Here is a 72,089-nt window from a genome sequence, read left to right as displayed (position 1 = left end):
TTCTGTGATTCTTGTCAATTGCCGATTTGCGTAACGTGTATTTGGAAAACCCATAGCAACCATAGTGTTTTCACGTTATCTAGACGACTATTTCACTCTGCTTTTCTATTTTTTATCTCTTTTGTTACGTCAGATACTTTCATTGGATCACGTAATTGCCGAAACTCAAGAAGACATAGAACAACTGCTACCCAAACACAGCCTCCTGTGCATAAGATCGATCGAGTACAGTCTTCAACAGTTCCCTAAGCTAAGACAACGACCCATTCGTGTATACATAGAGAGAAACACTTCGCATGCACATGCTGCCCTAATGGCTAGTGAGCTAGAAAAACATTTCTTGCACCAAGGTGTGACGATTGATATAGAGAAAGAAACTGGTCGGGACGGGAATATGAAAACGGGTATATGGACAAGGAACAAGGCCAATCTCGTTCATCTTGCACAAATGCTTATTGCCAATGACTTAGTATCGTTTAGTAATAGTATAGTCACCATTGGAAAATGTTTACAGAACCCATGTGCTGGCACGAGTTTATTGAGAGAACCTAATCAGGACGACGAAAAACTTGTCATGGAAGCTCTGCTTACTCAGTTGCGTGATTTTAAACGATCGATTAAAGTGGATGGGAAACTTTCCTTCAGTGGTAAGGGTACAAATAAAAGGGACGATTTAGCCATGGCCTTTGTGTTATGGCTAGCTTGGTCGTGTTTCAACAGATGTGAGGATCGTTAAGAAATAAAAATAACAAGAAAAAGCAATACACTCTGATGTTTGTTTATTTGTGATTTATTTTCATAACACGGCAATAACAACTAACATACCCAATTGAATAGTACACAAAACAACACTCAAGCTATCTTCAAACGTTTGGCAACTGATTTGTAGTCTTCGTAGTTGTATCCCAAAGTCTTGCATACCAATTCTTCACCTTCCATGTCAGGTGCCAAACTCTTGACAAGTGCAACGTCGTAGCTCTCGTCCAGTAGACACTCTCTGTCTTCAGCAACAAGGGCACTGTACTCGTTGAAGTCAAGACCAAGCATCTCACAGGCATCGGCCTCGTTTCCCAGTCCAATTGCCAATCCTTTCACGTAGGCTACAGCCACTCGTTTGTCAAGATCATCGGCACTCTTGGATTCGGACTTCTGCATTGGTTTCTCATACAGAAACTTCCAAGGTATCACGTGGATCGACTCTGGAACCGAGCTCACGATGATGTTTTTTTTACACCTGTTACTAGCATAACAGATTATTCTGAACGAGACATTGGCAGAATCTGGGGGAAGAACATGACCATCTCTCTTCCCCAGGTCCTTTCTTACACTGTGAGGTACCTTGATACAACTGTCGTCTCTAGGTGGTACAACAGCAGGATGAAATGAGACATCCAAGGGCTTGTAGATACAGTTGTGACTAGTCATGATATCAAACACATGATCCATGGTCTGGTAAACTTTCTTGTCTCTCACGTACATGTTTTCTTGTTTCAGCAGCTTCAGATTGTGGTCCCCAATTTCTCTAGTATCTTTGTTCTTCAATCGTATACATATGCTAGACATGAACTTGTTGTAGACAGCAGCAGTTGCTTCATCAGTCAACTTAAGTTTTCGACCCACATTGTCATTCTCTCCATAATACAGTCTTCTGACTTCCTGAGCAAAGAGGTGTGAGAATGTTGCCACATTGAATTTCCCTTTGGGTCTGACATCTGTATAGAAGCTGCTTCCCCTTTCCATCATCATCAAGATGTACATGTAGGCACACTGCACATAGAGGTAAATGAGATGCAGTTTGATGCTTTTGAGATTGCCCAGGCTGCCAAAACGACTGGTTGTTCCCAACGTGTAGCGAGCATCATACACGTTACGCAAATTCGAAGCATTCATAGCACTGATACCTCTTGCTTCCAAACGAGACTTCACTTCTGCATGCTCGGTATCAGTGGCACAGAAGTTACCCTTGAATGATATATCGGCAAAACTCAAATGTGCCGTACCAAGTTTCAACACCTGAGAGCTCCAAGGAGGCCGAGAGTTAGTCGGTGTGACAGTAACAACATCTAAGTCATGCTCAGTACCTTCGGCAATCTTGGCATGATCACCAAAGGTGAATGTCACATCGTAATGAGCATAAATATCGTTATTGTTGTCGCCACCTTTTTTCAACTTTGGAGTGAGTTGAACATCAGTCACATGAAGGATATCGTTAGCGGATGCAACATCAACCTTTTCGATTTTGTCCACGAGTTTGTGTCCCACGTCTTTCAGCATGTGCGTGAAATTTGCACAGGATTGGGCTCTCACAGTTTTCACTATGCGTTTTGCAATGCTTGCAAAGAAAGGTGTATAGACTAGTTTCTTCATGAAAAGGGCAACATCTCCCTTTTTGATCTCTGTGGGAGACATCTCTTTCCAACACCCGTCAGATACAAAACCATTGACACCGTTTCCAGTCTTGCATAGGAGATCGCCCAGAGACAACATTTTGTACTCCCGAGTGCACAGGTCAGACACCTGAACATCGTCATCGAAATAGAGTTTCAACAGATCAGATGTAATGGGACCAAATTCCAATTGCTCCATGTCCATGTTTCAGCTGACAGCCAGACAGGCAGAATGAGTGGTTTTAAGATCTCACCTACTTATATAGGATGCCAACGACATGATATGGGCATGTTGAGAGGCACGACACGTCACGATAGACGACGTGACGAAATCACGTGACGACACAATCTTCACGACAAGAAATATTTGTAAAATATGACGTCACGACACATGATCAACACACGTGTAATTGACCTGTTGAGAGACAGGAAAAGTATGACATCACTTTTCTTAACTCTACATCAACGTCAAATATAAATAAAATAAAGTGACGTCATCTATGCCAACGACATGATATGGGCATGTTAAGAGATACGACATGTCACGATAGACAACGTGACGACATAATCTTCACGACAAGAAATGTTTGTAAAATATGACGTCACGACACATGATCAACACACGTGTAATAGGAAAAGTTATGACATCACTTTTCTTAACTCTACATCAACGTCAAATATAAATAAAATAAAGTGACGTCACAATATGTACAACCTTTAGTATTCGTATAGGATGCCATCTTCACGATATGGGCATGTTGAGAGAGAGGGCACATTATTCGTAATGTTATGATTGCAAATATTGATAGAATGAAAATGTAGTGGTGTTTTGATACCTGTATGTCATGACAGAGGAAATAAATAGAAAACACATTCAAATTTGTTTAATAATTCTTTATTATTTATTTATTTATTTATTTGTTTGTTTGTTTCATTCTTTCTTTGTCTTTAGTAGTTACTCATTGACAAATACTCTTCCTTAGAAATGTCTCCTCTAAGAACTTCTCTTTTGTTATGAATATAAGTATCAGAACTGTCCTCTTCGGTCACTGGAAATTCAGTTTCAACAGTTTCCTCTTCACTAATAGTGGTAAAGTCTGTTTCCCATGGATATTCAGTTACCACAGTTTCCCCTTTAGTATTACTGATCAAGTCTGTGTCTTGGACGGGTATTGCCCATTGATTTTCAACACTGTCACTGTCACTGTCTTCAGTTTTAAATCCACCAAGTTTTGGTGACATACCCAGACATCTTCGCCTCAAACGAGGTCTCATTTCTGCAGCAGGTCTGATTTCATAACCCAGTACTCGACCGAACTCCAAGGCTACGAAATCGCCAATACTTATTTTGACAAAATTACACTGTGCTTCTTTAAGAGAATATCGTACTTTGCACTCAAAACAAGCATCGTCCATGGTTCCCAATCGACTGACGTGACAATTTTTCAATATCTGTGCATCTTCGCCAATGAGTTCAATCTTTGAAAAGAATCCGAAATTGAAAAGATCATTTTGGATAACAATTATACCTTCGTCTTGCCAACTATGTACCATTTCGTTCTTTTCGAATTTTCCAGTCAAGTCTTTTATAGTGTAGTCATTTCCCTTTACAGCATATATGTTAATGGCACGAGGGTGATAACAGTCTTCATTGAATTCACTCTTTGGCCAGTAGTATTGAAATTTGGCTGTCAAAATATCACGAAATTCGTCCAGAGGCATTCCTTCCAATGAATTGAAACGTAGGCAATAAGCATATTTGTCTGTCGTGGATTTTGCCTGGCCCAGACAAAGAACACAGGCCGTGACCATTATAACAACAATAAATTTCTCCATTCTTAATAGTAGATACGACATGAAAAACAGTATACGTTAATACTCTAAAAGAAGACAGAGAAAGCGAGAATGCATGTGTATGCATGAGCACGTGTTTGCTGATATGTAAACATTAAAAACAAGACTACTGTTGTATGAATTAAAAAGTTTATTTCCTTCTCTTTTTTTTGCACATGTCAAAAGAATTTACATTTGCACTAAAACGTCTTGTATTAAAGAATCTAAATTCTCTTCAGACCATTTCTCTAGTGACGAGTAATTGGCCGGGCAGTAAAAGCGCTTTGAGAAATAATGCACAAGTTTGCTTTTCATCATCTTAAACATGTTTGCATTAAACGGTACTCCCTTCTTTTCCATCATGCCTGCAAGTGTGAGTAAGATTTCGAATTGGTTCATCTGCGAATTTCTTTGAAAATGATTTATTTTGTTCAAAGCATGGACAAAGAAATCTCCATTGTCAAAAGCAGTTTGGAAATATCGACAGTCAATGGACCGATGATCAATGACAGACTGGATCAATGCTTCGTCTTTCTTGATATTTGCCAAGATAAATGGTTCAGAAATTCCTGGATGTCTGACCAAACAACACAGATATTCAGATGTGTCCACGTCACCTGTTGAAATCAATACTGGAATGGACCTACGACCTTTCAAATACTTTTGCATATCACTGTCGTATTCTATCAATGCTGACCAGTAATTCAGTTTGTCTTCCTCGAATTCGACTTTTACCATTTCTCCTAAGTTTCGTAAACATTTATATGTGGGATTGGCTGCAGCTGTTTTCAACTTGTCTTGTATCAAATCGTAGACTGGAACTTCGTCAACACGTCCACAAGCATAGGCATTGTAAAAATGATATATGACAGCTGCCCTCACTGCCAAAACTGTAAAACCCATACCATGGCCTTTGACCTGTGGGAAGTCGTGACTGGCAAATGCCTCAGGAAATACAACAGGTGTAAATTCTTCATTGGTATTGACCAAAGCATCAAAGTCACCAACCTTTATATGTGAAGGTCGAGCACAATCGGGTACGAAATGATAAGTTGCTCTATCATACTCATTGACAAGACTTTCTTGGACGAAATGTGCATCTGGCGGTATTGACATTAGTGCTGCGGGCGTATTTCCCAGATTTGTGCCAGCGACATAGACACTGTGAAATAACTGATGATTTGTTTTATCAACAAACGTCAAGTACTTTGGCATGTCTCCAGGTGTCCATACGAAAAGATGAATACCCCACGTTTTGTCCCACAAATTTGTTGCATACAACACTTCAATGGGTTCCGTTGCATAACTTTCAAGAGTACTCTTGCTTTCGACAAACACATAGGCATACCTGTACATGTCCCACAGTTGTCGCTTGTATGCATCTAAGTATAAGTTCTTCACACTCTTGTCAGCAAAATCCAAAATTTCTCTTTCTACTCTTTTCCACGTGGACAGTGTCGGCAAGCGAAAACACTCATCTAGGAATTTCTGTTCGAATAATGTCACATGTCTGTATAACTCTCCAAGACAACTGACATAATACTTATCGTAATGACCACTGTATTCATTCCACAGTGCGTGTTGGCCCAAACCGATGGCCAGCACATCTCTGACTGCACAGATTACTTGAAAACCTGTTAAATTTGAATCGTCTCTTGATTGCTCTGCTACCCAATTGATTTCCACACCACTTTCCCTCTCTGCACAACCATGTTTGTCTTGATAATGTGATTGTCATTCCCTTTCAAGAACGTTGCCATTTGGCCAAAGAGCTGATTGAAGTCGATGTGCATGTGACTATCTTTGTGCATTCCAAACATTTCCTGAACCCCTTTGGCAATGGAATGAATAGCACTGCGAATACTTTCGAATGTACCATCTTTGATACTGTTTGGCACACCCAAATGAGGAAAGGATGTCAGAAAGTTGTCAAAGTACTTGTTTTCCGAGTGTTCTCTGTATAGTTTGGTGATCATTTTCAGCAATTCATTCCTATCTGTGTGGGCATCGCTGGACAAACGCAAAGCATTTTCACAATCACCATATACAAAACTCCAAAGGTATGGATACATATTTAGGTTCGCATCGACTTGTTCAAGAGAATGGAAAACCATTGCATGAACCCTTGCAACCAACAGTGTGAAGAATCCAGGCATTTCTTGTCTTACAGTCTTGTGGATGTATTCAAAGAAACGGTATGACGTACCTCTTTCGTACCTGCACAACAGTGAACATATGTCTCTCAGCTCAGTGATTTGTTTGGCTTGTACACCCTCAGTGGCAAGCAGTTGTCTTTGTTGTTCAATGAATTTGGCTGCAGCATAGGCAGTAAACGTTTGGCGAACGGATTTGGCTTTTTCATAGCTCACTTCGAAACCTTCTTCGCTATCTCTTCCACTGTACGATGTTGCACCTGGCAAACTCCGCATGTTCTTGTAACACACCACTTTTGTGTAATCGTACCTGCCAAACTTTTCTGTTGAATTCGTGAATGTAATAAACTGGTTGTGATTCGAATTTTTTTTTAAAAGAAATCCCCCACCAAACACCAACATGTACATGATTCTATTTAAGCTGTTGGGTGGAACCCCATTCTTTGAGCCTTTTGACACGTCCTTGTATACTTGCAACAGTCTCTTGTATGCATTCAACAACAATTTCAAATCCTTGTTGTCGGATACGACACTGTCTGGTACCTGCAGGAGGCACTTGATAAAATCTGCAGCACACCCTCTTGCATGAAACTTAAGGCCTGTTTTTGTGAACACATCAAAACCATTATCGAATCCTGTTGCTAAAATCCTATTGAGTCGACAAATAGGATTTTCACTTTGTAGTAATTCGGACTCGATTCTGTTGCCAGATCGACACACCCGACGTTTGCTATTCCCTGTGCCATCATTTGTGAAATCATCGTCACTGGTGTTGTCCTCATCTGGTGTTGTAGTCCTAACCCTTTTCTTGCTGTTCCTTGTCGTCATGACAAATCCTTACATTGTAGTGAGGTAAATACAGGTGCGTAAATATCCCCATTCCTTTTAGAAACACACAAAACGTCTGTATTTATGGGGAAAAGTCAGCACACCATGTAAAAAAATAAACAATTGACATGCACTCCACAACCTTTCGTCCACAGATGAAATGGGCTCGTTTGCTCGAAAAGAGGCAGAACAAGAAGAGATCTATGTTAATGAAGCGAATGGGATATAGCAAACAAAACGTCCATCCTGTTGACAACAAAAGTTACAAAAACTCTCATCCCAAAACCACATCCCAAAAACAAAACAAAACACCTGTTCAATGTGAAACGCTGCAAGTACCGGTGGTTAAAATTCCTAAGAAAACACACAACAAAAAACAAACAATCAGTAAAAGTAACAAATTTAGTAAACTACCCAAAGACACAAGTATTGATGGTAAGATCTGGCATATCATACAGATAAGTGGCATAAACGATGCATGCTTCTTTCGCTGCTGTGTTGTTGCAAGAAATCAAAGCTACATTCAGAACTATGTGGATAGAAGATGGAGTAATTCAACAGTTGTTGACAACCTGGAATGGGAAGCCACAGAGTTCAGGCAAAATCTTGGAGCATATATGGACAATCTGGACGATACCCAAAAAGAACAACTGTTGGAAGATTTTGGGCGGGGTAAATTTCTACTTGGAGGATTTCAAACACTCGAACAAAGTATAAAACACTTACTCAGTAATGAACCTCATGCAGCAATGACCATCGAAATTGTATGTGCCAGCCAAATGCTAAGCCTTCCAATCAAAATTTATGGGAGGGACAGTAGGAAAGGAAACAAAGCCTTAATTCTGGAATTGGACACAACAAATAGATTGAAAGGAATAGATGCTGCCAAAGCACCTATACATCTTAGAATGTGTGCTGACCATTTCGATATAATGCTTGAACAGAATAAATAAACAAGACAAGAGAATGCATTGTATGCGTGTGTTTTTTCAATAATTATTTTATTTTATTTTCTCAAGTGCTCTCAAACAAGGGGCTGATGTCATAATGGTTTGCAATATTTTAGCACATTGAGTTAATTTCCTGACATGTATGTTGAATATTTGATATAAATGTCTGTCCAAAGGCATGGGGCCCATTTGTTTGTGACGATTCTCATCAAAAATGTTTCTACTTCCATGACCAAAACCTTCAAGAACACATGTCAGGACATAGACAACAGTTGCTTCTGGATGAATACAGAGAAATGATAAATGACTTCGTGAAGCGTGCTGCAAGACGACTTTCAGTATATCCCTTACACTCGATTCGAGGGCCAGTAATTCAGAGAACCGACAGTGGATTCTTTTCAGATGGTACGTTTCACTACTATAGAGACATTTCGTCAAAGCCATTGGTAAAGAGATTCGCTTTTTAAAGACATTCATTTGAATAGCTGCAAACAGGTCATCAACTGACAAATTCTGTATGCGTTCCAAGTTGTTGTACTCATTTCGATTTGAAGGGTTATAGAGTTTTGTCAGGACAGGTGCAACTGTCTTAAAAATAGCATTGGACCTCTTGACAAAAGTTTGGCTTCTTGTGTCGCTATTGATGGGTGTAATAGAGGGATACAGTGGTCGGTCAAGTCCTACATATACACCTTTTTTGTGAGACCGACCAGTCAATCGACAAACAAGTGCATCTTCGGAAAAGACAAGGGAACAACCTCGGTTTTCTCCATTGCAATTGTGATACTGTAAGGATTCCGTACATATGTAGTGTTGTCCTCTGCCAAAGGGATTAACCAGTGTACACTTCTCTGTGCACATGTGAAAGGGTACAATGTACCAGACTTCAATGCCACTCTGTTGTATATACGTGTTTCTCGTTTGCGATTCCATGTATTAATGAGTCATCAACTAATAAAGCATATCTTTTAATAAGGCCATGCAACTACTCTGTTATTTCATGTCGTACGAGGTTAAATTTGCATATTAATCTTTTTTTTTATCTTTTCTTTCTTTCTTTCTTTCTTTCTTTCTATTAGGCATCAAGAGGAGCAGGTTGCACATTTGGCTGGGTGGACGAATTCCCATGGGTGAAACAGACTTCTTTAATCACCTCAGCCCCTATCTTTCAACCAAAGAACGTGTCGGTGTTATTCACGTCTTCAATGACGAACAGAGACCACTGGTCAAGTCGACTGCTGGAATTGTCTTGGAATGGTCGACCACTCGTCAAAAGCATAGTGCAGACGTACATGTGTGAAGAATGTGTGAGTAAAGGTCTTAGAGGAGTTTGCATTCACAAAAGCCATCTTGTCCCTCGTCACATTGATGGCAGTGAAGGCAATCCTGTCCGATTGCTGATGGACATCCTGGCCAAGGGGTCTTATGAACTCGAGTGTCTAGGGATTGCTGATTTTGCAGACACGTCCATAGAAAAACTGTTTGCTGACACCACTCTCGATCATCTGGCCGAGAGGCGTATCTTTGTAAATGATGACATTCTATTGTCGTGTACATCAGGACTTTGCATCACCATAGACCCCACTCCATCCAATGTTTCTGGCATTGGTTTTGTTGGGGGCATTGTCTGTGGAGGCCAACGTATAGTAAGTATGCTATGTCAGAGAAGTGGTATGCGTGTCTGCTTGGATTTTTCGTCAAACAAATGACAAATTTCTTGTGGTATTTCCACTGTGGGGGAAGGGCATACTATTACAATGTCAGACGGAGGTTGCAACATGCTTGTTACTATTGTGGAAATGTGATTGACAGCCCCCAACAATGGATTTCCTTCACATGATGCTTGGGAGGGATTACAAACGAGTAGGTCGAGTACAGCTTTTTGTATGACATCTATTATCCACAGGTAAGCTGGAGGAGTATCGGCTCGGTATTCTTCTTCTACCGATTTCACCATTGTTATGGCAAACATTTCAATAGCCATGTAAAGTTTGGCCTCCAACACTTGCAAACGACCATCTCTTTGATCTTCAGCACACTGTTCAAGTTGCTCTAGTAACCTGCATGTTTCGAATGCAACAGTACATGTCATTTTTTTGGCAAGATATGTGTTTATGTCTTTTCCTATGTACAGGGAACCCGTTTCTCTGCCTAGCTCTGTGATAAGAACTCGAGTCGAAACAGGTCTTTTGTCCTCTTTTCCATGACACTGCAGAAAATGCAAATGGAATTCCCTGTCCAATTGGTACTTCCATTCAAAGAAATGTTGTCTCCTTCGCTTTAAATGTTCCATAGAGAACAGATTGAGATGAAACGAAGTGGTCAGCATGGCCATCTTTGCATGAAATGAAGCTAGACGACTATTTCACTCTGCTTTTCTATTTTTTATCTCTTTTGTTACGTCAGATACTTTCATTGGATCACGTAATTGCCGAAACTCAAGAAGACATAGAACAACTGCTACCCAAACACAGCCTCCTGTGCATAAGATCGATCGAGTACAGTCTTCAACAGTTCCCTAAGCTAAGACAACGACCCATTCGTGTATACATAGAGAGAAACACTTCGCATGCACATGCTGCCCTAATGGCTAGTGAGCTAGAAAAACATTTCTTGCACCAAGGTGTGACGATTGATATAGAGAAAGAAACTGGTCGGGACGGGAATATGAAAACGGGTATATGGACAAGGAACAAGGCCAATCTCGTTCATCTTGCACAAATGCTTATTGCCAATGACTTAGTATCGTTTAGTAATAGTATAGTCACCATTGGAAAATGTTTACAGAACCCATGTGCTGGCACGAGTTTATTGAGAGAACCTAATCAGGACGACGAAAAACTTGTCATGGAAGCTCTGCTTACTCAGTTGCGTGATTTTAAACGATCGATTAAAGTGGATGGGAAACTTTCCTTCAGTGGTAAGGGTACAAATAAAAGGGACGATTTAGCCATGGCCTTTGTGTTATGGCTAGCTTGGTCGTGTTTCAACAGATGTGAGGATCGTTAAGAAATAAAAATAACAAGAAAAAGCAATACACTCTGATGTTTGTTTATTTGTGATTTATTTTCATAACACGGCAATAACAACTAACATACCCAATTGAATAGTACACAAAACAACACTCAAGCTATCTTCAAACGTTTGGCAACTGATTTGTAGTCTTCGTAGTTGTATCCCAAAGTCTTGCATACCAATTCTTCACCTTCCATGTCAGGTGCCAAACTCTTGACAAGTGCAACGTCGTAGCTCTCGTCCAGTAGACACTCTCTGTCTTCAGCAACAAGGGCACTGTACTCGTTGAAGTCAAGACCAAGCATCTCACAGGCATCGGCCTCGTTTCCCAGTCCAATTGCCAATCCTTTCACGTAGGCTACAGCCACTCGTTTGTCAAGATCATCGGCACTCTTGGATTCGGACTTCTGCATTGGTTTCTCATACAGAAACTTCCAAGGTATCACGTGGATCGACTCTGGAACCGAGCTCACGATGATGTTTTTTTTACACCTGTTACTAGCATAACAGATTATTCTGAACGAGACATTGGCAGAATCTGGGGGAAGAACATGACCATCTCTCTTCCCCAGGTCCTTTCTTACACTGTGAGGTACCTTGATACAACTGTCGTCTCTAGGTGGTACAACAGCAGGATGAAATGAGACATCCAAGGGCTTGTAGATACAGTTGTGACTAGTCATGATATCAAACACATGATCCATGGTCTGGTAAACTTTCTTGTCTCTCACGTACATGTTTTCTTGTTTCAGCAGCTTCAGATTGTGGTCCCCAATTTCTCTAGTATCTTTGTTCTTCAATCGTATACATATGCTAGACATGAACTTGTTGTAGACAGCAGCAGTTGCTTCATCAGTCAACTTAAGTTTTCGACCCACATTGTCATTCTCTCCATAATACAGTCTTCTGACTTCCTGAGCAAAGAGGTGTGAGAATGTTGCCACATTGAATTTCCCTTTGGGTCTGACATCTGTATAGAAGCTGCTTCCCCTTTCCATCATCATCAAGATGTACATGTAGGCACACTGCACATAGAGGTAAATGAGATGCAGTTTGATGCTTTTGAGATTGCCCAGGCTGCCAAAACGACTGGTTGTTCCCAACGTGTAGCGAGCATCATACACGTTACGCAAATTCGAAGCATTCATAGCACTGATACCTCTTGCTTCCAAACGAGACTTCACTTCTGCATGCTCGGTATCAGTGGCACAGAAGTTACCCTTGAATGATATATCGGCAAAACTCAAATGTGCCGTACCAAGTTTCAACACCTGAGAGCTCCAAGGAGGCCGAGAGTTAGTCGGTGTGACAGTAACAACATCTAAGTCATGCTCAGTACCTTCGGCAATCTTGGCATGATCACCAAAGGTGAATGTCACATCGTAATGAGCATAAATATCGTTATTGTTGTCGCCACCTTTTTTCAACTTTGGAGTGAGTTGAACATCAGTCACATGAAGGATATCGTTAGCGGATGCAACATCAACCTTTTCGATTTTGTCCACGAGTTTGTGTCCCACGTCTTTCAGCATGTGCGTGAAATTTGCACAGGATTGGGCTCTCACAGTTTTCACTATGCGTTTTGCAATGCTTGCAAAGAAAGGTGTATAGACTAGTTTCTTCATGAAAAGGGCAACATCTCCCTTTTTGATCTCTGTGGGAGACATCTCTTTCCAACACCCGTCAGATACAAAACCATTGACACCGTTTCCAGTCTTGCATAGGAGATCGCCCAGAGACAACATTTTGTACTCCCGAGTGCACAGGTCAGACACCTGAACATCGTCATCGAAATAGAGTTTCAACAGATCAGATGTAATGGGACCAAATTCCAATTGCTCCATGTCCATGTTTCAGCTGACAGCCAGACAGGCAGAATGAGTGGTTTTAAGATCTCACCTACTTATATAGGATGCCAACGACATGATATGGGCATGTTGAGAGGCACGACACGTCACGATAGACGACGTGACGAAATCACGTGACGACACAATCTTCACGACAAGAAATATTTGTAAAATATGACGTCACGACACATGATCAACACACGTGTAATTGACCTGTTGAGAGACAGGAAAAGTATGACATCACTTTTCTTAACTCTACATCAACGTCAAATATAAATAAAATAAAGTGACGTCATCTATGCCAACGACATGATATGGGCATGTTAAGAGATACGACATGTCACGATAGACAACGTGACGACATAATCTTCACGACAAGAAATGTTTGTAAAATATGACGTCACGACACATGATCAACACACGTGTAATAGGAAAAGTTATGACATCACTTTTCTTAACTCTACATCAACGTCAAATATAAATAAAATAAAGTGACGTCACAATATGTACAACCTTTAGTATTCGTATAGGATGCCATCTTCACGATATGGGCATGTTGAGAGAGAGGGCACATTATTCGTAATGTTATGATTGCAAATATTGATAGAATGAAAATGTAGTGGTGTTTTGATACCTGTATGTCATGACAGAGGAAATAAATAGAAAACACATTCAAATTTGTTTAATAATTCTTTATTATTTATTTATTTATTTATTTGTTTGTTTGTTTCATTCTTTCTTTGTCTTTAGTAGTTACTCATTGACAAATACTCTTCCTTAGAAATGTCTCCTCTAAGAACTTCTCTTTTGTTATGAATATAAGTATCAGAACTGTCCTCTTCGGTCACTGGAAATTCAGTTTCAACAGTTTCCTCTTCACTAATAGTGGTAAAGTCTGTTTCCCATGGATATTCAGTTACCACAGTTTCCCCTTTAGTATTACTGATCAAGTCTGTGTCTTGGACGGGTATTGCCCATTGATTTTCAACACTGTCACTGTCACTGTCTTCAGTTTTAAATCCACCAAGTTTTGGTGACATACCCAGACATCTTCGCCTCAAACGAGGTCTCATTTCTGCAGCAGGTCTGATTTCATAACCCAGTACTCGACCGAACTCCAAGGCTACGAAATCGCCAATACTTATTTTGACAAAATTACACTGTGCTTCTTTAAGAGAATATCGTACTTTGCACTCAAAACAAGCATCGTCCATGGTTCCCAATCGACTGACGTGACAATTTTTCAATATCTGTGCATCTTCGCCAATGAGTTCAATCTTTGAAAAGAATCCGAAATTGAAAAGATCATTTTGGATAACAATTATACCTTCGTCTTGCCAACTATGTACCATTTCGTTCTTTTCGAATTTTCCAGTCAAGTCTTTTATAGTGTAGTCATTTCCCTTTACAGCATATATGTTAATGGCACGAGGGTGATAACAGTCTTCATTGAATTCACTCTTTGGCCAGTAGTATTGAAATTTGGCTGTCAAAATATCACGAAATTCGTCCAGAGGCATTCCTTCCAATGAATTGAAACGTAGGCAATAAGCATATTTGTCTGTCGTGGATTTTGCCTGGCCCAGACAAAGAACACAGGCCGTGACCATTATAACAACAATAAATTTCTCCATTCTTAATAGTAGATACGACATGAAAAACAGTATACGTTAATACTCTAAAAGAAGACAGAGAAAGCGAGAATGCATGTGTATGCATGAGCACGTGTTTGCTGATATGTAAACATTAAAAACAAGACTACTGTTGTATGAATTAAAAAGTTTATTTCCTTCTCTTTTTTTTGCACATGTCAAAAGAATTTACATTTGCACTAAAACGTCTTGTATTAAAGAATCTAAATTCTCTTCAGACCATTTCTCTAGTGACGAGTAATTGGCCGGGCAGTAAAAGCGCTTTGAGAAATAATGCACAAGTTTGCTTTTCATCATCTTAAACATGTTTGCATTAAACGGTACTCCCTTCTTTTCCATCATGCCTGCAAGTGTGAGTAAGATTTCGAATTGGTTCATCTGCGAATTTCTTTGAAAATGATTTATTTTGTTCAAAGCATGGACAAAGAAATCTCCATTGTCAAAAGCAGTTTGGAAATATCGACAGTCAATGGACCGATGATCAATGACAGACTGGATCAATGCTTCGTCTTTCTTGATATTTGCCAAGATAAATGGTTCAGAAATTCCTGGATGTCTGACCAAACAACACAGATATTCAGATGTGTCCACGTCACCTGTTGAAATCAATACTGGAATGGACCTACGACCTTTCAAATACTTTTGCATATCACTGTCGTATTCTATCAATGCTGACCAGTAATTCAGTTTGTCTTCCTCGAATTCGACTTTTACCATTTCTCCTAAGTTTCGTAAACATTTATATGTGGGATTGGCTGCAGCTGTTTTCAACTTGTCTTGTATCAAATCGTAGACTGGAACTTCGTCAACACGTCCACAAGCATAGGCATTGTAAAAATGATATATGACAGCTGCCCTCACTGCCAAAACTGTAAAACCCATACCATGGCCTTTGACCTGTGGGAAGTCGTGACTGGCAAATGCCTCAGGAAATACAACAGGTGTAAATTCTTCATTGGTATTGACCAAAGCATCAAAGTCACCAACCTTTATATGTGAAGGTCGAGCACAATCGGGTACGAAATGATAAGTTGCTCTATCATACTCATTGACAAGACTTTCTTGGACGAAATGTGCATCTGGCGGTATTGACATTAGTGCTGCGGGCGTATTTCCCAGATTTGTGCCAGCGACATAGACACTGTGAAATAACTGATGATTTGTTTTATCAACAAACGTCAAGTACTTTGGCATGTCTCCAGGTGTCCATACGAAAAGATGAATACCCCACGTTTTGTCCCACAAATTTGTTGCATACAACACTTCAATGGGTTCCGTTGCATAACTTTCAAGAGTACTCTTGCTTTCGACAAACACATAGGCATACCTGTACATGTCCCACAGTTGTCGCTTGTATGCATCTAAGTATAAGTTCTTCACACTCTTGTCAGCAAAATCCAAAATTTCTCTTTCTACTCTTTTCCACGTGGACAGTGTCGGCAAGCGAAAACACTCATCTAGGAATTTCTGTTCGAATAATGTCACATGTCTGTATAACTCTCCAAGACAACTGACATAATACTTATCGTAATGACCACTGTATTCATTCCACAGTGCGTGTTGGCCCAAACCGATGGCCAGCACATCTCTGACTGCACAGATTACTTGAAAACCTGTTAAATTTGAATCGTCTCTTGATTGCTCTGCTACCCAATTGATTTCCACACCACTTTCCCTTATCTCTTGAAAACAAATACTGTCTGCATCAATGAGATGTACAGGCTCAGTCTCAAATGTACAGACCAATCGGGGCACAAAACACGGTGGTGATCTCACATAACATTTCACTGTACATGTCTGAAGAAGGGCATGGCATTGAGTGGTGTTTACTTTCATCTTTTTGAGAGTATATGTCGATGGGCATGTAGAGAAAAGAACCCGGATGAGGCTACAATTTTCATAAGTCTGCCTGTCATCCATATTTTCTATTAGGATGTGGATATCATTATCTATTGGACGGCGAATTTGCTGTAAGTGATTGTATGGTGGTGACATTACCACCCTTTCCCTTGCTAAATTACAGTACACTGTTGCTGAAGAACTTGCTAACACACCAACAAAAGTGGCATTTTGTAATTCATCACTTGTTATCAAAGTTTCACCTTCTATAGGTGTTGACATGTGTTTCTTGCGCTGCTCTGTGGCCGGCAGTGCCCACAACAGATAGAACGAATGTGAGAGGGGATCTTTTTCGTTCACAGCATAGACAAGGAGAATGGTCGACCCTTCCCTACTTCCCCATTCGCTTATCACATCGACATGCCGTTTGCTATGCCAATTCGCATCGTGTAACCTACTCACTGGACAAGAAACAAGAACGCTCCATGTTCCTTCGAAAGTACTTGCTTCCAAAGCAACTTCTACCGGTATTCTTGCTGGTAAGAGTGATTTTTGCCAGAAGGCACGGGCATTTTTCACGGGTATACCTGGATTGTGAGTGAAATTAGACTCTAGCATGACCAGAAACTCATCTTTTTCCCTTTGAATCATATCTTCAACAGTTTTAATGAAACCGTCTTTGTCATCAGAGGCAAAAAACATATCAATTTTCTCTTGAATCATACATCTCGCATGACAGGTTGCTACATCCAAACCCTGTTTATGGTACATGTATGGTATGACAAACTGTACCAACAAAGGATTGAATTCCCTCTCCCTCGACTTATGATTCTTTTTTAGGTTTCTGAATGATTTCTTATTCCAATGAGCCTTTTCGAAAACACTTGCTCTGACATACTGAATGACAGAGTTGGCAATGACAAGATCCTCTTCTGTCACTATGGCTTTGCAAATGACAACGGGTAGTGCATTCCAGGGCATTATGGTGTAAAAGTGACATAACTTGGATTTCTCTCGGTTGCCAACGTGCCATATTACACGTCGACAATCTGTTTCTCTGACAGGTGTCCATTCGTAGGATTTAATGCTGGGAAGGTATTCCAGTAAAATGCCAAAATCTTCACTGTCCATCTCCTCTCACTGTCTGTCTGCAAATGAGTGTTCGTATCCAATGTTTGTAATGTTTATATGAATTCATATCGTGACATACCTCAAAGTAAACAGAAAGTAAACTTGGTTTCGAAACCTCGGATGAATTCCTTCTGCATTACCACTCAAGAACACCTCCGTTTTCCTTTCAGGATCAGTTGACATGACGCAGTTCATGCAGGTCACGTCTATGAAAAGAAAACGTGCTATGATACTGTTGCAGAATTCCGTTTCAATGCAATCTTCAATGTATTGGTCTCCACATACAAACGGTTCACAGTTCAAACAGTACTCTCCCTTACACTGCAAACATTCCAACGTGCAAAGGGAACACGTGATCGTTTGACAACGCTGGCACTTTATTTTACTACTTCCAAGGTTAGTACAACAGTTAGGACACTGGTCGGGTAGAATTTTGGGAAACTGTTTGTACATGGACACACCCGAAAGGATGTACATTCTACTCGGATTAATGTATTCGAATAGACTGCTCAGAACATGGAACCTCACTTTGACCACGTGACTCATCAGATCTGTAAAACTCGTTAGGAAGTATCTGACAAACTCGTCAGTTTCATCATCTTGCATTTCGTTGCATTTGGCCAAGAAGAAATGCAAGGCAAATGAAAATATGATCTTGCTGAATTTATGTTTCACTCTTTTGGCCGCCCTTCCATTGGTCAGAATGTCAACAATCAGTATGAATATTGGGACCGACCAGTTAGAATGACCAAGAGTTGTCGTGATATCACATTCCTGAACAGTCTTCCACAAATCTGTCATTTCCGTAGCTGTGACGTTTTTTATCATTTGTGGTCTCCTACTCTTTGTGCCTACAGAACAGTGACAGACTCGATGCAATTGACGTGGTGTTAAAGCTTCAAATATAACTTTTTCTATGAACAGTGAGATGCTAGGATTATTTACGTCAAAGGTTATGGCGAGTTTTCCAACCACATTGAATAATTCCTCTAATGCATTTGCAGGTTTTTTTTTGTGGCGATACATTGCTATGGTTTTCGATGCAATGTCTCTAATGAACCAATCCATCCCCAAATAGTCAGCAACGGTTACAATGGATGTCAGTTCGCTCAATGGCGGGTCGTCTTTCAGCATGTGTAGGTAATACTTTCCGAATTCACAATGGAGTGAAACATATTTCATTAACCACCCAAAGGCAGTCACATTTTCAGTACCCAAGTAAGCATGTGGTGTCAAATGTATTGTCTTTAGACCATCCACTATGTCAAGAGTTTTGTAAGGCCATGACAATCTTGCCGCCAAGAACGGAACATATTTTTCGAGGTTTGATTTAGGTAATACAACGAAGTGGCATCGGCCAATCTGGTCAGCATAGCTAAAACACACAAGATCAGCCCTGTTATACCTGTCAAACATGTTGCCTGCACAAATGCTTCTAAACAACTGGTGTACATCTACTTATGTAGCTGTGTATGTGAATACTAACGTACACGTGCAGTATTTTCAAGACGAAAATAAAACTATAGCTATCAAGTCATGAAACAAAACGCAACAGTTTTATTGTGTAGCTTACTGTATCTCACACTGGTCACGACATTGACTTCCCAACAAGGAAACCTGCAATACGAGATCACAGACAAGTCTTGTAACAATGGAAAGGGACGAGAACTAATAAATAAACACAACACAGAAGACACTATATGTACATGCAATGCAAATGGCATGGTAGGTGCAAATTGTGACATACCAATACCGTCTACAAACTGTCTTGCTTGGTGGTTGAAAAACAAAGCCATCAGCACAGAATCTGTTTGCAACTTCAATTTGGAAAAGCAATGTACTGATAGGCAACAAGACAGATGCACGTTACTGGATGCTTGTCATTTTCAACGAGTCAACTATCCAGGAAAATCCAGAAAGATTGTGTGTGACTTAATGGATTGCACGTGTAATGGTACCATGCATTGTTCTCGTCCAACCCTAAATCAAAAACTCATCATAAAACAAAAGTGTCTGCCTGACAATGACGATTACAACAACAACAACTGTTTTTTGAGGGATGGTGTATTGCAAACTTGCACAAATCAAAACACATTACCAACACATGGTTGTCTAACATTGTGGAACCGATCGCCAGGCATAATGCATTTACCCACATGTAACTCTCTCCAACTGTCAAATGAAGAACATCGTTGCAAATGTGTGGAAAATGTTTTCATTGGGAAAAGATATCAGCCTTGCAAGAAAATATTCGATTGTGTTAGTCACTGGAACAATTCTGCATACCACTGCCAAACATACACGGCTAAATGTGACTGCAAAATGCTAAAGTTTGCCGAGGTTGGTGAAACCGTGAACAATTGGGTTCTGAATCCAGCAGAGTGTCCAGTGAGGTCGACGACATTGTTGCCGACTATGGAAACTGTGACAGAGCACCACTCGGATCAGTTACTCAATCACGAACCCATACAAATAGTCGGGAGGAAAAGAAAACTAAAGAACACTCGCACATTCCATGTAGGTACCACAGAGAATCCCTCCGAGAATGAAAAAGAAAACATCGACATACTAGTTGGTGCAGTCATTGCCGTCAGTGTGCTTGCTGTCATTGTAAGCACAACGTGTTTGGTGTACAGAGCCCACAGCAAGAAATCAAAAGCGAGACATCGGAAATCTACGTTGTACAGATGAAAGCCACAATTGTAATTAAAAAAAAGTTCATTCAATCAAACAAGACTCTTTTGTAAAAATTAGTATAAATGGATTTTTTTTTATTTAGTATTTTAAGTCAAAGTATGGACGGCAAAATACTCCTATTTGTAGGTAAGGAGAGTTACTCTGTACCTGTCGACCGTCTCCGTGTAAACATTCCTTTCCTAAGTGGCCATATTCGTTTTCACGACATTGCTGGTCATGATGCCATTCATCTAAGTTCACTGAGAATGAACTACATCCCAGAGGAATTTTGGCATCTTTTTATCAAATTTGCAATTGACGGAAAAATACATGATGTTATCTTGTATAGAGATGATAATCTCAGAAGGAATCGTTTCACACTGTCTGATGAAAACATCGCAAAAGTAACAATGGCAGCAGACTTTCTGAATATGAAACCCTTTTTTGATGCTCTCAAACACAAACTCCTCGAAAGAGAAAGCCTGTTTACTGTCATAGGGAGTCACACGACAGTGACACATCTCTTAGACTACTTCCAAAAAATAAGTCGACTGAGAAATGTCAGTGCATGTGATGGGTTGATTGATGCAGTCGCAGCTGTAGTGACTGAAATTTTCATGTTTGTCGAGACAAGTTTCAGAACATGGGACACAGAGACCATGTTGTCATTCGTTAAGCGTAAAACCAGATATATTGGGACAGAAAGAGATGTCTATAACATTGTTAAAACGTGGCAGAACCATGCAATGAATCACGAGTGTCATACTGACATAGCCAGAATCTTTTTAGCGATCCATCCAGAGGACAATTGTTTATCCCAACTGATCGACAATGCAGTTTATGATCTTTTACAAACTCATATTGAAGGTTCACTGCTGAACTCGTGCCAACAACACATTATTTCCAATTATCCATTCCTGGAAACAACAGCAGGAGAGGCCCTTGAAGATCATTTGAGTAAAGCCATCACTAAATCTATAACAGACAGTATGCGTAAGACGACAAATGCTCCAAAAGACCATACATATAGACAACTGTCGTTTTCTAAAGGATGGTTATATGTTTACGACAAATACTCTGTACTACATGAAAAAGGGACGAGACCTACAAACACAGACGTCCTGTACACGTTTCCGAGCAATACCTCTAAGGGTAGAGAATATGACATCACAGTTCTTGATCGTCACAGGGTGTTCTGTGTCTTTGCAGCAGAAGAGAAAATAATGATTGTGGGGACGAATTTTGCTTGTAATTCAACAGATGAAAGTTGCCTACCGAAATGGAATCTAACATGTCACTTTAACAGTATGCTTGTTAGTGACATCGCTAGATTACCTCTCGAAGAAGACATTGGTTTCTTTGAAATAGTCAATTTCAAGGACATTTTGATTATCAAAGACATAACTGACAATCAGTGTTTGACTTTTGCAAATGCGAACAGTTCTTGGCGAATAATTTCTTCACGGTTGAATCATCACGTGATCAAATTGTGCGATTTCTTTCAAATCCCTACAGACATAGATTTGGGTAACAGAACTATGTGTGCTGTAACAATGGGCCCAAACACATGTTGTATTTTTACAGCCACTAATGCTAGAGACGAAAGTATGCACGTGATACAAGTCGAGTTTAATAGTGAAGTTATGTCCACCAATGAGATTGTTGCAAACACGTACAGTGCCCCTAATTGGGGTGTATTGAACCACCTTGAGACCAGGGCCATAGCATATCCCGACACAATTACTCGAGGTAGATACATGCCATCTTTGTTTCATGTGCCTGCCTTTGGTATTGTTTGTGTTGGCCTCTTTAGTATGACGGACACCTTGGAGTTCATCATTGAATGTTCTGTGTATGACATGACACTGGACAAATGGGAAGGAATAATAATGAACAACAATGAAGACCCATTTCAAAGCAAAGACATTCTCTTCAACAAACGAGAAATAGAGACTGCAACCACTACTCCTACATTGCCCTTGAAAGGAAGAAACGAAGGAGCAGACAAGATTGTATTGTTTGATTGTGACAGAAATTTCCACTGGGCTAGAAGATTGTTCATGAGATATGAGATTATTTTGAATTTTACAACCAAAAACTTCGAATTCACTCTGTGTCGATCAGATCGTATAGCATATATCGATGGTGTTTGTTGAACACTCACTCACACACACACACACACACACTAAAAAGTAAACAAACAAACAAACAAACAAACAAACAAACAAACACATGCTTAGAAATGCAAAGCAAGGCAAAATATCTTTGCTGTTTATTTAGGTAAAATCTGGTGGCTCTGGCCAACTGTTGTTGTTCCTCACATGTGTTGTTGATGGTAGACATCTTGGTATTTTCAGGAAAATACACACGAGAAAAAAGAATTGCAAACAAAGAACAAACAAAACAACCAATCCTAATGCCAGAAAGGTCAGGTCATCATGGACTACCACCATCATCAATCCTTTGGTTTTTTCGTTTGGTATACCACATTAGTATACCTATGCCAGAGCAGTAGGCAAATAATTCACTTTCAACGATTCCCAAATATCTTGTAGTGTCTTTGCCAAATCACTGTTGTCGTTCCGGTTAATAAAATGAAACATTTGCAAATAAGCTGTGTTCAAAGACTGATTCTTATCACCCACCATTTCAATGTAGTCATGAATGATTTGAGAGGGCACATACACTTTCATTTTTTCTTTGCTAAGACATAGGGGCATTTGTTTTCTCAAATCAATGTCATTCGACAGACATAATACATCTGAACCGACTTTGACATTAGCATAACAGTATTTTGCCGACGATGTCAAAGATTGTTTTACCGGTTTGTCACGAACAGGACGAAGAGAAACCAGTTTCGTAAACCAAGTTGGCATTTTGGTGAAAGATTCCTTGTCGTACATGTCCAATGACATCGTACCTAAAATAGGTGACCCTTGAACACGAACCAATGCTCGGACACAGTACTCAAATGATTTGAAGGCATCACTCCTATCAACTTTCAAAATGTCATTTTCTTTTGTTTCCATACCAACAAATTCACATTGTCCATCATTATGGGTCATCGCATGTGTCTCGCCTGACATGACCTGAGATACCACATCATTCAGAACTTTGTCTCGCGTGAACTCTGTCACTACAATAGGGACAGGGATTTTGGTCAGTTTTTTAACCACATCTTGGGTTAAGGAAGACGGTGACAAACCCTGTTCGGAAACCAACAACCATGTGTAAAGGTTTACATCGAATTTGGCAACATTTAAAACATGATATAGTAACTGTTGATAGGCATGCCATGCAGGAGACAGTGTGTGATACTGTAGTTCGAGGTAGGCCTCCATGTTACCAACACAGGTATACTTTGTTGGGAATTCAAGCGAACTGTAATCAAAGGGCCAAGTCAAAAACACTTCTTTACAAAATGCTCTACCAGCATTTAGAAACAAAGATGTTCGTCCTCCATCGTTGATAGGTATGCAGTAAGCAAACGTGAACAAAGGAAATGCTTGCACGATTTTCACAAACAAATCTCGACAGACATCTTTTTTCTTCACGTGGTCTTTCTGAAATTCTTCCAACGAACAAGTGACTTCGTCAAATGACACAGGTTTTTCAAATGTCCACCATGATGGATAATTTTTAAGAAATTCACACAGTTTTTCCAAGAACGTTTTTTGTTGTAAGTTTAGGTACTCACTAGATTGTCCGTACTCTTGTATTACAGACACGTGTTTTGAACAACATGTATCTATTACAAAAACGTTCAGGTCAAAACACAAATCTGTTTCAATGCAAGACAAAGCTTTCAGATAACTAAAATTGAAATCTTTCCCATCATTCCATTCAGTTAACATGGAAGCAAGACATATAAAGAAAGGTAATATGACATTTTTGTAAAACAAAACAATGTTGTCAACGAGTACTGCACTGTCGTCGTAATGGGTCAACACAATGTCGAGTTTCTCTGCAAGACGTTTTACGAGATAAATCAGGCCCGTTTTGCTGTTGGATGCATATGTCAGTATAGCCTCTTTTTCGAATGGTGACACGTCTTGTTCGTGAAAGTCTATGTGCTTGCTTTGTATATAGGTGTTAAGGTCTTCCATTTGTTCGGGTTTTTGAGTGGCAACTACAAATGCGGCCGCGATCAGCAAAGTTAATGACCGTCTGATTCCCTTCACAATGCCTTTCAATCTTTTGGTGAGAGACAACAACATCAGTTGTGACAGACAATCAAAAAGGACTTCATCCACCTGACGACTTGACTTGTTGTGATGTGACACGTTTGTTACAAGTCGGCTTAGTTCTTCATGTGTAAGGTAACGTGATATGTTTTCGTGAAGCAAAATGGGATCTTTTGATCCATGCACACCGCTCAATTTAACAATTGTTGTTAATTTTGTCTTCATCTCTGTAGTCAACTCTGATTCCATCCAATTGAAAGAATCCTTATCGTGCTTCATTTTCAAAGTTTTCAGCAGTGTTTTGAGAGCGTTCTGAATAGACGCAAGGACATTACGGAAACTTGACGATGGATCTATTTCCTCTTTCTCGAGATATGTAAACATGGCCTTTGTTTGACGGTACAAAGTACATACCTTCCAGTTGAAAGGTAACAAACAACATGTCAGTGTGTAGCACACATCACTGAATTCACAGTCTTTTGATAAATCGAGGTCAAGATTAAATATTAATTTTTCTTCACTGTTTTTCACTGTTTCCGTTCTCTTTGACAACTCCATCAAAGTTTCCATATCACACAGAAGTGGTGTTGGTTGGGAGGGTGTACATGTGACGGTATCCCGCTTCTGATTGGGGTGAATGGTTTTAATAGGTGTTGAAGTTATTGGTTTGGTAAAAATTTCAATTGGAACCATTTTTTCGGGTGTATTGGACGCTGGTGCACGTGTTTTGACACTTTCATCAACAGGGAAAGGATCATGTGTTGGTTGAGAATAGCTAGTTGTCACTTCCTTCTTCAAATCATCAATATTTACATCTGAAGGGAAATAAGTGTCTGCAGTTTTGACGGGAACTGATGTCATTGGTTGAAAGGGTATATTTACTTTATTTTTACCGCTTGTAGGTATACGTAATGAACAAAAGGCATTCTCGGGAGGCAGGGGCAGTGAGACATTGTAGGGTAAACGAACAAACATGTTTGGTGGAAACTTTCTTTCCCGTCGTACTTTTCTTCTATGGTTTTCCTCACGATTAATACACAGCGGTAACGCATCGGATTCCTCCATGGGAACACATGAAATGTTCATTTTTTCCATACTTTGTAGAAAATCATCCATTTTTACACACTCCTCTATGACAATTGTATATTAGCACAATGACCAAGTCGTAAATGTAAACAATTGCAATAACGGCCGGCGAAGCTTAATTCTAAACAGAAATAAACATGTCATTCACCTACATCACTTTTGTTGTACGGTCTGTAGAGCCATTGACTCACTTGTCTGTGTACAGCAGAGAAACCCAATGGCCAGTGATACATCCACTGACAGACAGTGGCCACGCGCCTCAAAACAAACTCATCTATTCATACGAAGCAACTTTCGATTTGGGACATTCTTTGGCCAGAGGAACGAGTTTGCTCTTTGTGCATTTGTACACGAGGACCAGAAACGTTTTAAGGTGCAAGTCCGGTGGTATCATTGATCGCTGGACTCTGGTGAAAAGAAAGGAAAAAGAGATTTTTACCATTGATTTATTCACTCGAAACCTCCTACAAATAACACCTTCTCGTTTTAGTGGCCCCTCTCAAGAAATCTCCTTTGATTTCGTTGGGTCAGGTATACTATTACAACGTTATCGTCTATTGGAGAAAGAAATGGTTACACGTATGTCCTTTCAGTTACTTCAGGACATGACAACAGAAAACGTTGTTGAAAACTCATACAGAGTAACTGCCTGTTCAGTAGTCTTGCCAATGTTTACAACACTGTACTTGGCCAATATACGGTCACAATCTCGTTGGCAGTTTCCTGTAGATTCACTGACAGATTTTCTTGACCTGTGTTTGGTGTTGAGCAGAGAGGTGTACATTTTAACAGACAACACGAACATGGCATCGAAACTATTGTGTGCCGTGGCAATAATTGCACACATGTCACCGACAATAACCCATTCTGAGGCAGTTTACGATCCCCTTCTTGATATCGTTAAAGCTAACGGCTCGTATTCGGGAAGCCTTGTTGGAAAATGCCTTTTTGTATATGAAATGCTGCTTGTTATTTATCGCCTGAAATATCGCAGTGAAGAATTTAAAAATTCATACAACGATTTCATGCCAGCCATTGTCGAAATCGTTTCCTCTCTTGACCACAGTAAAAATATATTCCCCTGCTTAATTAGAAGGCACATTATAGCAGCCATTCAAAAGGGGGATGAAAAAATAGACGTTGTGGATGGACGACACATTTTTGTCAAGAGTCTCTTGGACGATTACGTGTACGATGATGATCGAGATCACAATTTCACCAACCATCTATTCCAGACACTGAAAAGTAGTATAACCAGTAGGGCTTACACAGCTGTGCCCTGGAACAAGGGTGACAAATACACACGACTTTATTACCTCGACGACGATGACGAAGTTCCTTGTCACGTGACTATTGTAAAATCCAGTGGCTCCTTGTGGCAGGTGAAAAAACACTTTCCTCGCGTGTCTCAGGACGAATTCAAAAGATACCTAGCACTTGCATCAAAACAGCTGCCACTTCCTATACCGACCCTTTTTTCGGATTACAAAACAAACAAGAGAGGAAAAGACAGAGAATACCTGTCACCCTACATGCAATTCTATGGTTCGTGTGACACCTTCAGTCACTGCCAAATAGAAGACAGTTTATGGAGAAAGCAACTGAGCACTTCAACAAAATGTTACGAACTCCTACCGAACTCTTTTAAATTTTTTCGTATAACTGCTAGCATTAACAATCAATTGGTAAAGTAAAAAAAAAAAAAATTGTGCAAGAACCATGGATCTTCTGCGACAGTCACATCAGGTCGTGTTTGGTCCCTTGCCTACAAAATCCAACTATCAGGAATGGGAGACACTGGTCAAATTGAGTTTGTGTGAGAAGAAAGAAGAAACATGTGTCTTGTTGAGTGACACAGACAACGAAGAGCTCCTTTACACATGTTTTACAGAAACCACTTCTGGGGATTGGACAAATTATGTCAAGTATGAACAGTTTGACAACTACGTGTTTTCTTGGACATTCGATGGCAAAAAGTATGTCAGTGACAACCCGTTTTTCGAAATTCTTATGAGGACTCTTAGGAAAATGTGTATCTATTTCAACCAAAACATCCCCACAGTGGACGTCAATCAGATGAAAAGATGGAAGGAAATCATCGAGTTTTCACTCCAACAGTTACGTGCAGACATTCAAACAGTTAGCATAAGTATGTTTACCACCAGTGAAAACAGACGAAACTTGTTTGCCGTTAGTCGCAAAAAATCGTCACTACCCAAATGGCTTTCTGGGAACTTTTTCACCGGCTTGTTTGCTTTACATTACGTCACCTGCGAAGTGCAACATCTGGTGAATGCTGTGAATGCAGCCATAGACATAGATTGTGACTTAGTCAAACTGTACATCCGTTTCGATAAAACCTACAAAAGAGTCAATGAATTCCTCAAGGACAACTGTCTGTCGTTTCTCAATCCAATGACGAAAAGACAAAAGTATGTGGACTACTTAAACAGTTTGGTGGCACACAAAGATGGAACTTTGTCCCTTTTGAAAAAGGTAATGGCAGTATTGTGTTTACCCACCTCTGACGTGTCTACAGAATCTTCTCTTGTCAAATTCAGTTCGGACGATGTCTCGAAACTCAAATTACTACAGCCTTCTGTACTGAGAGCTCTGAAAAGTGGAACAAACGATCACATTGCACGTCTGCTGGATGACCACTTCATGATGGGTTCAGAGAGGGCGCACTTACACGAAAACGACGCCAACTGTGTTGTCATGTCACACGTCCTGTTTCAGCAGTGCCAACACGAGGACGCCAAAACAAGTGAGAGCAATGACAGTTTATTAGACCATATTGATAACCTTGTGTCGCTTTTTGCATATCGAAACTACTCCAAATCGTTCAAGGATAAAGAGATAGTGTTGAAACCAATTGCAAAGAAAAGACATCAATCAAGAGAACCTATAAACGTTGTACTCGAGGAAAGCAAAGCAGTTGAAATACAATCTCAGTTTTCACCAGCATCAAACACGACCAGCAGCTTCTTTCATACTTGGTGTTGTATTCTCTAATCGAATACGATATGATAAAGTACGGGATTGTGATATTGTTAATGGTCTTGGGCTGCTGTTTGATTAAAGGGATTGAAATTGAAGGAGTCACGCCTTTGGCAATTGTCTTTTCAACAAACCATACCAGTTACTGGATGCAACTCGACTTCCCTCCTACCCTTTTTCACCCAATACGTAAAACTGGTTTATTGATAAACACCACTGTTAACACAATGAATCTTACGTAGCCTGTTAAGAACGAGCCTAAAAATAAAACGTCACTAATAAAATACTATAAATGAGTTCTTTTCTGCAATTTCAAGTCAGTCAAAACGATGGAAATGGCATCGGCTAGTCCAAACCCCGAACTTAACATCACAGGGGCTTTCGATCATGTGGTGAACATGTTCACCAAAGCTGATTCTGACAAAATAATGCCTCTGGAGAAATCAATTAAAGCATTCATGTCATCATCGGCTATTCAAGGCAGGAGACTTTACAACATTCCTTGTCTTGCCAAACTACAAGGTTCGGAAACATACACAGTGTGTTTATCATCCGAGGCTTGGAAACTAATCGAGGCACAAGTTCACAACTCAAACATCAAGCTCATGACGCCAAAACAACGTAGGTCAATGCACAATAAATTGCATCACTCGGTGAATCCAAAACATGTTTCAATGTCGTCTAAAAAAATGTCAAAGGTGGGCGACTTCGTAAACAAGACACGTGGAGATCCACCAGTTTTAGATCTCTTCCCCATGACCCATTACCAATGTCGTTTCGTTGCTGCTCGACTTGGCATTGTGATTTTGTTTGACCCAGACTGTTCAAAAGAATTTACAGACAACAGCAAGATGTACCTATTGAATCATAATGGTAGAAGGTACACTGGACTGGTCTACTGGTTCAAGATATACAAACTCCTCGAGAGAGAAAAGTTTGCTTTCGAGATGGCCAACACATGCTTACCAAAATGCAACATCCTGCAGCTGTCTTACCAGAACAAAGTAGCGCCGAATCATTTTTCTGTCCGATTTATCAACAACAAATGGAAGAGGCGTTTTGCAGCACCTACAGTGTTCTGTTCTCCATCAGACATAGATAACAACACGGTAGCTACATTCAAAACAAGGTTCCTTACAAAGTCACACGCAGACCAGAAAAAAACAAAGGCTGACCAGTATGATACATATGGAAACTCCGTAATCGCCTACATGATAACTGCCTTGGCAAAGTGTCTGCCTGGTGCCTGGTGTGCCAACGACTTGTTCAATATTGACACTGTGTCCTCTGCATGTAAGAGAAAGAGAAAAAAATCACCTGATATGACCTCACCACACGCTTCACAAGACAGAATGGTGGCCAGTGACCAAGAATTAGCCTTTCTGAAAAACTGCCTTATTCAGAAAATGTCTAAACCACTCACTGCAGCCAACAAAGAAAGTCTTTCCGAGATCATGGCAATAGCCAAAACTTCACAAGGTTATCCTCTCGTCAGCATTGTTCACGATTTCCACATGACACATTGTCGTAGTAGCCAAATGGCAAATCTTCTCAGAGACAAAATCAAGTCTCTTATGGATGAATTACAGTCCCACAAAGACAAAAGCGAAGCACTTCACAAGGAATTGACAGAGTTGAAATGTGACACACAGCAATCATGTTCACTTTACCTGGATGACCCAGTCTACACAGCACTTTCGCAAACTTTCTAGAGATAGTATGAAATATGTATTTGTTTTAGTTGTAATTAAAGCTTTATTGTTAATAAAACAAAGAAACAAAGAAACTCTCTACTTTTAATTTTTGTTTCGTCTCAAAACACCAACCGTAAGATAAATATGTATACATAGTATGCCACAGTGATGTAGTGGGTCCCTGGGTGGCGTATTTTAAAGGGTCTTTTTCAAGATGTCAAAATCGGGGTTTTTTAAAGATTTCCAAAAAACTTTCTGTGTCCAGTGAAAAAAAAAATGAAAAAAAAAATGCAGTGCCATGTTAAAAACATTCCCAACTCTGCATTTGCATACAAGTCACGTGTTCACACAAGTAAAGAACACCAACAAATAAACCAACTTAAGATTGAATAAATTCGACAAATTAAATGTCAATTTATTCAAAACCATTACCATTAATTGCCATAACATAAGATTAACGACATATGTGATATTATACTAACGTAACAGGGTACTGCTATGTTAATTTCAAGGGTCTTTTTCAAGATGTCAAAATCGGGGGTTTTTAAAGATTTCCAAAAAACTTTCTGTGTCCAGTGAAAAAAAAAATGAAAAAAAAAATGCAGTGCCATGTTAAAAACATTCCCAACTCGGCATTTGCATACAAGTCACGTGTTCACACTAGTAAAGAACACCAACAAATAAACCAACTTAAGATTGAATAAATTCGACAAATTAAATGTCAATTTATTCAAAACCATTACCATTAATTGCCATAACATAAGATTAACGACATATGTGATATTATACTAACGTAACAGGGTACTGCTATGTTAATTTCAAGGGTCTTTTTCAAGATGTCAAAATCGGGGGTTTTTAAAGATTTCCAAAAAACTTTCTGTGTCCAGTGAAAAAAAAAATGAAAAAAAAAATGCAGTGCCATGTTAAAAACATTCCCAACTCTGCATTTGCATACAAGTCACGTGTTCACACAAGTAAAGAACACCAACAAATAAACCAACTTAAGATTGAATAAATTCGACAAATTAAATGTCAATTTATTCAAAACCATTACCATTAATTGCCATAACATAAGATTAACGACATATGTGATATTATACTAACGTAACAGGGTACTGCTATGTTAATTTCAAGGGTCTTTTTCAAGATGTCAAAATCGGGGGTTTTTAAAGATTTCCAAAAAACTTTCTGTGTCCAGTGAAAAAAAAAATGAAAAAAAAAATGCAGTGCCATGTTAAAAACATTCCCAACTCTGCATTTGCATACAAGTCACGTGTTCACACAAGTAAAGAACACCAACAAATAAACCAACTTAAGATTGAATAAATTCGACAAATTATATGTCATTTTATTCAAAAAACATCACCATTTAGACTTTGCTATTCAAAGAACATATCATTGGACTTCTTTAGTTCACAAAACTGTCGTAAAAAGGGAACATGTTCAATGAATTATGGGAGATTTAAATGTCGCAAAACAATTGCTATAAGATAGGATTAAGGACACGTGAATGTGATGTTAACCAGGGCTTCCTTCTAATATACTGTGTTAAAATAAAATTCAAAAGACTTTTTAAAGTTTAAAAAAAAAAACGCCACCTAGAGTTCAATATCCGATATGCTACGATAACCTATGATTATACATGTAGTAGTTTTGTGACAAAATTTATATGCCACATGTGCAATGGGTTGTTTATCTTTTATCTGCCATTTTGTACTACGTACATTGTCGTGTATTGTTATCTGTATACTTCTGTTAGTGCCTGGAACGTATGTGGGAACAATTTCGAAACAGGCATGGACTCACGTCACGAATGATATAAAAAGTCAGTCTCAACACTAACACAGTATCATTTCAAAAATGTCTCTCAGACAAAGCACAACACCTGAACTGTTTCAAATGTATTGTGAAAACAAAGGGAAGCAACCACCCTTGCTCCTGAAAGCAAACAGCAATGCAGACAGTGATTACCTGTCATCAGATGAAGACAGGACGATATGCCTTCGCCTACAAGGCAACAAATATTACGTCACACCTGTGACGATGAAAGAAGAAGTACCGTGGTTGGATTGTTTGATACGGTTTTACTCGTTACTACAAGACACTGTATATTTGGATAACCACGTCAAAAAGTTACACTTTGATATTCAGTACATGCATTTGTTCTTGTTGTACGTTCAGACGAAAACGTTCAGTTCCTACACCTATTACCAGAGTGGAAAGAAAAGACGTAAGTTTATTATCGAAAAAGACAATCTGGCAGACATCACATTGGCTGCAGATTTTCTATGTATGAAAAACTGGATTGCTCACCTCCAAAGAGATATTGAAGAACACTTCAGGAAGAGAGATCGCTACTGTTTCACCTCTAGATCTCGCACTGACCTCCAAACAATGACCGACTACTTCGCCGTTATATGCACGCGAGGTCTATCAGAAACGCACAGTGATTTGGCAGACACTGTTGCTGGTTTGATAAAAATCTACATGAAAAAGGACTTCACTGAAGATGATTTCGTTTTATTTCAGCTCTGGGACCTGAGCGTATTATCCAGATTCGTGCATACAAAGAAATGTTTCAGAGGTTGTGACATAGACGTGTTCAATTTAGTTCAGATATGGTGGCAAAGGAATGGAAGCACTATGGCGGATGAAATTATTACCATAAGCAAATTGTTCTTGCACTTGAACACATTTGACGAATATGTCAATACGATGATTTTTGACACAGTCTGTGACATGATGAGACCCTTACTCATAAAAGGTGGTTTGACATTGTGTCAAAACCTGTCTCCGTCCGTGCAGTTGTTTTTAGACAATATACGCAACATGGAGAAATCAAACTTGCGAGATCAACTCATAGAAACGGTTTTGAGGGACTTTGTGCAAGAAACTAAAAAAGCAGTAAAAAAGACACACTGTAGACCAATAGACCGAGCATTCTATTTCGTTGGAATACAAGAACAATGTAATTCACCGTCGATCCTTGTGTTTGACTACTACGCTGACATACTCAATTACATAAGATTACCGCAATCTGTTCAACATGACAGGTCTAAAAAACTCGTCATGTATAGACACTACAACCTAAAATTCAACGACAGTGGAAAACGCATTTTCTATGTCTATAGATCACCGTCAAACCCAAATTCATTATATTTGTGGAGTGGTAATTTGGACTCTTTGCTAAGATGGGATTCATGGATGTGGGAATCGCTGCTCGAAATACCTCGTCACTACTATATTATGTATAGCGACATGCCTTTGAATGTACACATCTATGAAGAATTTGTTTTCATCTTTGTCCAGGTAGAAGAGGTAGAGATGCTCTACATTGTTCACAAAGATGGAGAGTGGAAAATCAAACACTACGACACTTCGGGCGTGCGTTCAAAAGCATACTTAATGTCAGATATTCCATCGCATGTCATCAAACCGTCATCGACGGTATGTTTCATGCCAGGTCACGATCGCTATGATCTTAACATTGTTTATGCTTCAGATGCTCTTGCACGTAAAACTTACGTGCAAACAGCTAACATTAACTCGTCGTACAAGAATGTCGATCATGTGATCACTAAGGCGGACGGCATGCCTTTAACGTTTGCCACACTCCACGCTTTCGATTATCCACCGATTGAAGAAGGTGATTATTTTCCCTCTATGTTTTACTTGTTTTCTTTTGGTGTAATTTTCCTGGGGAAAATGTACTTCACCAAAGGCGAGGTAGATACGTGCAGCAACACATGTCTAATGCAAGTGCAAATACCAATATATCGCCTTCAGACAGGCGAAAGTATGGCTTGGCACAACGTGGTTATGAAAAGTAAAGATGTGCGTGTGACAATGTCCTTTTTCGACAGGATAAAGAGTCCATGTGTGTTTAGGTGTAAAGGTAACACACACGTCACTTCGTGTCGTAAAAAAAACAAAACTGTGCCACTGACAGGAAAAGTGTGTGCAAGAGGGACGAAAGTTATACTCTACTGTGGAGACGAAGTACTTGTAAGCACCGCGGTCTTCTTCAGAGAATATAACCTTGTCATTGATTTAAAAGAAATGACCATCACTCCAGTGAAAAAGTATGGAGATCAAACACAAAGAATGTCAAAGTGGGGTGTACATAGAGTTGAACCTTTTGGAGCATGGGAAGAGAACGTTCACATATAGGACAATAATAAGATACAGTGTTTGTATATTTAATATCATTCGTCTTGTGAAATTATTAATAAAAAAATGTCAGTGGTCTTCGTGTCCACACAAATCGAGAATTGTGTCACACGCATTTTACACACACACACACACTCCTTTTTGTATATTGCCACACCGTGTGTCTGTGTGTGAAGACTTCCCCCAGTAGCTCAGTTGTCAGAGCGGTGGACTGTAGACATAACCGATATCCATAGGTCACCGGTTCGAATCCGGTTTGGGGGACATAGTCATTTTTTTCCCTAAAACGACCTCGACGTAGGATTGAATAAATTCGACAAATTATTCAAAAACATCACCATTAATTGCCATAACATTAACGACATATGTGATATACTAGTATTATAATTTCAAGGGTCTTTTCACATGCCACATGTGCAATGGGTTGGTTATCTTTATCTGCCATTTTGTACTATGTACTGGGATGTATATTTGTCCTTACACTACAACATAGAAAGCAGTTCTCCCTTGCTAGGTTTTCGATGAAAACGGCAGGGGAAGAAATATTGCCACAGAGGGCGTCCTTTCTTTCCAATGATTTGTAGGAAGTGTCACATACTGTGTAGTAGTACGTACTTTGCCATGATATGAGCAAAAGGACTACCTTTTAAATGTTGTTGCCATCTGTTAAAAGTGTAAAACATTTGTATTTGTGAGAGACATAAGAACAAAAACATTTATGTATGCAAAAAAAAATGGCTTGTGTGTCGTGTACTGTTATCTCAATTCTAATGATTGCTCTTGTTATCTGTATACTTCTGTTAGTGCCTGGAACGCATGACGACATCTTAGCAGTAGTCACGTACGTGGGAACAATTTTGAAACAGGCATGGACTCACGTCACGAATGCTATAAAAAGTCAGTCTCAACAGTAACACAGTATCACTTCAAAAATGTCTTTCAGACAAAGCACAATACCTGAACTGTTTCAAATGTGTTGTGAAAACAAAGCGAAGCAATCCCCCCAAAGTGAACAACCACCCTTACTCCTGAAAGCAAATAGCAATGCAGACAGTGACAGTGAAAGTGATTACCTGTCATCAGACGAAGACATGGTCTTTCAAAATGCTATTTGTAGAAAACGCATATTGCGCAGAACAGACCACAGTGTCGTGGAAGTACAGGACACATGTTGTGCTTCGAGCAAAAGTTCGGGTACCCGTTTCAGGAAGAGAGTAGCCAGTAATCGAAAGGCTTCCATCGACATATCTATGTGTGATGCTAACATGTTTGAACAATTCGTTTTGAATGTTAAACAGGAGGCAGACGACCAGTCCCAGTGTAGGACTGTTCAACGCAAACTGACAGCTAAACTTTTGAGCTGTGAGGCTCTGTTAGAGAAGATAAGCACCATACCCAATGAGGTTTTGCAACCAGACGTTTGGACATTGGAAGTAGTCAATCACAATGGGTTCGAGCCAAGGCAGTTCGGTACCTTTGTGCTACGACCGTGTTCCAATGGGGAAATGTGTCTGAGTCGTTACATCAGACATGAATGTGACTGCAAGGAGAGTCCCGTTTTGGCCGAGTGTTTGAATGCAGACGCCCTCAAGAAACTGATCGTTGGAAACGAAAGTGAAAATGACATGGCCTTGCAAACTCAACAGTTTGGTTGTCACCCATGCATACTGTGTCGCACTCACACTGTCAATGTTCACTGCATGGACCCAACAAAAGAAAGCATAGTCACACTACAAGATTACTTGGAGACATTTTCGTTTGATTTTATTGATTTTCATAAAGACTACATGATACCGTATCAACTTGTAGTGAAAGAAACCGGTATCAAACTGAACTACAATGGTTTGAAACTAAATGCTGCCATGAACAAATTACATTGGGAACACCAACAGGATAATGTTCATCGCATTGACTTTACACCATTGTCGTATTCTGATTTCTAAATTATCAGGTTATTTTTTTTGTCTTGTTTTTGTCTTTTTTTTTAAAAAGTAAAATAAATAAAGGCATTTTCAACAATATAGTCATGTTGACACTTGTCTGTAAACATGTATGCATGCGTGTACGAGTGAGTGAATGCACATCTGTGTACAACATCAACATGCAGCATCAAATAACAAGTACGAAACATCTTCTCCGTTCAACGGGGTACACGCAAGGTCATTTGAAATCTTCTCCATCAGTGTGTAGTCGACAAATTTTTCTTCCTCTGACAAAGGTACGAAGAACTCGCGCACAGTTACCTCACATTCGCTGGCAGTTGTTGTTACGGGTGGTGTGGTGACGCCAAGCAGACGAAAGTATTCTTCTCGGAACACGTTTACGTAAACATCGAGTATGGCTGCATTCTCTGCATTGCTTAAATCTGAATGTACAAGCGTACCTTCTCTTGATCCGAGGAGCGTACGTAGTGGTATCAAAGCATCGGAACGTGTTTGGAGCAGTTTCACAATAAATCGCTTTGCGTTTTTGACGTAGATTCTCGTCTGCCTTTGTTGACACATGCCTTCACCATCGGGTTTGTCCATCACGATTTCAGCAGCAACAAACCACAGGTACGGTACGTTCAGAAACTTGTCGACGAAAGTGTGAAATGTGTCCACTGACTTTGGACGTTGCATGTCATATCGGAAGCAGATGGGTATTTTCCTCAGCCAGTAGTTTAACCTGAAGGCTAAAACACCGTCTTTCAATACATATAACTGAACACTGTTCTTGATACGGTCACGGACGTATTCCATGTCACTGTTCACGGGTTCGCAAGGGCTGTCGATCGTCCACGTCTTCGTGTCGATGCCAGGAATGATACGTCTCGTGTACAGCGTTTTGACTATGGTGTTAGTCTTCGTAGTTGTCATGACACATCGTGGATACGTGCGTCGACAGTTTGCAATGCTCAGCTTCCTGGCGTTGATTGTCTTCGAGCGTGTTCGCATCATGGTGCAGACGGTGCAATGTAGTGCAATACAATGTTTTTATGTACTTGGAACTCAACGTCACTCAATGCTAAACAGAAAACTCTGACGTCACACACAAAACAGTCTGACATGCATTAAACTTCAACAGCTTCCTGGAATTGATTGACGAGTGCAATGCAATTCAATATTTTTACATACTTGGAACTAGTCTTTTTTTTTCTTTTTCTTTTTTTAAGTAACAATAAATACATTTTTCAATAATATATACATTGTCAAGTAGGCATGTGTTGTGTGTATCTCTGTAGGCATTAAATCATGTATGTAGGAGTGAGTGAATGCATGTCTGTGTACAATATCAACGTGTGGCATCAAATAACAAGTACGATATATTGTCTCCACTCAACGGGTTACACACAAGGTCACTTGAAATCTTCTCCATTAGTGTGTTGTCAACATCTTTTTCGTCCTCTGCCAACGGTACGAAGAACTCTCTCACAGTTACCTCACAATCGCTGCCTGTTGTTGTTACGGGCGGTGTGGTGACGCCAAGCAGACGAAAGTGTTCTTCTCGGAACACGTTTACGTAAACATCGAGTATGGCTGCATTCTCTGCATCAGTTAAATCGGAATGTACAAGGGTAGCGTTTCTTGATCCAAGGAGCGTACGTAGTGGTATCCTAGCATCGGAACGGGTTTGGAGCTGACTGGCGTACAGGCGCTTTGCGTTTTTGACGTAGATTCTCGTCTGCCTTCGTCGATACACTCCTTTACCCATGGGTTTGTCCATCACGATTTCTGCAGCAACAAACCACAGGAACGGTACGTTCAGAACTTTCTCGACGAAAGTGTGAAATCTGTCCACTGACTTTGGACGCTGTATGCCGTATCGGAAGCAAATTGGTATTTTCCTCAGCCAGTGGTTTAACATGAAGGCGAGGACACCGTCTTTCAATACAGATGACGGTACACCTTTCTTGATACGGTCACGGACGTACTCCATCTCGCTGTTCACGGGTCCAGATGGGCTGTCGATCGTCCACGTCTTCGTGTCGATGCCAGGAATGATACGTCTCGTGTACAGCGTTTTGACTATGGTGTTAGTCTTCGTAGTTGTCATGACACATCGTGGATACGTGCGTCGACAGTTTGCAATGCTCAGCTTCCTGGCGTTGATTGTCTTTGAGCGTGTTCGCATCATGGTGCAGACGGTGCAATGTAGTGCAATACAATGCTTTTATGTACTTGGAACTCAACGTCACTCAAATGCTACACAGAAAACTCTGACGTCACACACACAAAAGTCTGACATGCATTGATATAGGAATGCATAAGGAGCAGTACACAGAAACATTCTGACGACCCATACAAAAAAGCCTGACGACACAACATGCATGAGATTCCACTCGTACATACATCAGCAAGGCACAAAACAATAATTTTTTGAGGACCAAATTTATTTGTTAACAAAAACATCAACAAGCATATCAACAACAACAGCTAAAACAGCAAAACAAATGTCAACAATGTGTTCAGTTCATTACAGCTTAGTCCACTTCCTGCATTCTTATGTATTCCCTGCAGTCACCAGAGCACGATTCACTTTTCCCATCTTCAAATCTAAAGTCTGTGTCACGTGACGCATAACCCAGTCTGTTGGGGAAGAAGATGGAGTCCACTGCACGAGTAACCGATGGATGGCGCCTTATGATCTCCACCATTTCGTCTTCTACTACTGCATGGGAGTCGGAACAGAATGATTTGTCTTCCTCATTGAGGTAGGACGAATGGACGTCTGCCAAGACCAGCTGAGACAGAATGGTAGTAAACTCATCCACGTTTTCTGGAGCACCACATTTGACCATGAAACTTGCAATGGCATCCACAATTTCATCTTTGATGTTCTGCCAAGCAATACCACTGATTCGTGCAATCGTCTCATTAGTCTTCTTGAAAGCAGACTGGGTAAGTTCTTTGAAATAAGCATCTCGCAGAAAAAGTTCGTTCTTAGGTGCTATCATGAATCTCTGTCCTTTGACCTTGGAAGAGTAGAAAGGTTGGTCGAGTTTTTGACATATGTCAAATGACAGGGCTTGTATGTGATCCAGCCCCATGATGTTAGTGCAGTAGTACACGGATTCGAAATACGACAGCATGTAGAAAGTGTCAGTGTAGCATTCTGACAATCTATGGACAACGAAACTGTAATGCGACCCATGGTCGAATACAACTTCTCCAGTCAGGACAATGGCAGCCAGCGTTTTATCAGCAGGAGCACGTGTTAAGAAGCGCTGTTTCATTGCAGAGTAGATGTACTTAGTTAAATGAGGCCAGTGCCAAGTCTCGGACGTCTCGTTTTTTGGACATTTCAAGGAAAATGGATTTCTGTAGTATTTGCCATCACAGGACACGACAAAGTCTCCATCTGCATTCATCAGACAATCAATGACAATACCAGAGAATGCAGGAGTAACGACAACCTCACCAAGAGATGTATCTTCTTGCCAATCAGTCAACATTGTGCCTTTTGGTAGATCTCTTTGCATTACGTCGAGAAAATGGATGTCTTTCCCCACCAAATGTCTGGTCTGCTGCGATGGAAGCTTCCACATTTCATCATTAAAGTCATCACTGTGGAATGAGCAGAACACTTTTTCTAATTCACTTCTGTTGGCCATGTTTGTCAGAATGACCAGCCACCTTCAATCTGCCTCCATTTATAGACCCCTGACGTGACCAAAGGTAAATAGTGACGTCACGATTCATCCACGACAAGAGAAGTACGTCATTTTTTGTAAAAGATTCAACGTCATGATTTTTGTACAATACAATGTCATTCAATGGTGCTTGACGTCATGCAGGCAGGCTGGCCCAGTTATGTGACGTCAGAGATTTCGTGTACGAACAGCAAGATTGGAAAGTTCCAAACATGTTGAAGGAGGACAAACACATGATCAAAGAGATGACGTCACCATCGATGGTTGAGTGTATGGACAATGAAGGGGAAGACTTTTCACATCACATCTTGGGGTTGGAACACGTTCCTCCTTTTACTTATAATGTGCCTATGTAGTTTGATGACAGTGCCTAGGTATGTTGTCTTGAAAAAAAAAATATGCTGTCGTTGGTGTTTTTTTTAGCAATAAAGCGTTATTTACAATTAACTAAAACCTCTACATATTTGTTCATTTTTGGAAAGAGTTGTATTCAAAGAGTGAAAATCACATGTCAATTCACCTTCACCAGTATGCAAATGGGGGTTGGGTGACTCATGGTAGTTCACTGGATACATACTTCTTTTGTGACAGTGAAAACTCCCATAATTCATTTTTGTTTTGTGAAGTAAAAAACTCCAACGATTCATGTGACACATCACTAATGCACAATTTGTCAAATTGATTCTATCTTGGTGTACTCAGGATTTTTGATCACATGACATATATGCAAATTAGAATTTGACAGTTTTCTTAAACACGTGTGTGTACACTTTTTTTTCAAAATTTTTTTAAGTCGCTAGTGGGTGGGTGTGTAGATTTTTTAAAAACCCCACATTTTTGCATGTTTAAATTGACCCTTATAAATCTCCCACAATTCATTGGACACAGAATTGTTTTGTGACAACACATCACTTCACTTGACACGCATTCTCTTGTGCATGCAAATGAGGCTTCTGAAACATTTTCGTGGGATTATCAATTGGCGTATGGTCACATGACATATATGCAAATTAGAATTTGACAGTTTTCTTAAACACGTGTGTGTACACTTTTTTTTCAAAATTTTTTTAAGTCGCTAGTGGGTGGGTGTGTAGATTTTTTAAAAACCCCACATTTTTGCATGTTTAAATTGACCCTTATAAATCTCCCACAATTCATTGGACACAGAATTGTTTTGTGACAACACATCACTTCACTTGACACGCATTCTCTTGTGCATGCAAATGAGGCTTCTGAAACATTTTCGTGGGATTATCAATTGGCGTATGGTCACATGACATATATGCAAATTAGAATTTGACAGTTTTCTTAAACACGTGTGTGTACACTTTTTTTTCAAAATTTTTTTAAGTCGCTAGTGGGTGGGTGTGTAGATTTTTTAAAAACCCCACATTTTTGCATGTTTAAATTGACCCTTATAAATCTCCCACAATTCATTGGACACAGAATTGTTTTGTGACAACACATCACTTCACTTGACACGCATTCTCTTGTGCATGCAAATGAGGCTTCTGAAACATTTTCGTGGGATTATCAATTGGCGTATGGTCACATGACATATATGCAAATTAGGATTTGACAGTTTTCTTTAACACGTGTGTGTACACTTTTTTTTCAAAATGTTTTTAAGTCGCTAGTGGGTGGGTGTGTAGATTTTTTAAAAACCCCACATTTTTGCATGTTTAAATTGACCCTTATAAATCTCCCACAATTCATTGGACACAGAATTGTTTTGTGACAACACATCACTTCACTTGACACACATTCTCTTATGCATGCAAATGAGGCTTGTGAAACATTTTGTGGGAGTATCAATTGGCGAATGGTTTATTTGGGTTTTTATTGAATACTCTGATCACGTGAGGAGTTGGGTATTGGACACATTCATACTTTAGGGTAATAGGATGTAACATTCAAGGGACAATTATTTAAAACACAACATGCATGAGATTCCACTCGTATGTCATTCAAACACAAACATCAGCAAGGCACTAAACCAAAAGGTTTTAAAGTACCAAATTTATTTGTTAACAAAAACATCAACAAGCATATCAACAGCAACAGCTAAAACAGCAAAACAAATGTCAACAATGTGTTCAGTTCATTACAGCTTAGTCCACTTCCTGCATTCTTATGCATTCTCTGCAGTCACCAGAGCACGTTTCACTTTTCCCATCTTCAAATCCAGAGTCTGTGTCACATGACGCATCACCCAGTCTGTTGGGGAAGAAGATGGAGTCCACTGCACGAGTAACCGATGGATGGCACCTTATGATCTCTACCATTTCGTCTTCTACTACTGCATGGGAGTCGGAACAGAATGATTTGTCTTCCTTGTTGAGGTAGGACGAGTGGACGTCTGCCAAGACCAGCTGAGACAGAATGGTAGTAAACTCATCCACGTTTTCTGGCGCACCACATTTGACCATGAAACTCGCAATGGCATCCACAATTTCATCTTTGATGTTCTGCCAAGCAATACCACTGATTCGTGCAATCGTCTCATTAGTCTTCTTGAAAGCAGACTGGGTAAGTTCTTTGAAATAAGCATCTCGCAGAAAAAGTTCGTTCTTAGGTGCTATCATGAATCTCTGTCCTTTGACCTTGGAAGAGTAGAAAGGTTGGTCGAGTTTTTGACATATGTCAAATGACAGGGCTTGTATGTGATCCAGCCCCATGATGTTAGTGCAGTAGTACACGGATTCGAAATACGACAGCATGTAGAATGTGTCAGTGTAGCATTCTGACAATCTATGGACAACGAAACTGTAATGCGACCCATGGTCGAATACAACTTCTCCAGTCAGGACAATGGCAGCCAGCGTTTTATCAGCAGGAGCACGTGTTAAGAAGCGCTGTTTCATTGCAGAGTAGATGTACTTAGTTAAATGAGGCCAGTGCCAAGTCTCGGACGTCTCGTTTTTTGGACATTTCAAGGAAAATGGATTTCTGCAGTATTTGCCATCACAGGACACGACAAAGTCTCCATCTGCATTCATCAGACAATCAATGACAATACCAGAGAATGCAGGAGTAACGACAACCTCACCAAGAGATGTAGCTTCTTGCCAATCAGTCAACATTGTGCCTTTTGGTAGATCTCTTTGCATTACATCGAGAAAATGGATGTCTTTTCCCACCAAATGTCTGGTCTGCTGCGATGGAAGCTTCCACATTTCATCATTAAAGTCATCACTGTGGAATGAGCAGAACACTTTTTCTAATTCACTTCTGTTGGCCATGTTTGTCAGAATGACCAGCCACCTTCAATCTGCCTCCATTTATAGACCCCTGACGTGACCAAAGGTAAATAGTGACGTCACGATTCATCCACGACAAGAGAAGTACGTCATTTTTGTACAAGATTCAACGTCATGATTTTTGTACAGTACGAGTTTAACATTCAATGGTGCTTGACGTCACGTAACTTGGCTAGCCAAGTTACGTGACGTCATAGTTTTCTTCTACCAACAGTATAAATGTGAAGATTTGACACTCTTAGGTCAATGTTCATGTCTTAGCTCAAGAAAATGGATCGAATGGAAGAATACCACAATACATTTTTTTGCACTTACCATCATGCAGTAGGATTGGAAGGTACCAACAATACTGGTCTCATTTCGAAACATGTTGAAGGAGGACAAATCCCTTACTTAGACAACATGATCAACGAGATGACGTCACCATCGATGGTTGAGCGTATAGACAATGAAAGAGAGGATGACATGATGGTCACATTAGCATTTCAAGGTATAAAACTGGAATGCTTTATGAACGAGTATGGGGATTTTGTCCTAGCGAAAAACGGACGGCTGTTCGAAAATCCTTTCTCTTTTTCTTGTGAAATGAACAAGACAACAAATACTTGGCCGTTGCCTTCTCTTAGTCGTGTCCTGTACAAGAAACTCCAGCAGACGTTCAAATACACGAAAGAAGAAGACGACAAGGTCTTGGCAGTATTAGTCATTGGGGAAGCGTTGTACACAGAAGAGCTCACGTACCAATTTGTGGTTCACCGTGTTTCTGTGCTGAGAGAGTCTTATCATGAGTTCGACACAATGTCCTATAGTGACTCAGTGTGCTTTTCACATCACATCTTGGGGTTGGAACACATTCCTCCTTTTACATATGATTCCAGCAAATGCCTGTGTAGTGACAGAAAAAGAAGATACCGTCTGATGACTGTGCCTAGGCATGCTGTGTTACTTAGTGAATTCAAGTTCCAGTTGCTGTTTTGAAAAGCAATAAAGCTTTATTTACAATTAACTACAAACTACATGTTTGGTCGTTTTGTCTCCAAAGAGTGTTGTGTGTCACATGTCAATTCACTTTCACCAATATGCAAATGGGAGTTGGGTGATTCATGACTTGTCACATGGTAGTTCATTGGACACATAATTGTTTTGCGCCAGTGAAAACTCACATTTCATTGGACACAAATATTTTGTGACAGTTAAAACTCACATAATTCATGTGACACATTCCTACTTTACGAAAGCTACACCAATGACACACAATTTGCCAAATTTGTTCAATGTGGTTTTTTTTGTTGACTAGTGTGATCGCATGCCTTCTATAGCAAGGAGAGTTAAGTAATTTTTTAACATAGGACTACGGGAAAAAAAAATCATTTTTTAGAAGGGGTAAGGGAGATTTTGTCAAAATTTTTAAAAAACCCCGAATTTTGCAATTTGAAAATGACCCTTAAAAATTGCATTAGTATTGTTTATAAAACAAAAGAGTAAGACAAAGCGTTTCTAATTAATAAATTTTATTAATACATATGTCTTGAACATGAACAAGAACAACAATTACGTGTATATTCTATGAGGAGTGTACCACGACCTACAGACCGGGCACGTTAACATCTGTCTTTCGGACTCTGCTACACGGAACAGTCTTTGGTGGCAGTTGTCACAAAAAGCATGACCACACTCTCCAAATACTGAAACAATGTCTGAATAACAGATCTTGCACGTGAACCTCTCTTTTACAATGTCCGAATCCATTTTGGTTTCAGTGATGTTGACTGTGTTGATGGACGGCATGTTCAGATCGTCGTCGTCTGCCCACTCACACACCTCGATTATGGTATTGACACGTTCCTTAAGTTCTGCTAGCACGGAGGACTTCTTCACCAAACCTTCGAGATGTCTGTCGACTTCGTATATGTAAGCAGCATGATTACTGGTGCAGTACGCGTATGAGACTGCTTCTTGCGTCATTGGTGTCCAGTCAGGCTCGAATACCTTGAGACACATGCAATACAGGCTGACAAAGATCACGTACTTGACCCTTTCGTCGTAAGTGATGAAGATTGTTTGACTGCTGTCTTTGTACACTTTCTTGCAAATTGCATTGAAAATATCGAAGTGTCTGCCTCTGTTTCTTGTGACGTCATTGACCATCCTTCGCACCCCGTCGACCATAGACTGTAGTAGCAGATTCGATGATCTCTTGAAGCACCTGGCAGATTTCTTCGAATTAAGGTAGTGACCTAGTAGTAACTTTGATGTGCTAGTGTTGATTACTTCACTGAACGTTTGGACGGTGTAATCGCATTTTTTGCAGAACATAGCCCCTTGACGTAGTGTGTCTATGTAGAGGGCATTGTCTTTCATGAGCACTATGTCTCCCTGTGGACGAGAGAACACCATTTGTCGATGAGCCATAGTGGAGGAAGTGATTGGTGGACGTCAAAGACGCCATATATAAAGGGTCTGTGTGACGTCATATCAAAAAGTTTGTCGTCAGGATTTTTGCTTGAAAATAACGACGTCATAGTTATGTGTGGTGACTAGTTAATATTACGACGTCATTATATCTCTACTACCTTCGACAAAATACTGAAAAGCAATCATCGTGACGTCGTAAATGTCTTGTCTTGACGTCATCATGTTCATTCCGAAACACTATAAATAACGAGGTTGAACACTGTAAAAGTCAATTTGCTTTCCATTAACGAAAAAAATAAAATGGACATAAACAAAGTATTCAGTGATAAATTATTCTGTACATATCACCATGGATTTGGGATTGGCACTAGACTTAACACAGGACAGATTTCCAAGCATGTTCTTGGTAGAGATATTAGATATATGGACAGTATGGTGAAAGAGCTGACATCGCCATCGATAGTTCAGTGTAGAAATACTAAAAACGAAGAGGACGCACACGACGAAAAAGTTATGAATATCGAATGCTTCATGAACAAATACGGCGATTACGTCTTGGCAAGGGACGGATTCTTGTATGAAAATCCCTTCTCCACCGGTTGTCCTGTGAACAACTCGTATAACATTTGGCCTTTGTGCACTCATGAGAAGGCGAGAACAAACAATGGGCTACAGAATAATATCACTGAAGCCATCTATAGGAAAATGGAACGGATATTCAACAATACCAGAGAGGATATGGAAAATTTGAATGCACTATTGGTCATTGCAGAAATCTATGCAGATTTGCAACCGGTCAAATTCTACTGTGTTGTTCATCGTATTGCCCTATTGATGGAATCTTCCGACCAGTTCCGCACAGTGTCGCATGAAGAATTGCAATTTTTAGCGAATCACATCATGGGGTTCAATTCTACAAGTGACGCGGTAAAGTTCAGTGTTTTTAACAGTGTCGATAAAGATGTTACAAAACGAAAGAAAGAAGATTTTCAATCGGACAATTCAAATTTATTCACGTGTAGGATCTGCTTTTCCAACAACGTTTCGGTAGTGGGTGTAAAGTGTGGCCATCTTGTTTGCACACATTGTTACACCAATCTGAAAACGAAAGAGTTGAAGTGTCCATTTTGCAGGGAAATATTCGTACCTTGTCAAATGTTTTACAGTTAAGACGAGTAATTCTTGCTTCATGACGCTAATTTGATATGAGTTGGTACGAAAAGTGTGACGACATATACATGACGTCAAGACTTTTGTTTGAAAATAATGAAATAGAGAACAGTGAATCGTTGTGAACAAGTCATGTTTAAAGAATTTGATTGTTTGTTTGTTTTAAAGTTTTTTTAATGAAATAAAATAGCATCTGCCGAATTTCATTCATGCTTGTGCACGCATTTTCACATATGTGTATGTTTTATTTCGTGTGTTTAGCTAAGCCTGAGACATGCAATGTGTAACGGCATATACGAAAAAAAAGACATTGATTCAGAATAAAAAATGGTTTTATTGTCCGTATATATGCTTCCCGTTAACCAATGTGGTCAGTCAAAGGGTTGACGTCCGTAATGGTGTTGTTGCGACGAGTTATTGATTGGTTTGTTGGTTGATTCATCGCGTTCCTGAATATATGACGTCGGCTACAGAAAGTGTGTCCGGTGTTGTGTTTATGTGCTTTAGTTTTAGGGTCCATTTTGTGCACCATGTATCTGACTTCACACAGAAGTAAAGCAAGTTCTTCGAAAATAACACCCAATGCGTTTTTTATCAACGGCCAACATCTAGTCAAGATTACAATAAGTAAAATGCCTGTTTTGAGCATGAAGTCGAAAAAATACTGCAGTCCCACTATGGCGCAGATGTCACTTGCAAAGGTGGGTTTGCAGTCTCCGTGAACCGATATCCAAAATATCCATTTCAATGGGTAATACAGTAGGTATCGCGTAAGGGTAATAGACTTATACCATTTCAAGTCCTTGCAAACGAAACCTTCCCCAGTTGCTCTCTGGAACCAGTATTTCAAATCGTCCAACCACGTTTTTACATCGCGACATCCATGTTTCGATTTGACAGCCGCCATAGCATTAAAAACGCCAATGTGCCAATCGATTCCAGAGCGAGGCAGTCTTCGAGAGAGACATTTACCGAAATGATTTTTCCACGAACAGTTTTTCGTCCATTTCACTACTCTTACCACCGGATTGATTATCTTGCGTAGAAGACGGACGATGGCTTTTAGTGCGACTCCCAGTGCGTGAATTATCTCGCGGAAAGCCCTGCTTGCAAACGATCCAACAACGCACACTCCCGAAACAACGAGAGCAATAAATAAATACGGTTTCCATGGTGCAAAATTATAAATGGACAGACAGGCTTTCGCTATCCAGCGACGGGGATTCATACGTTTATTTACTTTCCTTCTGTACGATTTGAACTTTGCGGTCGGAGACATGATTATCCTTTCCCCACTGTGTCGTGTGCTGCATGTGCATATGAAATAATTGAGAGAACAAATGGAGTCGTGTATTTATGAGTACTTTAAACAGACGTAGATATACATTTTTTTTCTTTTTTCGTTGGATGTATGAAATGAAATTCCCACCTCATAAATCGCGAGTGGTAAGTGCGCCCTCATATGACGACATTCTACACCAAACGAAGGCAACGGATAACCCTTTCGTGAGAGACGCAAAGAGATTGAAACTATTGGTTGAAACAGATTTGCAAAAGTCAGAACGTCTACAAGGACTGTTTTTGAGAAAGCACACCTACAACGAAAATGCCAATTTTAATGAAGGTAATGACGTCGGAGCACGTTTAAATTGTATCAAACAGATGATAAAAACCGTTGAAATCCTCTGCCGTGAACGAAATTGTACTTTCGAACCCTTTCAGACGTGCATGTATAGAGCCATAATTTTGAGTCGTCTCAGACACGTGTTTGGTGACGAGGCAAAGAAATATTTTGTTGACGTGATGAAACTGTTAGGTATGGTGTCGGAAAACTTTGACGAACAGACAGCCGACAGATCGTCTCTGTTTGAATTACAAAGAAAGATCGAAGAATACGATCAGAAATTCATAGTGACAATGGTGCCACGTCGTAGCGGAAAAAACGCTGCCGGTCAGATCGTCACGACTGCACTGCTTTTGTACGAACCCAATGCTTCCGTCGTAATATGGGCCCAGGATTTAAACTGTGCCGTTTTAAATAAAGAAGTCATTGCTGAAAACCTGTCGATGTTGAAATCCAAAATTGGTTTACCGTTTCAATTTCGTGTGGTGAGCGATTCCGTTATCGTCGTTCAACCCAGTGGACGTAAGAGTCGTTTAAGAGTTAAACCAAACTCACCGGCCGTAAGTATTGTCTTGCTATAGTATCATTGGCTATTTTAAAACAAAAACAAAAACAAAACAAAACAGAGTAGTTGCATGTCTACGATACAAAGAATAAAACAAGGTCGTAAATTAGTATAAATGAGTATTGGCTCTTCATTTCTCGACACTTACTGAAAAACTAGAGATGGAGCAACACCGACAAAACCATAGACGCAAGAATGCAAACCCAAAGAAGTTTCACAAGAGTTTAACGAAACCATCACTTGATTTTCGACCTGTTATCGATAGAAAAGCCATAGAGAGATTGGTCAAAGAAATAGCGTTAGAGAATTCAGCATCACCAAATATACGTTTCCAATACCCAGCAGTGACGTTGTTACATTTAGCAGTGGAGGAGTTTCTAAGTGAACTGTTTCGAGAAAGTGAAATATGTTGCAAGCACGGAGGAAGAAAAGAAATCAACAAACGAGACATTCGTTTGGCAGTGAGACTGATGGGAGTGCGACGGAAACCGTCTGTTTAGTCATTGTTTTAATTTTTTATTGTGGGTACGTGGGGGGAGGGGGTGCCAGAGTTATGGACGAACGAGGGAATTAAATAAAGAAAAAAATCGAAAGAGAAAGAAAAAAAAAATCTTATATTTATGGTATACCACCTCCCTAGATAGATTGCTACACTTATTAGCAGAAAAAGGAAAGTGAATGTCGGATCTTTACCCCAATTTGTTACCGACCCCCGGTAAAAGACCTGACGATTACGGTAGCCATAATGATCTCGTTAAACGTCCACGATGGGGAATTTATCAAAGTCCTAGCGACCCTTACCCTTTTGATACACCGAGATATTACCATCCTTGGAACATACCTAACGTTTACACTCAGACATCGGGACCGAGAGTAGCACCCTTGTTTGCCGAACAGAACAGTCCTGATTCGCGAACGATCAGAGAACACTGCCACGACATCATATGCAGCCATTTGTTTTTTGATAGAGATATTGGGAATTTCTTCCAAAGGGGTGATTTCTTGCTCATGTACTCGGGGCCCGAACGCATTACTTTCAACACTGAAGAGAACGTGCTGTCGTTACCTAAACAACGCCCCTGCCAGAGAACAGATGTAAAAAAAGTCGTTCCATTGTCGTTGCTACAGGAACTGATAGAGAAAAAAATTTCAAGTGAACGGACCTCTTACAAGTGGAAGTCGGAAAACAACAGTATAACAGACTACCACAGCTACATTCAGTTCGTGAACAAGCACTGGGGAAACGGCTCCATGGAGTTGCTTTTGAGCCTACTTTATTCGCCCGAAGTGTTTATCCAGTGTTTTACACCGATCGGGTTCATGAAATCCTTCAATGGGGTGAATGTGTATCACGGCGAACATTTGCCTTTGGTCACCTGTCAGTATTCGGGTAAGATGGAAATATCACCCGTACCCACAGTGCATACATCTGGTAAAGGTCGTGTAGCTTCGAATTCTGTTACTTACTCGGGTGCCAAACTGAATTATGTTGTGGGAATGAAATCGAACGGCGTTAACGACACGTTTAATTATGTGTACCCCGCTCTCGTTCATTCTGACGATGACAACGTAGTTAGTCAATGTAAAAGTCTCATGTTCTGTCAAAAAACCAAACAAGGAATGCCAACACCTTGCTTCGTTAAAAATCTGGGATCGTTCGCCCTCAACTATCAATACACTGCCGGCACGCCCCAGTCCAAACAACCCAGAGTTGATTTAAACATGCAGAAAGACTATACGAAAGTGTATGTTTGACGAATAAATTTGCTGTTTCGAGTCGTATACATCACAAACTCCAACATGCTTGTTATTGCGCATGCGTATTATATATATTTATCTAATGCGCAATTGACAAAAAGCCACCAGATTTTTGTCTGAATAAAACAAATAAACAAACAAGTCGTGTTTGCCGTGTTCTGTTTTATTTCAATAAATACCATCAATATATCCTATATGATCTGGTCGACACAGTCTGAATGAACAAGCCCAGTGCAATTTTCTGTCACAATCAATCAAACAATATAATCTTGTCATCTCCTATGTATACACGAATGGGTCGTTGTCATAGCTTAGGGAACTGTTGAAGACTGTACTCGATCGCCACATCGAAGGTTCATGCGGGGAACACATTCTTTCCAATTATAAGAGCATCAAGAAATGGTTTCATAATCAAGAAGTCTGCTGCGATTGTTACTTCTTTGATGTTTTCATCACATAATGTGAAGTTTTTCGTTCTAAGATTGTCATCTCTGTAATATATTACATCGTCGATCTTTTCGTGAATTGCAAAGTGAATAAAGAGATGCCAAAATTCCTCTGGGATGTAGTTCATTTTCAGTGAACTTAAATCAATGCCATCACGAGCAGCAATATTGTGGAAACGAATATATCCGCCCAGAAAGGGGATGTGCATCTCGAGACGTTCGACAGGTAGAGAGTAACACTCCTTACCTACAAACAGACGTATTCTTTCGTCCATACTTTGAAGGGTGGCAATGTCGTTTCACTTTAAATATATTAAATAGTCCTTCCATTTATACTAAAGAGTGCAATTCGCGTTAGGGCAATTATTGAACATTTAAATATTTTATTGGGATCCAATTTACTAAGTTTTGCATTTTGCCGGTTATCTTGATATGATTAGGATATTCCATTGTTTGGTGGGGGAGATGTAGTTGTAAGATGTAGGTGAAACTGTGTACGCATGTCATTAAAAAGCAAGCAGTGTAAATCAATCAATCTTTATTGCATAAAGACATACCATGTGTTACCTGTATCGGTATGGAAGTTTACAAGAAGAAAAAAAAAATATTCGAGGAAAACATCACGATGTAACACATGAATCGTCAGTGTATATTCTCACAGGAGACCATTCGATACTGACACGAGTCTGATCCACTTGGAATTGTGACATTTCGTTCAAACGCTTTACATCAATGTCGTGTTTCTCAAAGACGCCGTGTAGATCTCCTTTGACACAGTTTCGAAGGACGTATACAAACTCGTAGTGGCAAAAATCGTATTTGTCCTGTACATATGTTGATTTTTCCTCATTCGTTGAAAACAGTAACGATTTTGCAATTTCAAAAGCAATCATAGCCAGCTTTCGTGCATCGTAATTAACTGTCATTTCATAATCCATGATAACTACGTCGACCATCAAGTGTGTGAGTTGAATGTGTGTCGAACTGCTTTCGTTTTCGTCCAAAATCTCGTCCGCACAACACAGCGACGTCTTCCACGACGACACGTCGAAGTTCAAAGTATACAGAATGTGGAGTTCCATGTCCACGAGTTGTTGCAATGTGTAACTGTTGGCTGTCGCGTACAACATATCACTGGCTGTGCGAATATGAACTTCTTCGAATTTCATTGCGATGAAAAGACTTGCTGTACCAACAAGTTGAAGACTTTCTTTGTCGACTGTTTTGTGTGCAAGATAACGATCAAACAAATTCACTGCAATGTGTAATGTCTGTGAATTCATTTCGTAATCCTTGGCCACCTGGAAAAGCCAGTTGATAACGATAGTTCGCATGTATGCTGCGATAAATGGTTGTCGATCAATGTAGTCGGAAACAGTTTTCACTTCATATGTCGTCCTCTCCATGATATTGTTAACATTGTGAATAGGTTTGTGCTGTGTCATTATAAAACACCCACGACTCTGTTTTGTGACGTCCGCGATGTCAGTTATAGCATCCTATTAATAAAATAAGAGTAAAAAAAAGTGTATATTTATATGCATGTTGGTTTACATTTTCGTAGTTGATGCGAGTTTTATCTATATATCATGTCGGACAGATACAATGCAAGGCATATGGTGAATTGGGTTCTCCTAAGAAAAGCTGACAATCATATTTATGCCTTACAAAAAGGAGAATATCCACAGTTGACCAGACTGATCGAATTTACGTTAAATGATAAATCATCAGAGAGCCTAGCTATCAGTGCTACGGTTATCCTCTCACTTGCAACAAACACTTGTTTGTTTGACCATTACGAAACAATTAGTGCAATTGCGGGAATGTGGCTTAAAGGTTACCGGAATGCAAAATTGAGACAGACACTTCTTAAATTGCATCACCAGTTGTTAAACTGGGTCGCATTGAGTTCACTTGCCAATCTCAAACTAAAAACTCGATTCTGGACGCCTACAAACCTCTGCCGAACAGATACAGAAGCACTAACTTTTCTTTTGGGAAGAGTGTTTTACGTACAAGCCGTAATCCCCGACAACACAAAGTTGGCCGCTCTTGGAAAATGTCATATTGAATTGCAACATTACAGTAACTGTGATATTTGCAGATCGAAGGGAGTAAATCAGAAATAAATTTGCGAATACAGAGAAAATATATCTTACATCGATAGAATGAAACAACTTGAATTGTATGTAGTTGGTGGACGTGCCGTCATATAGTATTCATGGCGATGTCGCAGCCGTAATCCCCGACAACACAAAGTTGGCCGCTCTTGGAAAATGTCATATTGAATTGCAACATTACAGTAACTGTGATATTTGCAGATCGAAGGGAGTAAATCAGAAATAAATTTGCGAATACAGAGAAAATATATCTTACATCGATAGAATGAAACAACTTGAATTGTATGTAGTGGGTGGACGTGCCATCATAGTATTCATGGCGATGTCGCATAGGTAACTTGATAACGGCGCACTTATGAGAAAATTATGACGTCGACGTCGTTCGTAAACGTGCAATCACATCGCGTAATGTTTGTGATCGACATGACGATAAATAAAATATTGTAAAAAAAAAAAAAAAACAATAAACGACGTCACTCTTCAGATCGTAGTTGTCGTGACGTCACGATGTTGTCCGTTTTACATTTGGGTCGTTTCCAGTCATGTACGTCGAGTGTCGTGACGTCACTTTCCCTCTCCTATACATGTATATAAAGGTCTCAGTAGCACCACATACGTTCACACATCCTTGAACACTGACAAGAACTAGACTCATGCCATGGCTCACACAATGGATGTAAGCGTGTTAAACGTTCTTATCGCAAACAACTTGGTTGTTTCGAGAGAAATCGAATCAATATATTGCACGGGCTGTGATTTCACAAGCAGGTACATGGAAGACGCAGAAGACATACCTGACCTCCTTTTGGAACATTATATGTTTTCAACTCAATCAACGAGGTGTTTCACTCAAAGTTTAAATGCAAGTTTGAGGAACATGGCAAGACTCGCAGAAGACATGAGATATAACATTGCGAAACCTCGTAACGCATGGGCCAAGCTTTACAACCAAGTGTGTGTTGACACCTGTCGTCAAAGGCCAACTGCCCCACTGTTGGTACCACTTGTAATTTATATCATAACGCGATGTGTTTTCAACCCAACAACAACGACTATTTCAACACGCGAAGTTCTTGATGGTATAGACTCTCGTGCAGTACGTTTGACGGAATACAGTGAGTCTCTCGATAGACTAAGCGTGCATTTATTTGAAATAATCCCTCATAGAGAAGTACGTGGAGTTCTTTTCAACCAAGCTATGCGTATCTGCCAGAGAGAGGCCGAAAAACGACGTCGTAGAGAACAGTTGTTATTAGCTGCTGATAACACTATCGGGCAACAAGCTAACGATGGAGAAGAGCTCGAGGAAGCAGACGTTCAAATCCTTTTTGTCGTGAACGCACGTGGAGTGGTTGAAATTGAAAGTCATGAAGAACCGAACACTGAACAATCTGTCGTCGCTAATAATAACGATGACGTTCAAGAAACTTTTTCCGACGAAGATATTAATGTTGATGAAGACAAAACGAAAGATAAACACCGTGAGAGTAACAACAAAAGTACATTGGACAATTTTACTTGTAAGATTTGCTACATGAGTACTGTTTCGGTAGTAGGGGTCAAGTGTGGCCATCTCGTGTGTACGCACTGTTACACCAATCTGAGTACGACAGAGAAAGAGATAAACTGTCCGTTTTGTAGGAAAATATTCGTACCTTGCAAAATGTTCTACAGTTAAGAGCTCGATGTATTTGCAATTTTTATGTGTATAAAATATGTATAAAAGAATTAGTACAATGTATATTGTTTCAATTTGACTTGTATAAGAAAAGAAAAATCTTGGAATTTGTATGAATAAATTTGACCAGTATTCTAATCACACAATCTCAAGTATGCATTTAATATGATTCGTATTTGGATGAGAAGAACTTGATAACTTGATGTCGAAATGTGAGAATGAAGAATGTAACACATGGGGTCTGTTAATAAATTCGTTGGTTTATTTGCACGTAAACAAAAGAAAAAAACGGGCTACGCCGTGTGATGGCGCTGTTCAACGAACATTGTGTTTTGGCGCCAAAAAGTTACTGTCCAACTATTTCATTTTATGCTTTGGAAGACAAGTTGACAATTGACACGAGTGTTTTTCGGAAAGTTTGTGAACACGAGGTATTTGGAATAATCGTTATCCTTTTCTAATAGGTAGCAAAACGCATTCAAAGATTTCAACATTGCTGTAACTTGGTGTTCTAATTTTCGCTCAAAAACATACTCATCTTGTGAAGACATGTTTAAGTAAGGAAAACATCACAATGTTAATATATACACACAATCACCCTCACATCGTCAGTTATAAATATATATACATATATTTGTCTGGACTGGTGTACAATGTTTGGGTTTGGGAAAAAATGTACACTTTTCAACTTATTGCCAGGGGAAGAAAAAAAATGGAGATGAGATGGGATGGGATGGGAATGTGTCGATTAAAGTGTTTAATCTCTTCCACTGTGTACACACACACATAGACAGACACCACCAAACATCACCAATAACACAGACATGCAAGATATTTAGAACTAAAAGTGAAACTTTAATTTGTGTATCCCAATGCTATTACATGATTTTGCATTTGATAGTTAAATAACAAAATCCGTCATGCGATACTATATATGGAGAACTTTTACGCGATCGACCTAACATTTATTATACAATGAAAGGGATCATCGATGAAAACGCTAGAGATCACCTCGAAGTCTGGATGGACAATAAGGCCTGTGTACTGTACAGCGTTGCTTGAGAACTTTGCTAAGAACAGTGTGGAGATCTCTGTGACAATGCCAACGGCCAATCAGTTTGTTGTTTTTACACAAACACTCACATCGTCTGTAAGAAGTTTGAAAATTTATCCATTTAGCATTAGCACGGTTATGGAACGGTTTAATAAACCTTTCTGCTTTTAAGCAAGGACGTTCGTAGTTACAACGACATTTGTAACCCACGTGTAAAAAACTACACTGGAATACTTTCTCCTCTGGAAGCCAAGTCCCGTTAAACTTGTATGACACAGAATACCTGTCGCACTCAAGAAGTCTTCCGAAACTCGAAATTTCTTTGGAAAATATACAGCGAGATATAACTAGCAAGAAAATAACAATAAAATTGTTTTTACACATCATCTGTTTAGGCAAAGAGTTAACTAAAACGTTTAAGTATTGAAACACAGTGAACTTTCATCAAAACACCCGTAATGTTTCTATTATATTTTCACAAAACAATGTCCACGATTTTTTTAAGAGGTCAGCAATGTCTTGAAAATACAGATAAACATAAAGAGTTCTTTATTACGGCGAAGTTTCATAGTGTTCGTGTTTCAAACAAGATACCGTATCGTAGTCACCTGTTGTCTTGAATATGTCACATCTGGAAAGGCTTGGATCCACACCGGCGGTAGTGTTATTATCAGGCAGAAGAGGACGACATGACATTGGGACCATATGAAACGGTTCTTACATTTGTTGGCAGTTAACGGGAACGAAAATGCTCGTGACACTGAAATAAAAGAGAGAGAGAGAGAGAGAGAGAGAGAGAGAGAAATTATTAAAAATCCATACGACGATGACACTTGAAGAAATAATTTTAAAAAATCTACATGTCAGCCATTTTGCCATTATTAAGGCAGGAACAATTTGAAAGGTGAAGTATTCCCTCCCCCCCCCCCCAAAAAAAAAAATCAAATCAAACACACGAGTCAATTGCATTGGAAATTTGGAATGAAAATGCATACCTTTTAGTTATTGGCCAAGTTTTAACGGTCTCGTCAAAGTCCACACAGCTTTCAGCAATCGGAAGAGGGAACGCTACGTAAATTGGAGAGGTATTTAGCGGTAACCTTGCTTGAGCAATCAGTCCATGATGCGTGCAACACTGAAATTAAAATAAATACATAAACAGGTAAATGTCATGTTATATGACAACACAAGTGACTGTTTGGTAAGAAGATGAAGGGGGTTGGGGTGATGATAAACCGACGGTGATAGTTAGCTCACCTTTGTATAGGAAATGATGTTTTCCTTAGACGTGAATCCTGCATGGAAATGAGGACTACAACACCCAAGTATCAATGAAGAAGCGACTGAAGTCATATTCTTAGTATCTTCACGCCCAGGAAAATCCGGCTATGCTATTTTGTAGGAGACATTTTTTGGCGACGTCACGTTGTACAGTTGTCTACGTATACAACGCTCCTCCATAACTATGACTGAGTCTTGGTGCACGCTCATATTATAGGAAGAGAGTATTGTCATACAGGGTGGCATGTCAATGTCAAGGTGTCCAATGTACTAGCGATGGCTATGTTTATGAGGCGAGCTAGACATGTATAGCACACGAACACACACGTATAAACGAAATGGAATAGTCGAATATACTTTGATTAATATGTCTGGGTTTTTATTGACCACGACGTGGGTTACTTGTTTATCATGTACAGGAAGGCGCCACAACACAAATCATATGACGTGAATAGATACAATGTTTCTTATTCGGTGACATGGAACATTTCCTGCATTTATCTAATGTTGGTTGCCGTGACTGTTTTCATCCTAACTCTGATAAACTTCATTTTTATACAGCACTCTGCCGGAATAAAGAAGTAAAAACAAACCACGTAGCAACATATTTGCCGTCTGTGAAGGCAAAATCTAAATATGGCCGTCGATTGTGATAAACGTACGCGTGGCAATGGAAGCGTATCTATGGATCCACGGATACCACACCGAAGCTGTTCTTACGAGTCAACTGGGAACAGCGACTCTGAGTCCGATGAAACCACAGAGTTCCCCCCTCGGCGTAGTATTCAAAATGCAGACTTGTCCATATTTTGTGACCAGTTATCACAAACGGTGGGGTCAGCTGAAAATTTCAGAAAAATTATCACAGAACGTTGTGGACATAATGAGTTCGTAGGTGTTGGGAAATCGGACTTAATCATACATCCAGGTTTCAGAGGAACACTAGAATCCATAAAGTGGGAGTTTGAAATGGTTTATACGGGGAAGAAACTTTACATGGTTGGATATTTAGACGAACTAGGGTCGGACACTTTTATTATGCTTGACGACGATGGTAAAGTGTATAAAGCCGACGATTCATTATTGTACTTGGTTGGAGACAACTTCTGTAACTACTTAAAGAATGGCCCAAACACCGAGGAGTCATTCTACGATTATTATGGCCATCGTGACCAAACAAAGAGTCTTCCGTGTGCAGGATTTGGCACGTATGATGACGAGGTAACTATGTACAAGTCATAACAAAGTAGGCATGTTGGAAATTTAAACACACACACACACACACACACACACACACACACACACAGAAACAAAAAAAAATCAACGACATCAACGAGTGCATATAATTTATAAAGCAAAGTTAGATTTGCAACACCGTTCACCAAAGATGTTTTGTGTCCATATATCCATTCTAGTTTTGGGTTGTATGTTATAATATTCACATCAGCATTTAAACAAGTCGTTGGAGTGTCCATTCTATGTCGATAGCATGCTGTGAAGATGTGTGATAGTGATATATACCTAAAAACGACCGGCCCAGAGAAACTACCACTTGTAAAATGTCCCCGTGCTTAAGAACGATTTTTTTACTATAAAATATTTTCACAATATATATATATATATATATACACCAGAATTTCCGTTTTACTTATTAACAGCTGGCATACTTAGATGAGCTTGGCAAAACTGACACATATTGTGCTGGCAAGAACAGTGGTGCAGATAACGTAGGTAGGTGACTCTAGACTGTTAATTACTTTCTGAAATTCATACCAAACCACACTAAGTTTGATTGGCACCACCAACAAGTTAATATTCGAGTACAAAATAATTCTTTTGTACAATACGTTTATCATACGTGTTTCATGACAAAATTGACCTTATATGACTTGTGTGCATTGTGGTTAGTTCTGTAACAATTCGTTATTGTTGATTGCTTCGTTTACTTTAACAGCAAAGATTCGGCCTAGTGTCTGTCTTGTGTGTACCCCTGAAAGGACCAGTGACTGGCTCTATAGAAATGGATTATGTTAGTGAAACCGGTGTACATGTAAAAAGTAACATTGCACAACTAAAACACAACTGATGGAACGAGGTCACGATATGTACTTAAATATGTACTTAAAAAGTCAAATACATTGTTTGCCATTCACGAGGTAATTTTAAGAATTTTTAGTCATTCGATACTCCTGACCAACCATTTGGTAGTGTATTTCGTTCGAGTTTGTACCCTACACCTCAATCGTTCTCTATATAATCATAAAAAAACTTTTTATTTAAAAAAAATTGCAGGAAGCTTTCTAGAAGTCAAAAGAGAAGTCCTGAATCAGGAATGTGAAGAGATGGCAGATTTGTTTGGGCGCAAATTTACGAGCTGAAAATGTCTATCTAGCAGCTGTTGTTTTCACCCTTCATGACGACGCGACACACCTACGTACTAACGCATGTGACCTCTTCAGGTTTTACTGCCTTGTCGACCAACCAACTTGTAAACATATTTTGCTTTTATGGTGAATTTGTCAACTGTGACTCTCTGTTAGCCGTTCAAATTGATATGGCATTGTGGAATAAAATAATACAAATGATATAACAATGCGAATTTATAATGCGTCCTTCCTCCTGAGAACACTCACAATTATTACCCCTGGCATGGATCAATGTTTTATTCAGTGTATAGGGATTTGATATGTTTGCTCTCTGGCTACTTTGTTGCTTAGTTGACTATATTGTAATTTTGGGCGAATGTAGTGTCAAGCAGGTAATATTTATATACATTACTCTGAATAAAGTTTGAATTAATCGTTCCAAAATAACCTCTCTATGAACACCCAGTGTCTGTTCAGTGCTTGAATGAATGACTGTGTGAACAGAGAAGTCGGCGGTGCATTGACATGAGACCTGCATGTGCATGTATATTAGGCCACGGGAGACATATTGATTGAGGTGTTGCGATACTCATGATGCGGGGAGAGGGTCGCTATACTGAGATGGAAGGTAGAGAATTGCTCAAAACAATATGTCTTATATCATGTCTAAACTAAGTGGAAGTCAAGAGGATATGAGACCTACTAATAAGCAAGAACAGTTTGAAAAATATAATGTGAGTGTGGAATTTTAATGATAGCAATCGCTTTGGAGTCATGAACGATATTTTCCACCATGTGTGCATGTTTTGAGGAGCTAACAAATACTGGCATTGCAGGACTTGTATAGAAAGGCCTGTGACCACAACGTCTTTTATCAGTGGTGTAAAATGACAAATGAAAACTGCCTTTGAAGGTGCCGAAAAAAGTCTACTTCTAAGCTTATCACTAAATAAACTGACAAACATTGTTACAAAAACAACACACGGCCCCGCTGATGTAGGTGCATGCAGGGTTTTATCTAAACAACCAATCAGGCGACAGGTATACAAAAGCATGTAGTGACGTCACATTTTTTCGTTCAAGACAACCAATCACAGACTTTGTTGGCCTGTCATTGATACTTCTGACAGTGTTGCAACGAAAACCATACCGCGACTTTAATTCTAGACGACAAACAATGTAAATACAAATATCAAAATTGCATTTATTTGCTGAATTTCGAATGACGAAAGGAAAAAAAAAAAAGATATAAAAAACTTTATTTTTCTTAGAGTAGAGTTTTAATTTATATTTATTTATTTTGTTCCATTACAAAACACACGCATCGCATATACATCGTAACTATTAGCGACATTTCGAGTCATCTAATTTTCAACGAGCTCGTTGCGTACGGATCCCAGCTCGTTGCATACACATATACGCGTGCATGTCCGAGTAAAAATACCGGTGACGTGACGTGAGTGGATACATTGTTATCACGTCTAAAAATTCATCCACGCCTGTCTTGAACAGCAGTCAGGTTTACGATAAAATCGTCAACAATGATAATAGACGAATAGATTTTCATGCAATTGTAATATGCGTTTGATGGCGGCATCTTTCTGTAATTTGAAAATCCAATATTCGTTTAGATGGTATCGTTCCGTGTTTTGAATCGCGTGGATAAAAACTTCACAAAATGATACCCATTTGAAGAACTTTTTACGCTTGCAATCTTTTGTAAAGGCAAGAATATTATGGTACAAGTGGCAGGTACTTTCACCCCACGTACAAAGAGAAGTGTTGTCGTTAACGAACACTCGTAATACCGGTCTATTTTTCCTTCTTAATTTATCGTATTCAAAGTCGTGTGCAAAGCTGAATATATCTTCGTACTTTTTGAGGAATTTGGCGATATTTTTTTCTGGAAACATGAGAGCATGTTAAACTTTCGACATGTATCTAATATTGTCCCGTAAATATACATGCGATCAATGTAATGGCAAGATGTGTGGTAGTGATTTCATTTGCAGGGCTCGAAATTAACTTTTTTAGTTGGTAGTCACTTTGACTACCACTTTTTAAAACTGGTAGTCAACAGGGAAGATTTGGTAGTCATTCTTTTTTTCAGCATTTAATAATTTATGCATAAACAAAACATTAAGTAATAAACCTTCTGATAACACCTGAGTTTTTTTCATGAAATTAATGACATTCATATTATGCAAACATTTGACCTGTCCTAAAATAATACGTTTTTAGAAACAATAGGGTTTTTGTTTTGTTTTTTAGTCGGAGCAAGGCAACGACTTACTTTAGTTTTAGACAAAATGTAGCAAAAAGGCACGAAGGACTGTCGACAGTCTAAACAGTGCCATTAAAAGGCGATGCGATGCATCGATGGTACATCCCTATATGCGTCTGTATGCTTCACATATTCTTCAATGTCCCCATTGATGAGTAACCCTAAATCATGTTCACTTGTTGTTTTACTAGATGTATGTACCATATATCCTCCCAATGAATTTATGTATGTATTCATCATGATCAAATTGTACAGACATACATTAAAACTGTATTTTGTCAATCTGTTCGTCACTCAGGCTGTGCATGCGTTTCGGAGAAGGAAGCCACGACTTTACTTAGTATTCAAGTACATGTAGGATTAGTCCATCACTAGACTATATGTATCAGGTTGAACACATGTACAGGATTTATTGGTGGTCAATGACTGTAATTTTGTTGTGACTAGAGATTTTACTTAGTGTTTGAACTCACGTCGTGTATATTTCGATGTATTTTATTTCAATGATAACGGTGTGAGGTATAGAGTTTCACCCTTCTCTCTTTTGATTTTTGTTACCATTATTTTGTAATCATTTTATACGCTTGGGTAAATAAACCACTTATATGTAATAATAATAATAATAATAATAATCTTTATTTATACTGGATAGTTCTTTAAGCATATAAACACTTGTCTCCCAAGAAGTCCAGTGAGGGCCATCGCTCATGGGTTCAGTGTTATGATTAGTGGCTCATTCCATTTCGTGTGTGTGGGTTGCTTGTCAAACTTATAACACAAATGTCTCAAATCTGAGCATTTATGCTATTTGTTATTATTTACTTTGTAAAAGGTAAACGTCATACGATAAAAAATACACACGGTTACCATCCATTTCCGTTTCCCTTAAATTAAAAAATAACATGCTATGACCCAACCCTAGAGAGAAATGGTTTGTGCCAAGGCACGTCCCTCAAATCTTATCTGTTCCTAATACTATCTATAAACATTATTGTATCTATGATATGTCTCCTCCGCTAAGCATTGACGAGAGCCTCGGACTACGGCTAATTTCGAGCCCTGAAATTTTGACACCACGTAACTTGAAAAAGTCATGTCTCAACATGATACAAAAGTGAACTTTCGTCAAACTTCGTGAAATTACTAATTTCATGTGAAAAATTCACGTCTCAAAATGATACAAAAACATTTCACGAATTTCGTGACGTCATATTTTTAACATAACGTAGTCATTTGATTTTAAACCACGTAACTTGAAAAATTCACGTCTCAAAATGATACAAAAGCAAACTTTCGTGAAATCTCTTGAAATTAGTAATTTCGTGACGTCATTTTTTTTACATTAATCGTCTATATAAGAGGGAGCTGTGTTTGAACATTTGCCATTCCGTTAGGAACTTGCTTAGGTGATATACAATCGTGTAACGATGAATCCTGAAGAAATAATTCCTATGGACACTGCAGATCTTGACACTGATTTTTCTACAACTATTGAAGACATTGTGAATAGACTGGTAAGATTATTTTTATGCGTTGATATAAACAAAAAACGTTCTATCAATTTTGAACAGCACATGTTAACTGATTTGTTTTTATTTAATTATTTTTTTTTACATTGCAGGGCATGCAGCCAAGTGCCAGTGAAATGGATAAAATATCAGACGCTTTCAATCTCATCGATGATTCCTTTGTGAGTAATCTTGTCGGTGATTCCATGAACAATGCCCAAACAAATGGTGTTTTCGAACAAGGGGATTCTTCGATGAGACAAGAAATAGCTGGACATGAATTAACTCGTATGGACTCTGAAGAATCGAATAATGTTGACCTTCTCGAAAACATCGTAAATGCCGTGGTAAGTTTAGTATAGTTTACTTACTTTTTGTTTTGTCACTATTGATATTATTGTTATATGGGTGTGCATCAGTTTACATTTGTAAAAAAATGACAGCATACCTCAATTAATTTTAAATTATATATTTATTTACACTTTAGGGCATACCTACATGTGCAAGTGGATTATCTATGGTGTCTGATGGTTCGTCTATGGATAATCTCCTACGCGAGGACCAACCCCCTAGTTATGGGACCGACAATATGGAACTCCCAACTGCTGAAATTACTGGTAACTTTGACAGTTTATTGAAGCTATACGGTGATGCCAAATTAAGCCTAGAGTTAGCTGTTCAAAAGATTGAAATGTTTCGAACAACTAGACAAAGTAACGACATTCCTTGTCTTCTGAAATGTACGGACGGACGGTTCACTGTATGCAGCCCAAGGGAAGCCTGGCATCTGCTTGAAGTTCAAATTCACAATCACAACCTATCTTTCATGACGGAAAATCAAAGATCGGACATGTCGAAATATTTGAAAAGAAGTCAAGAAGAAGAAACTGTTTTATCTTGTATTCGAAACAGCTCTCCAGTCGGTCACTTTTTAGACAAGGATCCATCCCAACTACCCCTGGCTGACATTTCCAGTGCATCACAGCCAAACGGAAAACATTTCGTTGCATTGCAATTGGGTATAGTCTTACTGTTTAAGTATGAAGACAGCGATTTTTTCACTGACAGAGAACGCGAGAATTTCAAAGCCAAGATGTATCGTTTGCAACACAACGGAAATGACTATTTCGGTGTGATATACTGGTTCAAATTGCAAAAGCAATTAGATCGAGAGGCGTTTTCCTTCGAAGTCGCACCTGACAAAAGGAATTTATCCGGGGCATCGAATCATTACCAGAATTTTGAGAATGGAGTCAACGGCAGAGTGTATTTCGTCAAAGAGAGGGCCGGCAGAAAATTTATCTGCTCGTCCGAAATGGCCACCAATGACACAGCCAGCTCTTTCGAAGTTTCAACGAATGTTTCGACGTTCATTAAACCGAAGCGACGACAACTCATTGATGTTCACCAAAACTTTGAAGACCAATATGAAAAATTTGGTTTCTCAGTTGTCGGACATTTTACAACTGCATTGTGTAAAATCTTACCTACACAATTTAACAAAGCTCATTTGTTTAGTGTGACTAAGATACTCAACGAAATCACAACCAAAACGTCGAGAAAATTGGTTTCTTCAAACGAACAGCGCATTATGGATTTGGGCAAAGAAATGACAGAGATCGAAAGAGCGATTCGCCTACATACCGACCAACGTTTAACAAGATATACTAGCGACAACATTATTACAGCCTTAAATGAAATTGGTTCAAATGCGCCTGTCCTCGGACAAGCCATTAAAGGAATGGCCGAGACAATTTCGAAACAAGCCATTTCACTACGTGAAAAGGATGAACAATTACAACGAATCACGGCTGAGAACAGAGAAAATGTCAAAGAAATCGTGTTGAGACTGGAAAGTTTACTTGTCGAAAAAGAAGCGGAAATTGAGTCACTAAAAGCCGAAAATAGAGATCTCCGTGAACAACTTGAAACCATGCACAATAAGATGTTGCAAATGGAAAATCATATGAGTTGTATCAAAAAGGAAGTTCAATTTTTAATGCGTCATCACAATAGAAAGTGTTCGTAATAACAATAAAAAATACAATTTGAATTGAACTAGACTGTCATGTTATGTGTGTATATTTCGTTTGCATTGTGAACAAGTGTATTTTGCTACATAAATAGTTGTCCTTTTCTCACCAAATCCCCCCCCCCCTACATACTATAGATTCCCCTCCCCGATATCTGAATCACCGAACCATTGGAGACATCGTTCAATTTTATTTTTGGTTGGTGCTGGCTGAAGTTCGACGACTAATCAACAGAAGTCAATTACTACCTGGTGACAGCAACTGCTAGTGTTACGGATGAGAGAATACAACTTTTTGATATTCGCTAAGTTTTGATTTTTTGCCAGGTCACCGTGAACTCTCAGCTGTCATGAATTAATAGTTAGAACAAATGTTTGCATTTCGCGAATAGTATTCTTCTAAGATGAAAACATTAAGTTATTAAAAGATCAACAGTGTCAAATAATGACTGATTACAGACAGTTGGAAGAACAATGACGTGATCACGTTTGGCTAGTTTTGATATTTGATCACCAAACATAAGAAATTTATACATGCTATATGATAATATTTGTTGTAAAGGACTGCAGTGATCAAAGAGGTGGTTTACTGTGTCATTGTTTTTGAGTGACCTTAAATGTATACCTAAAAATGACGTTTATAAGTTCGTGAACCTGATATAAAAACAGGATGGTCCTTGAGAATGTTTAGTGCCAATTGATTCAAGTTTTCAACAGGTTCCCAACTATTGAACTCTGATGAATAACCTTCCCATTTAATTAAATACTGTAGTTTACCATTTTTGTACCTACCACGGATGATTTCTCATCCGTAACACTACATTTCAATGATTACCCTCCCCTTACCCTTTAACCTTATTCTTTTACAGAATTTGACCTTATTGTCAAATGATCAAAAATAAACACAGAACACAGAATACAAATAAATCACCCCAACAACTATTAGAGAGAACGATACACAACCAATGAGAGACCGTCACGTAAAATATATAGATTTATCGTGACATCGCAGTATTTTTCCTTACGTAGGTCGTGAACTTTTGGTTGCGAAATGACGACGATACGGCCGGCTAAGAAGAGTACCTAATTCAAATAACTGAAGAAATAACACAAGGGCTAAAAAAAAACCAAAAAAAACCCTGAATTTAAAACACTGAATAATAGCATGGCACGCTTTACCTTGTCTGATACTTGAGAGTTCGCGGCGCATATTCAAGAACATCGTCATAGAGTAGAAAGAATACCCATACTATAAAGACTGTGATAATCGACACTTTCAATTGAGTACATGTCACTTGCTTCTAATCCTTAGTCAGAAAGCGACCTAGTTCTATAGTAGTAGTTAGCCATGTTAAACTAAAAAGAAACACAGAATTTTAAGAGACGTAGATAATGATGTAGACTAGTTGAAGTTGAACTCAAATCCAATCACATATTTACAACCGGAAAAATGTTTATTCTCTAAAATCATGTCGGACGGGGGGGGGGGGGGGTAACACTGAGCACGAAAACCGTGATAGCCTTCGGCAGGAACGATGCCGTGTTTACCTGTCATGGGAGAGATTGACACGTCTCTGATTGGTTGTATGAGAAGTAAAACTATGACGTCAATACATACTTTTGTATTTTTCTTGCCTGATTGCTTGGTCCACGATCGTCTCCGAGGCTATAGTCGATTTTTCCCGTTAGAATGAAATAGCATATCCATTGGAAAAACTCATACTAGACGCTAAACACGTTGTTTATATTTGTGGTTTTGGTAATTGCTTTCAAGTGCCCGCGTGACAAAACTCAAGCTTTTTAGCAACATTAATTTGCATGCGCCTTTTTCATGAGATATTTGCATAATTGTAAATTGCAACACTGTAGGTAGATTTGCCAGGAAAGTAACTATGGTTGTTTCCTATGAGGTTCACACTTAGTGTGTAACTAAGATACGCCCGTCCCTTTTCTCTTGTGTGACCGTCACGTAAAATATATAGATTCATCATGACGTCGTATTTTTCTTGACGTGGATTGGTGTGAACGTTTGGTTAAAAAATACAAAAATATATAGATTTATCGTGACCTCATATTTATCTTGACGTGGATCGTGAACGTTTGGTTTGTTTGGTTGCCAGATGACGACGTAGATAAAAAGATGTAGACTAGTTAACCAAAATGACACTTTACCCCATACTATTACTAGCATGTAAACAGAGTTCATATCATTTTGCTTACGCGAAAGAATGTCTGATCACGCGGTGAAAAGCTGTCCTGTGTTCGATTCTAGTGACGTCACCACTTGGCTCGTGAAGAACCAATCAGGAAAGAGATATACAAAACTAAGTAGTGACTTCATACTTTTTCTTTGGAGCACAACCAATCACTTAACGTGCCAATTTTTGTTGATGACACGACGTGTCAGTGATATTGTATCGTGTAATGTGTTCTCGTGACAACAAATAAAAAAACGTTACGTTTACGTACGTCTTACAACAAAATCACATAACGTCTAATTTTCGTGAACAAAATCCGAAATTGCACACGTTTCCCCACGCAAAGAAAAATGAGAGAATTACAGTAATTAGCAAATATGGGAATATATATTACTCGTTGTATGTTGATGTGTCTACTCGACAAGTAACTAATGATATGCATCGAGCGCTTGTGTATTGAGTTCTCAATACACTGCCCACCACCACCACCACCACAACAACAATAATAATAATAACAATGTCTGCCCCATTGTGAATGTCTGCACATCTTCCGGGCTATTTACTATCGATTGCGTTGACCCGTCCCGTTTGAGTGAACTAGATACATTTGATACAATGTTTCGTTGTCATCAAGCGTCGGGGTAATGTTATGTCTGGGGTATTTACGAAAGTCACTGAGTACGAGTGCAGAATCGAATACTGTTTGATTGACATGTCTATGCGACGTGACGAGAAAAGAGGCCACGCGACGCACGTATCGTGACGCCACTAATAATATCTTTCAATTCAAAGTCGTCAGGCACGACAACACAAATATATTGCCATGTAGATGTAAAATTAAGCACGCGTCACGCACAAGAACAAGCTTACAGTCCATTTACAGAGTTTTTTATTTAAAAATCATTTCCGAATAGGAAAAGGTATGTGGGATTCGTAACCAGCAAGAAATAAAGCAGTGTCCATATTACTTTTAACACGATACAGAGTCGAATTTCTAATTGCTTTTTTCACCAGTTCGATCTCATATTTCGCCTGTCTTCTGCAGGACAAAATGAGGAAAATGGTTTCTAAAAGCATCCAGCTACACGGTGATACTAGGTAAATTGCAGACGATATGCAAGACATGAAAATAAACATCGGTGTGAATATTAGAATAGCTGTCATGGGACATATTAACATGATGAAATTCATTATCAACATCAATGGAAACCACTGACCCAATTTCAACACAGAGCAAATTACAATGCTCGGTAAGACTATTCCGAAAAATGATACGATGAGTGTTAGTATACTTCCTTGACATTTCCCCTTTGTAACAAAAAATATGTATAGTTCCACCAACAGACACGAAAATAAATGTCTCAGCAAATGTAGATTTGTAATTCGTTCCTGTCCCTCGCGAGGTGTGTCCAACTTGATCTTGTTTGTATCGTTGTATCCCATACAGTTCAATAACACTGTGTAATCAATTTTGTCTGCTGTGTAACCGGGACTGTTTCTCAGTATCTCTTCGTGTCGACGAAACAAAGACAAATCCTCTTGAATTTGGTGACTCTTGCCAAGGAAATATTCAACAGTTATGGGTGCCAAGATGTTAATTACAAGCGATAACACCCCCGTAACTATTAGCTTAACTGTAATGGGGTCAATGCCCTTTGATTTATTCTTGCAAAGCTGTAGACCAACTGTGTAATAATTTTTGTGACAACCATAAAGCTCCCATCTCTCCTTGGTAAAGTATTTTGCGAACAGCATAGCACACACAGCATACATTGCAGTAATAATTAAAAATGCTCTCATATATGGAGATCTAGCAAACCAGATTGGTGAAGCGGAAAAATATCTCCGAAATGTCTGCAATTTAGCCAAATCATTTCGTATGAATTTAGCCATCTTCACTATGAAACCAGTCACACAACCGTCATACGCACCCTCACATACATACATACATACATACATACATACATACATACATATAAATGTATATTTATACATAAGTCAGAGAATTACGATTAAAAAAACAGTATTCATTTATTTCTTAACTGAAAAACATTTTACGAGCTACAAAATGACATCTGCAAAACGGGCATCTCGAATGTTTCGTAACTTTTTTCAATTTAACGTAACAATGTGTGCAAATTAAATGACCACATTTCACTCCCACTAAGGACACAGTGCCAAAAAAGCAGACTTTACAAGTGAATTTCTCTAATGTACTGCCATTGTCAGTGTTTCCGTTGGCCGACTGCCTACTGCCGCCATGTGAAGAATTTTCATTACTTTCGTTTTCAGTCAGTCTTTGAAAGATATGTTTTCCTTGAGCAATAAGTAGCGTGCGATCTTCGTTGTTAGGGATGATGCGGATAAAATGGGTGCGCATCCGTTCCAAAGAGTCTTGTCTTTGTACATTCCTTCCCAAATGCATGGCTATTTCGTGAGAAAGTTCTCTTCTTGAAATGTGGGCTGTTGTCCTGCGACGGAAGACAAATCTACTCATTAGATACACGACTGCCTTTGCCAACCTTGTTATTACCATTTCAGACTGTCTTCCATCACATAGTCTAGCGATAAAAGCAATCATACGGCTGTAAAGACGGTACCAGGCAGTACGGGGTTTTGCAATGTCACGACTCATGTATTCCATCCTTTTTGTCATATTCCTCACGTCACTATTCAAACTTTCTGCGAAACACCTCTTGGATACAGTTGAAAACGTGAAATGTTCCATAAGTATATCCGACAAATCAACACTTGCCTCTTCCAGGGGCATGGTAAAGTCGCATCCAGTACAATGCACTAATTCGATGTCTCTGGAAACTATTAAATTATTTTCAGCGAGTATTTCTGGATCGAGAGTTGATATTGTTTCAGCCATGATGCCGATTAATCATGAGACCATGACAGCGGGCCTTTATATAAAGTAGTGACCACGTGATCATATGTGACGACACAAATTGAACAAAATCGTGACGTGAGCATATCGTTGTTGACGTTCGAATTCACCAAACACGATATAAAAAAAATATGACGTGGAATCAACATGCACGACGACGATTGTAGCCCTGCACGTTCATGTAATTATAGATATGAAAGTCATGACGTCACTATATACTTTTAAGACAACCAAGTAGTGACCACGATCATATGCGACGACACAAATTGAACAAAATCGTGACGTGAGCATATCGTTGTTGACGTTCGAATTCTTGTCACAACTATATGACGTGGAATCAACATGACAATATGAATGCACGACGAAGACGATTGTAGCCCCCGGCAGGTGAGGTTATTTTTCATTCAGGCTTGCTTAAACACAAAGGTAATTAAATTTACCAAGTTGTTTACATTTTTACATTCCACTTGCGGAATGTGTCGAAAGGACCATTAACTTTATCCATAGTGTTACAACTGGAATGTAAAAATGTAAACAACTTGGTAAATTTAATTACCTTTGTGTTTAAGCAAGCCTGAATGAAAAATACACGATAACGTTTCCAATTTGAAGTTAAGTGTCCTTTTCGTACCTTGCCAAATCGTCGCGTCACTGAGAGCAGTAAGGTCGTATCTGCCTATACAAGTGCATTGCAGATACGACCTTACTGCACTGACGCGACGATATGGCTTTACAGTTAAGAGGTGCGTTTGAAATTGTTATGTGTAGACAAATTTGTATTTAAAAAATCTGAAAATTGAATTTGTATGAATATTTTTTTTTTCTGAAAAATAAAATTCTCCGCTTGGTATACTAATCAATTCAGCATTGGTATGATTCGTATTTGCATGAGAAGAAGTTGATAATGTGAGAATTGTATAAATGGAAGGTTTATATTAATATCTAAAGCTAAACACAGACGATAATACTGAGCGTTCTATGTCTTTGAACAAGACAGGAAATGTATGATTGTGGGGACGAATTTTGCTTGCAATTCACAAGATCTGTGTATCCAAGGTAGAGGTCGACAAGAGAAAGTTGTAGTTGCAGATGCCAGTGATAGAAAAGAAGATTTATTTATGAATTAAAGCCGAAATAATATTATCTAATCATCATCCACATGACCATGTATCTTACCCACCAAGCACAGTAAGTTAAGTTAAGTTAAGACGTGTTATTTTATATACTTGTGAATTTCACAAAACCAAACATGAAAAGATCGTACGTAGTCGGCAGGATTCGAACCTGCGCGGGTAGAACCCAATAGATTTCAAGTCTATCGCCTTAACCACTCGGCCACGACTACTCATCTATGATATAC

The 72,089-nt window shown here is 39.2% G+C and overlaps 3 protein-coding genes, 1 long non-coding RNA gene and 2 other non-coding genes across 6 annotated transcripts; 3 read left to right on the top strand and 3 right to left on the bottom strand.

Moving 5' to 3' along the window:
• Positions 1–34,625: 34,625 nt before the first annotated feature.
• On the top strand, positions 34,626–34,709 carry Trnay-gua (transfer RNA tyrosine (anticodon GUA)). Its single transcript is given in 2 exon segments — positions 34,626–34,662; positions 34,674–34,709. It is a non-coding gene; the product is annotated as a tRNA-Tyr (tRNA).
• Positions 34,710–51,935: 17,226 nt separating this feature from the next.
• LOC144451259 (cyclin-A2-like) lies at positions 51,936–52,721 on the bottom strand. Its single transcript, XM_078142062.1, has one exon. It carries the CDS (start codon positions 52,719–52,721, stop codon positions 51,936–51,938), a length of 786 nt encoding a protein of 261 aa, XP_077998188.1.
• Positions 52,722–55,495: 2,774 nt separating this feature from the next.
• On the top strand, positions 55,496–60,201 carry LOC144451602 (uncharacterized). The gene is made up of 4 exons (XM_078142491.1): positions 55,496–55,544; positions 58,010–58,669; positions 59,107–59,179; positions 59,741–60,201. The coding sequence occupies exons 2-4, from the start codon at positions 58,085–58,087 to the stop codon at positions 59,824–59,826; spliced, it is 744 nt and encodes a 247-aa protein (XP_077998617.1). The 5' UTR covers positions 55,496–55,544; positions 58,010–58,084; the 3' UTR covers positions 59,827–60,201.
• On the bottom strand, positions 55,987–57,769 carry LOC144451578 (uncharacterized). The gene is made up of 3 exons (XR_013482299.1): positions 57,425–57,769; positions 57,163–57,302; positions 55,987–56,927 (listed from the first exon to the last, which is right to left on the bottom strand). It is a non-coding gene; the product is annotated as an uncharacterized LOC144451578 (long non-coding RNA).
• A 3,287-nt stretch (positions 60,202–63,488) lies between the features above and the next one.
• On the top strand, positions 63,489–65,635 carry LOC144451258 (uncharacterized). Its single transcript, XM_078142061.1, has 3 exons — positions 63,489–63,612; positions 63,720–63,953; positions 64,094–65,635. The coding sequence occupies exons 1-3, from the start codon at positions 63,526–63,528 to the stop codon at positions 65,633–65,635; spliced, it is 1,863 nt and encodes a 620-aa protein (XP_077998187.1). The 5' UTR covers positions 63,489–63,525.
• A 6,357-nt stretch (positions 65,636–71,992) lies between these two features.
• On the bottom strand, positions 71,993–72,074 carry Trnas-uga (transfer RNA serine (anticodon UGA)). The gene has a single exon. It is a non-coding gene; the product is annotated as a tRNA-Ser (tRNA).
• Positions 72,075–72,089: the final 15 nt, after the last annotated feature.

This window comes from Glandiceps talaboti, chromosome 21, assembly GCF_964340395.1.
Source record: "Glandiceps talaboti chromosome 21, keGlaTala1.1, whole genome shotgun sequence".
Classification (NCBI taxonomy): Eukaryota; Metazoa; Hemichordata; class Enteropneusta; family Spengelidae; genus Glandiceps; species Glandiceps talaboti.
Note: the sequence above shows the minus strand (reverse complement) of the source record. Positions and strands in the feature narration are given on the sequence as shown.

Excerpts from the sequence above, each read along its gene's own strand:
- LOC144451259 (XM_078142062.1), bottom strand. The coding sequence starts at position 52,721 with ATGGAGAGGACGACATATGAAGTGAAAACTGTTTCCGACTACATTGAT.
- LOC144451258 (XM_078142061.1), top strand. The coding sequence starts at position 63,526 with ATGAATCCTGAAGAAATAATTCCTATGGACACTGCAGATCTTGACACT. Across the intron at positions 63,613-63,719 it reads AAGACATTGTGAATAGACTG|GGCATGCAGCCAAGTGCCAG; the intron begins GTAAGATTATTT and ends TTTACATTGCAG. Across the intron at positions 63,954-64,093 it reads AAAACATCGTAAATGCCGTG|GGCATACCTACATGTGCAAG; the intron begins GTAAGTTTAGTA and ends TTTACACTTTAG.
- LOC144451602 (XM_078142491.1), top strand. The coding sequence starts at position 58,085 with ATGGCCGTCGATTGTGATAAACGTACGCGTGGCAATGGAAGCGTATCT. Across the intron at positions 58,670-59,106 it reads TTGGCACGTATGATGACGAG|CTGGCATACTTAGATGAGCT; the intron begins GTAACTATGTAC and ends ACTTATTAACAG. Across the intron at positions 59,180-59,740 it reads CAGTGGTGCAGATAACGTAG|GAAGCTTTCTAGAAGTCAAA; the intron begins GTAGGTGACTCT and ends AAAAAATTGCAG.